General features: G+C 36.5%; 4 protein-coding genes, 3 long non-coding RNA genes and 1 pseudogene across 15 annotated transcripts; 4 read left to right on the forward strand and 4 right to left on the reverse strand.

The window, feature by feature from the left end:
- Positions 1 to 4,240: 4,240 nt before the first annotated feature.
- LOC125204189 (uncharacterized) lies at positions 4,241 to 6,877 on the reverse strand. Of its 6 annotated transcripts, none has more exons than XR_016132551.1 (7): positions 6,646 to 6,864; positions 5,960 to 6,041; positions 5,733 to 5,859; positions 5,562 to 5,665; positions 5,258 to 5,431; positions 5,035 to 5,091; positions 4,241 to 4,443 (listed from the first exon to the last, which is right to left on the reverse strand). It is a non-coding gene; the product is annotated as an uncharacterized LOC125204189 (long non-coding RNA). The 6 variants fall into 6 exon arrangements; XR_016132553.1 differs by having other exon boundaries at positions 5,258 to 5,428; positions 5,562 to 5,650; positions 6,646 to 6,852; XR_007173507.2 differs by having other exon boundaries at positions 5,562 to 5,650; positions 5,733 to 5,836; positions 6,646 to 6,848.
- Positions 6,878 to 7,251: 374 nt separating this feature from the next.
- Positions 7,252 to 9,266, reverse strand: LOC148923371 (uncharacterized). The gene is made up of 2 exons (XR_016132327.1): positions 9,098 to 9,266; positions 7,252 to 8,013 (listed from the first exon to the last, which is right to left on the reverse strand). It is a non-coding gene; the product is annotated as an uncharacterized LOC148923371 (long non-coding RNA).
- Positions 9,267 to 14,158: 4,892 nt separating this feature from the next.
- On the forward strand, positions 14,159 to 15,487 carry LOC125206387 (protein FAR-RED IMPAIRED RESPONSE 1-like). The gene is made up of 3 exons (XM_048105648.2): positions 14,159 to 14,720; positions 14,826 to 15,086; positions 15,390 to 15,487. The coding sequence occupies exons 1-3, from the start codon at positions 14,159 to 14,161 to the stop codon at positions 15,485 to 15,487; spliced, it is 921 nt and encodes a 306-aa protein (XP_047961605.2).
- A 10,317-nt stretch (positions 15,488 to 25,804) lies between these two features.
- LOC148923372 (uncharacterized) lies at positions 25,805 to 26,874 on the reverse strand. Its single transcript, XR_016132256.1, has 2 exons — positions 26,672 to 26,874; positions 25,805 to 26,029 (listed from the first exon to the last, which is right to left on the reverse strand). It is a non-coding gene; the product is annotated as an uncharacterized LOC148923372 (long non-coding RNA).
- Positions 26,875 to 53,641: 26,767 nt separating this feature from the next.
- On the forward strand, positions 53,642 to 54,664 carry LOC125208047 (Heavy metal transport/detoxification superfamily protein). The gene is made up of 3 exons (XM_048107593.2): positions 53,642 to 53,775; positions 53,860 to 53,938; positions 54,004 to 54,664. The coding sequence occupies exons 1-3, from the start codon at positions 53,770 to 53,772 to the stop codon at positions 54,333 to 54,335; spliced, it is 417 nt and encodes a 138-aa protein (XP_047963550.1). The 5' UTR covers positions 53,642 to 53,769; the 3' UTR covers positions 54,336 to 54,664.
- A 1,527-nt stretch (positions 54,665 to 56,191) lies between these two features.
- Positions 56,192 to 57,499, reverse strand: LOC125204250 (uncharacterized). 3 transcript variants are annotated; one of them, XM_048102853.2, is made up of 4 exons: positions 57,238 to 57,499; positions 57,064 to 57,150; positions 56,509 to 56,892; positions 56,192 to 56,432 (listed from the first exon to the last, which is right to left on the reverse strand). In XM_048102853.2, the coding sequence occupies exons 1-4, from the start codon at positions 57,416 to 57,418 to the stop codon at positions 56,395 to 56,397; spliced, it is 690 nt and encodes a 229-aa protein (XP_047958810.1). In that variant the 5' UTR covers positions 57,419 to 57,499; the 3' UTR covers positions 56,192 to 56,394. The 3 variants fall into 3 exon arrangements, with proteins under 3 accessions (XP_047958810.1, XP_047958809.1, XP_047958808.1); XM_048102852.2 differs by having other exon boundaries at positions 56,509 to 56,973; XM_048102851.2 differs by having other exon boundaries at positions 56,509 to 56,976; positions 57,238 to 57,497.
- Positions 57,500 to 58,314: 815 nt separating this feature from the next.
- LOC125203082 (putative 4-hydroxy-4-methyl-2-oxoglutarate aldolase 2 pseudogene) lies at positions 58,315 to 59,863 on the forward strand (annotated as a pseudogene). Its single transcript, XR_016133052.1, has 2 exons — positions 58,315 to 58,503; positions 59,173 to 59,863. The product of XR_016133052.1 is annotated as a putative 4-hydroxy-4-methyl-2-oxoglutarate aldolase 2 pseudogene (transcript).
- Positions 59,864 to 63,573: 3,710 nt separating this feature from the next.
- Positions 63,574 to 65,516, forward strand: LOC125207595 (remorin-like). Its single transcript, XM_048107000.2, has 5 exons — positions 63,574 to 63,958; positions 64,096 to 64,143; positions 64,228 to 64,315; positions 64,937 to 65,018; positions 65,096 to 65,516. Exons 1-5 carry the CDS (start codon positions 63,757 to 63,759, stop codon positions 65,288 to 65,290), a joined length of 615 nt encoding a protein of 204 aa, XP_047962957.1. The 5' UTR covers positions 63,574 to 63,756; the 3' UTR covers positions 65,291 to 65,516.
- Positions 65,517 to 68,631: the final 3,115 nt, after the last annotated feature.

Here is a 68,631-nt window from a genome sequence, read left to right on the forward strand (position 1 = left end):
CGCATCGGTAAAATGTGCTTGGAAGAGAAGTCTCGTCCGGCGACCGCCGGAAGATGTGCGGCGGTCCGCCGCCGAGGGAACAACACTCTGGACTCCAACGCGGCGACCGCCGACCAAGGTGCGGCGGCCCGCTGGAGAAAGGCGGCGAATCCGAGAAACCCTAGATTTGCGCCCTGTTTTACCATATTTTGGAGATTTTTTCCTTCTACAACAAGGCATGGCTTTTCCCTATAAATAAGGCCTCAAGCTTCATAAGAAAAAGAGAACTTCTAATTGTAAAATACTTCATAGAGATCAAGACCTAGAGTACTTCATTGGTGCAAGGAGTTGGAGAAGGATTTCAAGAACATCAAGAATGACAAGGATTCAACCCAAGGGTTTTATTTGCTTTAGTTTTATGTTCAAATTGTCTTCCCTTCAATCTATGTTTTTAGCTTATTCAATTATGTGTAACTAAACTCATAGGATTCTAGGGATGTGTTAGTAACGACTTTGGTTATACAAATTCCTTTTTCTATTTAATATCCGTTTTGTTTTTACTTTATTTCTTCCCTAAGTAGTTTTGATGCTGCATGATTGAGTGACACAATCGTGTATGATTTAATATAACTTGCTTTATAACTGTGACAGAGTTCTAGCGAGTTAGATTCACTTAGTAGACACTACAGTTAGCTTCCCTTAAAACGACACTATTAATTGAGAGTGGGGACTTTTCAAGGGTCTTAGGAGCTTTTTGGAGTTACGTGTTAGGATTGATAACCCTAATCTTGTAATCAACGTTTGTATCGTATAAGCATAAGCTAGGTGACTCGTCCTTTCAAAGTATAAACTTGCTAGGGTATTGTAGTTGGAATTTTGTATAACCATAACTATGAACACACATCCCTGGGATTCCCTTATCTCTATTGTCTTCCTCTTGATTTATCTGCTTTTAGTTGATCTATGCTCTTATTGTTTTTCAGTTTTTCAAAAGTTTTCAAAACCCAATTGTTTTTCCAAATAGTATTTGAGTCTTAGTAGAGGATAGACACTTTGTGTTCGTCTTCCCCGAGTTCGATATCCGGTACTAACCTTTAGCTATACTATATATACTCTGTACACTTGCAGATTTATTTAGTGCTAATAAAAAGTGCATCACTCTCAGAATGTCGGCTCCACTGGCTCCGCTTTGATAATTCGCCTCTTCTGCCCTGAATATCGCGCAAAATTTTTTGACATCTTTGTCGCATCGGTCCCAATGGCTGCGGAACATCTTCACGTTGCGGGCAAATGTGTTCTTCGGCCTTCATGCGTTGTAAATTTCGGTGACTTTTTTCCAAAAACACTTGTTGGTTTGTTGATTCCCGACGACAGGATCGTACGAGACGCTGATCCAAGCGTCGTACAGAGCCAACGTCTCGTTTTGGCTGTATGGATGACGGCTGCCGTCCCCCACAACCTCGTGGTCGCCCTCTTCCTCCTCGGCATTGACGCCAATCCAGAGGCCAATCCTGCCGGAGCCGGAGCCGGAGCCTCCACCTATTGGCCAGTCGGGCAAAGTGCGTTCAGGCGGCAAAAAATTCTCCGGAATCAACAAAATGTGGGGTTTGGTACGCCGGCGGAGTGGTCGAGGCTTGGGTGCCCGGCGACGAACCGGGAGTACCCAAAAATTTGTACATGCTCGCCCAGTCGTCGAACGAGTTCAAGTCGAACCCGCCGGAGCGCCACCTGCCAAAGTCGTCGTTGGAGTTTCCATCGCCGGACATTTTTTTAACAATTTGAGAGAAATGAATAGATGAGTGTAGTGAATGGAAGAAGAATGAGAGTAGTGTTTGTGTGTAAAATGGTGAATGGAGTATGGAGTATATTTATAGAATAATAAAAGAAAAGAAAAAAAAAATTTAAAAATTCGAGAAATTTTTTTTAAAAAATTCGTCCGTTTGATACAAAGGTCATTTGATCGTTCATTTTTTATTATTTTTTTTATTAAATTCGAAAATTTTGAATTTATATAAAAAAAAATTATTACGTCATAATTCCGACGCCCACTCGCGGGCCGGCGAGTGGGCGTCACGCCATCCTCCAGCGCGCGCCACGTGGGGCGCGCGCGTCATCTCGCCAGCTCGAGGCCGGCCTCGCCGGCACGCGTCGCGCGACGATATGTCTCATCTCGTCGAGACGAGCATCGCAACACTGTCTCGATGCTGTCTCGTCTCGTCGAGATGAGACCGAGACAGCATCACGTCTGCGATGCGGATGCCCTAAAATTATTCTTAAAAAATTATAAAGATGTAGTATGTATATTTATATTTAAAAAGTGGCCCTCAACATCAACATAATTACATACTTATTAAACTTTGCTTACATAATTATTTTCAAATCTCAGTGATTCTACGTAAATTTTAAATACTAAAATACTACTAATAACGTGAATCTCACCATCTATTAACACTACTTCTCTCTTATTTTTTTCTCATCTCTTTTACTTTACCAATTGCACATTAAAACCCATGACATACATAACTATGTCTAATTTGGTGAACGGAGGTAACATTTATTTTTCAAAAGTGCTGCGCAGTCGAAAAGTCCCTATTCATGGGCCCAGTAAGATACTATCCTCGTCCCACAAAATGAGTCATATTTGGTATGACCATGGATTTTAAGAAATTTAAAGAAAAAGCGGATTAAATAATTTAGTGAAGTATGGGTTTCACTTATATATATTACTACCTTGGTACCACAATAGGAGTCCACATTTGACTCGTCACGTATTTTAAGAAATGTAAATGAAAGTGAGTTGAAAAAAGTCAGAGAAGTAAATGTCCCACTTTTATAAATTAGTTTTATAATGAAATATGATTAAAATGAATTAGTGGAATGTAGGGCCTACTTACCATTTTTAGTAAAAGTGAGAGTGGACTCTTATTGTGGGACGGACTAAAATGCAAAAGTGGACTTTTATTGTGGGTCGGAGGTAGTAATTTATAATAAAATGTGAGTGAAATAAGTTGGTGAAATGTGAGGTAAGGATAAAAGCCAATGTGACTCTAATTGTGGGGTGTTCGAAATAGAAAAATGTGATTCTTATTGTGGGACGAAGGTAGTAACAATCAACATCAATATAATTACACTATATCCTCCGGAGAAGTTTCATAAAATAGATTAAATTTGCTTATTTTTTAGAATTTGAGATTAAATTTATTCCTTTATAAATGATGGTATTGAATCACTTGAATTTTCTAGAATAGATGATTTTTGTCTTTTTCTCTTTTAATTTATTCTTATTATTTCTCTCACAAAATATATAAGTGACTCGTATTCTAAAATTTCTCCCCATTAAGTGTTCACTTTCTTTTCAATATGAGTTCTATTTAATTTTATACTCTCACTGTCTCATAATAGGAGTCACATTTGGTGTGAGTACGGATTTTAAAAAATTTAAAGAATAATAGGTTGAAAAAGTTAGTAGAATATGAGGTCTCGTTTTTTATACTCATTGCTTTTACAATAGAATGTGAGTGAGTTAATGAAATGTGAGACATAATTACTATTTATGGTAAAAGAGAAATATAATTCTTATTGTGCAACGGATCGAAATGACAAAATATGACTCTTATTATGGGACGGAGGGAGTAATACGAGACTGACTTACTCTAGTAAGAAGTGAAAATAGACTATTAATGTAAAATGAACCAAATTAGCAAAATGAACTCCAGGAGACGGAGAGATGCTAACTATATACTTTCAAATCTTATTGATTCTATTAGAGATTGAAAACTTTCCCAAATACAAATGAACACATAAAAATTAATAAAAGACATAATCAATTTCTCCAATTTTCTAATTTCATTTAAATTTTTTTACTTCTATTGGTTTCACCTATAAATCAAACACTAACATATTTTTCTAGGGAGCATCCCCATTACAAATAATTTCAACATACTTTTAGAAATACTACTCCTACTTATACACTACAAAATAAACGCTCAGTTGCAAGCACCGATTTGGTCGCAAATAGGCCCATGTGCTCGCAAAAATGGAGATTTGCAAGCAACTTGCAAGCACCACAGGTGCTTCCCATTTGCTTCGTAGCAAAATTTGCAAGCACTTTTGCAAGCACAAAGCTGAAAAATTTGCTAGCACCTTGAAATATCCTCGGATATGCTGGTTTGCTATATTGTTATTTTTATTTTTTATTTGTTTTCCAAATTATTATATAGATTTATTTATTAATTGTTATCAATTGAATAAATAGAGTAAATGAAATTCAGAAATGTATTCAATTAAATAAAATTGTTTTACACACTTCATGGAGTCTACATTGCTTAATCTATCCTTGGCTTCCTTTCATTTGTAGGAATTGTTGACTAAAGGCTTTCCACTTGTTCTACCAATGCAGCAGTTTGTTTCTCCGAGACTGCTCGCCTCTATCAGCACCACCGTCTTCGAGCATCCGTTCGTTTGCTGGATTGACATGTAACAAATCAACAAATCAGTACGATAAGAATGGTAGGAATGACTAATTTAAAAAAACTTGGAGAATGTTAAGTCCAAAGGTTATAGTAGTAAACAATTTTCAAGGCTAAATTAAGCAAAACAGAACATGAAAATGATCATTTGCAAGCTTGGCATGACAGTAGGGAAAACAACTAAAATCCTAAAGTAAGATGTAGTTCAGAATGACTAGAAACAAAAATTTTACATTTTACATATACACAAAACTTTAAAAAGTGTAGCCAGTTCTGTTCCCTCGATAGGCATAAGTCACATAAATCTAACGATCTTCTGCATTTCCTATGAATACTAATTCCTCTGCCGTAAAATGTGTTTTGCCGTAAGAAATAACAGATCTCTTATTTTGTTAACTAATTCACCAAGTGGCGAGGTGCACATTAATATATTATCCACGATATGCAAGAAAAGCAAATTAGAAAGAAAGATAAAAGGCAGCATGCATAACAGTATATAGTTCCAATTCCATTTAGAGTAGGGATAATGCATAATTTATAGCAAACTCTTCCATCATGCTGTAAAATAAGGTGATTCTTGACTTACCATGTTTGAAAAGGTCGAATTTGACAACGGTTTTCTTGGCATTCAAAATTGTAAAATCTGCACAACAGAAAATAGTTCCATTTCCATTTGGAGTAGTGATACAAGTTGCACTGACAGCAGTATGAAGCAGAAGTGAACAAAATTCTCAAATTTGAATCCAATCTATAATCACTAAAGTGCAAATAATGTGATATTGTTAAAAAAGATTAAGAGCAAGGATAACCTGATTGAAGAAGGGTACAAATTCCTTGTTTTGAGCTCCTTAAGGTATATCATAACTTAGGCCTCTGTTCACTTCTACTTGTCAATAGTTTAGGCCTTTGATCACTCACAATATATTTAGCCTCTGTCTAGAAACATGGACCTTTACCGGTTCCCGCAATTCTTTGATTTCCTGCTGCATTAACATAATCTAAGTTTAGGATCAAGATTTCCTGCTGCATTAACATAATCTAAGTAATGCAAGTTTCAAATCAACAAACTAATGCTTCTCTGAATCAAGACACTATCACAGTGATGTGGCATACCTGAAAGAAGGTTGTCATGATTTTCAACACAAAGAAACAAAGAGAGGTGATTGCAAACATCACAACCTTGTGGATAGATCAAAATATACCTATCAACCAAAGTTCTTAACAAAGTTTAGTGTGATTGTATTCTCCGCAGAGGGAAATACCTCATCAAAATCAAGTGCCTACCGGAGGAAAAGCTTCTACAACCTGCAACAACAGCCCCTGCTGTGGAGGGTGACTAGGGAAATACCTCATCGATAGAATGCATCCTCTGGCTCATTTGGAAGCCACTGCGACAAAGAGCAGAGTTTAACTGTAGAAAAACATTAAAGAGACAATTAAAGAGACAAAAAATATGAGTTCTCCCTTTCATCAAGGACACATTGATTGTTTAAAGATAACATAGCATTCACCTCGACTGTATATGAGCACTGATAGAGGCTGACATTGCTCTCCTAGAGCAGATTTCAGTAACCTACACGAGTTGAAATCCCCCTGTAGCCAAAAAAACAAAGAACAAATATGTAATACTTAAAATATGTACGAGTTCATGGAGAAAACCTATGTGTTGTGATTAATAGACAGGACTATCTTACATTTAATCACTCACACTTGTAAGCCTTATTGTAAACATTTCTTACTTTTAATTATCATTATTGTAACCAATATCCAACCCAACAATGTCTTCTGCTACAAAAACTACACTATAAATTAGGTTCTTCCAACACTTAGCCGACGCTCACTGTTTTGCCAAAAAAAAAAAAAAATCAATTTTCAAACAGCAGGCATTGTGAAGCAATTCAAATTACCACAAACGAGCAAATTACCACAAAAATTTGTTAACAAACTCATGCCATGTGCAACATTAAGAATATCATTCTAGGAGCAGTTTCAGTTTCAAATTACCACAGACAAATGAAAGCACAAACAACAAATAAATGCACATTCATACGCGCGCGCGCAGAGAGCAGTACCAGAGGAAGAAGAGAGGGAGCAAGAGAAGATGTTAGCTCTGGATAGAATTTTCATTGAGTTTGGAATAAAATTGTTATATTGTTGTTTACAATCGGTAAAATCTCAATCGGAGGCGGAATCTCACCGTCAAATCTGAACTGAGGCGACACAATCGGCGATGGCGGTGTAGGAAGATCGTCGGCGGCGATGGCGGAAGCTCGCGGTGGTTAAAGGAAAACGTATTTTGAGATTTAGGGGGTAGGACACGATATTCTGTTTTTTTGAAAGTACAGTATTATTTAATTAAATTCATAAGATTACCGACGGATCTCATTCCGTCGGTAACGATTTAACATGAGAATGGGCTTGGTAAAAATGCGGAAATGTGTTTTTGAACTGTGCTAGCAAATCTGCAAGCAATGTAGCCAGCACTGTTCGTTTACTTGCAAATGGTTGCTTTAACAACAAAACAGCTACTTTGCGAGCACCGCTTGCTTGCAAAGTAGCGAGTACAAGCATTTTGCTCGCAAATCTACCAAAATTTGCAAGCACTTATTGTGCTTGTAAATATGTGCTTTCAAACATGAGTTTTTTTTCTAGTGATATTTTCCTACTACTGATATTGATTAATAAACTTAAAGATACGAGATACTATTACGTTACAATTACATCATCACAGAACATTATACTCATGTTTCCGTGGTAACAAAAGATACTAGGAGTACAACCCAACAAATTTAGACAGACAAAATAAAACTAACAGCAATCAGAACAATCTCATGATTAAGTTGGTCTGTTTCTGATTGATACAACATGCTAATTAAGGTAACTCCGATGGAGATGGCATACCACTTTAACCGGAGTCCTCCTAAGCATCCTCCTCGGAACTGCTATCGATATAGATATATAGCTGTCGCTTGGCTCCCTCTGGGTACTACCCCGGCTATGGACTCCTCTACAGACGGGTGAGACGGCCCTGCCTCGAACTCATCCCCTGTCCGTTGTCCCGGAATGATCCGCGGTGGGGATGGTATCCTCTCTCGCGGGTGGGGAGCGCGCAATCCTATGTCCTGCCGCTGTCGACCAGGCTGGAACCCTAATGGGAACAACCGATCTGGCCTAGATCGCCAAGTCGCATATCCGGTACCCGACCTAGATCGCCTGGTCGCATATATGGTCCTCGCGGAGCCTGACCGTACACGGTGTAGTAGTAGTGGATCTGTCCCAGAAATTGCGGCAAGTCGCCCGCCACGTCGTACCATGGGTACCGCCGGGTAATAAAGTCTCGTGCCATATCTACTGCCCATCCCCGCCACTAATCCGGCAGCAAGGTGATCAAGCGTGTGATCCCACCGTACCCCGTTACTCCATGTTTGTGGGCTTCGCTCCACAGTTGATAGTAGATGGAGAGGAACTCTCCCAAGTCATCTCCCTGGCAGGGAGCATACGCCTGGTATTCCTCGATTATGCTTTCCGGGCTCGACAATGTCGTTGTGTGTCCAGAAGGTGTCATCTACAAGGGAAACATATATCTACCAGGTTCATGCTATACCACAAATATATACATATAGTCTAGGAAAACGAATGAATACTAGTACTAAGCAATATTTTTATCCTAACAATCCATTCAAAATAGTACTCCACTAAGTTTTATCATACACAAAATCCAACCAATTTCAATACTACTATCTCGCAACACACTCTATTTTAATTTCCTACAACACTAGCCAAGATAAAACTCCAAAGCACAAAAGTTGTCACTATTCAGTTGTTGTAGTACTACTAAACTTGCTTGAAAAAACCTATAAATTAATTTGCTTGAAAAAACCTATAAATTCATATATTGCATTTTAAATATACTACTAAGTACCTAACATAGTTATAAAATCAAACAAGAAAATCCAAAATATAGAAATTCCCAAAGTATAACTAAATTAAAATGGTCTAACTCTCCACGATTCTCAGAAAAATCCCCAATAAGTTCAAACTAAATCGTATTTATATCAAAGACTTCATATCTGACATCATTTGCAACAAATAAAATAGTAGGGGTAATATTTAGCTCTAGGGTTTCAAAAATCATACTCCTAACTAAATCAAAAGTTTCAAACCATCCTACTCCCTCCGTCCCACATAATTTTACCCAGTTTTCCATTTTAGTCCGTCCCACATAACTTTACCCATTTCACTTTTACCATTTTTGGTAGTGGACCTCATATTCCACTAACTCATTCCTACTCACATTTTATTATAAAACCAATACTTTAAAAGTAGGACCCACGTCCCACCAACTTTTTCAACTCACTTTTTATTACATTTCTTAAAACCCGTGTCAAGTCAAACTGTGTAAAATTATGTGGGACGGAGGGAGTATAATATAAAACTCCGACCAAACAATTCCGTAGATAAACGAGTATAATAACATAAAACCCCAAATTTATAACAAGATAAATCTTGGCATTCATACATATTCCACATTTAAGACAAAATTCCATCCAAATAAACTCACAAATGTTAGAGGTAATATAATCATAGAGGAATTCGATTTTTAATTTAGTAGTATAAAAAAAATTGAAATTTGGGGAAAGAATTTCAACCTTGAATCCAACTTTAGTGGAGGTTAGGGAAGATGAGATGAAGAAATCGTGTGAAGGGAAAGGAGGGTAGTCGGTAGCTACTGCGGCGCCAGGGGATAGCGATCAGCGGTTTCCGGTGAGCTGCATGGATGACGTGTGTTCTGCAGAGTGAGAGCTTTGTGGGTGCAAAAGTGTGTAGTAGCGTATATAGGAGGGAGCCACCGATCTTTTTTGTTTTCTTTTAATTTTAAATTTGACTCTTAGAAAAGAGTTAAAACAATTACTGCTCCCTCCGTCCCGGCTTCTTGGGGTTTTAGGAGTTATTGATTAAGGATCATGATCAATTGAGATTATTTAGTCTAATTGAGAAATGAGATGCCACTCATTTTTATTAAATGAGTGGTCCAGATTTTGTCACACAATAAATATTATTAGATTAATTTAATATGAAAGGGTAAAACTGTCTTTTCGCGTTTTAATCTAGGGTTCTTCAGCATATCACCGTGAGATTGTCGATTCTTGTGAGATTTTGCGATTTCCGTCAGATTACTGATTGAATCTATTTTAACGATTTATGATTCAATTGATTCGAAAATTAGACTCAGGACGATTTCAACGATATCTGATTTGCGATTCAATTTTTGAAAAACAGACGACCAGTTCGACGGATTTCTGTGTTGATTTTGAAGTTTTTCGGTCGATTTTACCGACTTTGATTCTGTTTTCATGTTTTATTTGTTGATCTCCAGTCAAATTTGTTCCTAATCAATTTTTTCTTTTTCTTTTTTTTGATTTTTTCATCTTTAGGTTCGACTTCAGTTCGTAATCAACAGCTAAGTGTTATTTGATGGATTCTTCATCTTATTCCGAGTCTACGTCGACGAATGGTGGAGGTAATTTGGTTTGATTTTCATTAACATGACTTTTTTGTGTTATGTTGGTGATTTATGCTCTGTTGACATGACTTGAAAATCTGTTGACATGATTTATGTTACTTGTTAAATATTCCGTGTTGTTGCTATGCTCTTTGTTGACATTCTGTTTCGTTAACATTATTTTGTTGTGTTATGTTGGTGATTTATACTCTGTTGACGTGACTTGAAAATCTGTTGACATGATTTATGTTACTTGTTAAATATTATGTGTTGTTGCTATGCTCTTTGTTGACATTCTGTTTCATTAACATTATTTTGTTGTGTTATGTTGGTGATTTATGCTTTGTTGACATGACTTGAAAATCTGTTGACATGATTTATGTTACTTGTTAAATATTCTGTGTTGCTGCTATGCTCTTTGTTGACATTCTGTTTCATTAACATTATTTTGTTGTGTTATGTTGGCGATTTATGCTCTGTTGACATGACTTGAAAATCTATTGACATGATTTATGTTACTTGTTAAATATTCTGTGTTGCTGCTATGCTCTGACATTTTGTTTCATTAACATTATTTTGTTGTGTTATGTTGGTGATTTATGCTCTGTTGACATGACTTGAAAATTTGTTGATATGATTTATGTTACTTGTTAAATATTCTGTTGACATTGTGTGTTTGAATTGGTGTATCCCAATTAAACTGGACATTTCGATCCTGGTAATTTGAAGCATGTTTTGATATTTTGGCTTACATAACTTATAGCAATTGTCTAAGAATTTTACAAGAGTGCAGCCACCTCTTTGGATATAACTATAGGGGTAATTTTCTGCTTTAAGTGAAGCTACTTGAGAAATCAGCTCAATAATTCTTGACCGAAGAAATAAACGTTAGTCTAAGTGGATCATTGTTTGGTTGGATTTTCTTGAATGTAAAAGTCCATATGTATAACCATAATGAGAGTCCTTAACTTGACATAAAAAATCGGTTAGTTATTGGCTAAGCAAAAGACCATAAAGCCTGAGAAGGTTGAGAAACATGGTTGAGTTTGGAATCTATGGATACTTTAGGTGCAGACTGTTAAACCCTTTTTTCTTAATCAGTTATGAGCTTCCAAGGGAGATGTATGGGTTATGAGCTCTTTGTTGACATTCTGTTTCATTAACATTATTTTGTTGTGTTATGTTGGTGATTTATGCTCTGTTGACATGACCTGAAAATCTGTTGACATGATTTATGTTACCTGTTAAATATTCTGTGTTGTAGGATCTGTTATTCCAATTTGCAAGCCTGAGTTGAGGCCTTATGAAGGTCAAAAATTTTCTTCCCTTGAAGAGGGAATTTCCTTTTATGAAAAGTATGCTCAGGAAGCTTGTTTTGATTGTCGAAGATTTGGAAATAGGTCTAGTGGTGGTGTTGTTATTTTTCAGTATGTTGTTTGCAACAAACAAGGTTTTCATACAGTTGATCCGTTGGATGTCGATGTAAGTATATCTGAGGATGGGAATGTGTCAGATGATGATGAAGTATCTTCAAAGAAGAAACGCAGACGTGGCACCAAAAGGTGTGGATGTGGAGCAAGGATTAGTTTTAAGTTTTTTTCTGATTGTGGTGTTAAGTATTATCTTGTGCATTAATTCATTGAGGAACACAATCATGCTATGGTTGACAAAGATCATAAGCGATTTATGAAAGGTAATCGCAGTTTGAATGGTGTTCATCACAAGTTTGTTGAAGATTGCACCAAAGCTAACATCGGTCTTAACTCAACTTTCAACTTATTAAAGGAGTTTTTCGGTGGTTATGATGTTGTTAGGTGTACGTTGAATGATGTTAGGAATTGTTTTCGTGATATTAAAGAGAAACTGAAAGAAGTGGATGTTCAAACGATCCTAAATCAGATGCAAGAGAAGAAGAGAATTTGTGAAGGCTTTTTTTACAAATATCAATTATCACCTGATGATAATAAGTTAGTGAGCTTATTTTGGTCTGATGCTGAGTCTCAGAAACATTACCATATGTTTGGAGATGTTGTAGCATTTGATACAACATATTCGACAAACAGGTAGTTTATTTATTATACTTAGTAATTGACAGACATAGTAGTTGACATTGTAGTTGACATAGGATATACATTTGTACTATGCATCGTATCCGATTTAATATTTGACATAGCGTATACCTGTAGTTGACATTGGTTATCATAAAAATGTGTTAATATTTTGTGTTGATCTATTTGTTCAATAGGTATCGTATGGTGTTTGGTCCATTTACCGGGAAAGACAATCATGGGTGTTCTATTGTGTTTGGAGCTGGTTTCGTATCTGATAAGAATTGTGATGCATTTTCATGGATTTTCACTGTATTTGTTGAATGCATGGGTGTTGCTCCAAGAATCATAATCACTGACCAAGATTGGGGAATGAGGCTTGCCATTGAGAAGGTATTATTGTTAGGTTTGGTATACTGAAAAACATGTTTCGAGCAAGTTTCGCGCGAATAAAATCTTGCTTGTATACATAAAACTCTACAATCCACTTTTAACCCGATTCAGTATTATTCGAGCAGTCTCGCACGAACAGAATCACTATTATTATTACATTGTGTTTGCTTGTGCATTTATAAGATGTTTTACAAACATTTAAATGCATAAGAAGTAAACAAAGTCTAAGTCTTTTGCTTAGTAGACCGGTTGTGGGCGTCGTCCACTTTAAGGTAACACGGTCAGATCTATGCAATGCTTTGCAAAAGAAAAAGAAGAATTTCGCAACCTAGATAGGCTTTGGCTACCTATCGTGAAAGGTTGCAATGTCAGTCCGCATATTTCTAAGCCTTACTGAAATAAGATGACATTGGTGTGGTATAGCACTGAACGGATCTAACAGCAAGACGTGTCTTTATGCTATCTACTAAAAGACTAGGTCTTGATAAAATACTATTTCTTAATCTACATATATTAGCATTGAGCATACGGTATTGATTATGCACTACTTTGACTTATCAAATGGTGCGGGTTTTTCGCAACCCAATAATCCTGATATATTGGGTAGTGGTGATTAATATCTAGCGGTGCTAGAATTGCTATTATGTTGAAACGTGCGCGAGGTGAGTCTCGTTTGATAATGTCCTCAAGAGGAGCTCGAACAAGGTTTTATTATTCGGAAAACTGGCCAGTTGGAGTTTTATTACTCTATGAATAATAAATAAATGCTTCTTGCTAAGTCCACTCTTGGAATTAATAAGATATTAATAAATTAAGTCCATAGCAGACATTAATTAATTAAATGGACATTTATATCTTAAGCGCGAGAAATAAATAATAAACAAAGTGGAAACCCGGATTACTTGTAATTTCGGATTTGGATGGGGAGAGTTCAATATTACTTCTGTAGTGGCTGCTCGTTCCAATATAAGCGTAAAAAGTTAATTGGGCGAGCCCATATCCAAAACCTTCCATAGATCTCTATCTGGGCCCAAAAGGAACTTAATATAAATAGGAGAATAAAGGAGACAGAAATCATTATTATCATTACTCATAATTTTCGTCCCCCTCTACCTAGAGGAGTTCGAATTTCTCTCCTAATTGGAGAAGGATTTCTTCTATCTTCTTTATTCGAGTCCTAGTATTATGATAAGATCAGCCCACCCTGATATCGAGATACAGTTCGGGAACCAGAGAGAAGATCTGTGGTCTAGTATTGAAGATCATCACGTGGAGAAGGCGCGAGCAATCGACGATTCTTTGGAGAATCAAATCGGTAACTCTAAACCGTAGAATTCATGTTTTAGGATTTACTTTCTTTGAGCATGAATTATTTGCGTTCTAGCATGCAATTATCTGTTTAACATGTGAATTGATTAATCGTATAATCGGTCAAATAGATCCATGTCTGATTTATTTGTTTTGTACAAGTCTTCCGCTGTGCAAGGGGCACCAAACCCCATCAATTATCTGGTACAAGGCATCGTTTGTGCATGTAGCATATTATGAGCAAGTTGTTTGAGAAGATACCTAAATTTATTTCTGATAGAGAAAAGTTTAGTAAGGAGTTTAAGTCTTGTGTTTGGTCAGAGTTGTTAGATCCAGATGAGTTTGATATATTATGGACTAGTATTGTTGAAAAATATGGTGTAGAAGATCATAAATGGTTTAAGGATATGTTTGCTATTAAACATATGTGGATCTCAGCCTTCTTTAGAGATGTTCCTATGTGTTCTTTAATGAGAACAACATCTTTTTCAGAATCTGAAAACAGTTTTTTTAACAGGTACTCGAAACCGTTGTTTAATTTTGCTGACTTCACTCTTCAGTATAATAATGCCATTGATACTCAAAGGAATCAAACTGAAAGGCTTGACTATTATGATTCTGTAATCACTCCAAAATATGTCACTGATTTAGCATTTGAGAAGCAATTGGCATCTGTATACACAGATAGGATGTTTAGAGTGGTACAAGAATTGATTTCTGAGGCTGATAAGAGTTGTCGGATGATTAGCATGTCCACATTGGAGAACATCGAGGTCTTCAAAGTTTCTGATGCTAGAAAGAAGACCTTTACAGTTACACATGCGATAGAGACTAAGTCATATGAATGTGAGTGTAAACTATTTTTAAGGTGTGGTTATCTATGCAGCCACATTTTCTTCATCCTCAGAAATAAAGATGTCAACAATATTCCAGAGAAATATGTTGGTAACCGTTGGCTGAAAACTGAATTACTAAAGGCGATTCATGGTCTCACGAGTGATGAAAGTGCGTCTGACAGAGGTATGCAAACTGTTTTCTATAGATATTTCAGTTTAAGTTTTAGCATGTGTTGTATAAGCTGTTGACATATCTTATATATGCGGTTGACATTTTATATGTGTGCAGGTTCTAACAAAGATGATAAACTACAGATTGCTAACAGGTGTCATGGACGTTACTTTGGTCTATATCAGCGTGCTTTTAGGAATAAAGATCATTTGATTGCTTTGGATAATTTGCTTGCGGGTATTGGTCCTCAAATCTTTAAAGAAGACTGTGTTGGATCGTCGTCAGTTGATAAAAATGATTCCATCACGAACATATATGGTATTGTTGTACCTGAAGAAATAACTGCACATGCTCCAGATGTGGTTAGTACAAAAAGAGGTGCAAGTGACAAGAAAAGCAGGATTAAGTCAAGCATAGAGAAAGCAATTGAAAAAGCAAATAAACCTCATAGGCGTTGTGGAAAGTGTCATAAAGTTACCGATCATAATGCTAGAAGTTGTGGCAGAAAGCAGACATGATTGTTTTTTTTTTAATAGTCAGAGTTGTTTATTAGTTGTTGACATAGACTACAAATTATTGACATTTTCTTGTTAGTTGTTGATGTCTGATTGATATCTATTGACATCTCTATTGACATCTATTGTATGATTCTGTTTTTTTAATTTTAAGATTTTTTTTTAGTTTTACACCTTTCTTTATACAAGGTGTTGACATTTGGTTACAAGTTGGAGTTACGCTTGCCTCCGTACTCCTCGCTGATGAGGGCGTCTAGGGTGTAATTACAATTACAATTCCTGTTTTTAATGTCAATTATATATACCAGTCATGTCAACAAGTATTACAATTATATCAACTATGGTGCATATCATGTCAACGGTACATAAAAGTCATGTCAATTACACGTTAAAGTCGTGTCAACTACACGTACAAGCGATGTCAACTATATTAAATACTATGTTAACTACACATAGAACCATGTCAACAAAAATTATACGTCATGTCAAGTACGCATAGACCCATGTTAACTATGTTACATACTATGCCAACTACGCACAGAACCATGTCAACAACAATTATAAGTCATGTCAACTACGCACAGAACTATGTCAACAATAATTATAAGCCATGTCAACAACAATTATAAGTCATGTCAATAACAATTATATCAACTATGGTGCATATCGTGTCAACGGTACATAAAAGTCATGTTAATTACACGTTAAAGCCGTGTCAACTACACGTACAAGCCATGTCAACTATATTACATACTATGTTAACTACGCATAGAATCATGTCAACAAAAATTATACGTCATGTCAACAATAATTATAAGTCATGTCAATAACTATTATAAGCCATGTCAACAATAATAATAAGTCATGTGAATCATAATAAAATTAACAGAAAATATACATTCTAATAAGTTCAAAAGTCAGAAACCACAATTGTAGTTGTTTTGAAATCTATTCCAAAACAAGAAAGTTAACAACATCAAACGTTAAATACATCCCAAATTTTGTTTCACTTTTCTTTCTATATGCAAACCACTTTTTGTATTTGTTGTTTAAACTAATCAATTTTTGCTTGTTTTCTTCCATCCATGCATTAGCCACTTCTAAAATGGGCACTCTCTGGTTGTTGGAACTTGATGCAATCAAGTTGTAGCAATATCTTCCACGCAGTATCTGGAGTATCTTTATGTTGCGTGCAGACAAGCCAATATTTCATTCACTACCTTTTTTACCAACATAAGTTTCCATGTGTCTCATTAAATAGATACCACAGTCCTTTATGTTGGAGCTTGTGGCCCACTTCAAGGAAAGAACATTGATGGAAGACTTGTTAATATTTTCGGATATCTCTTACAAGTTCTTCTTTTTGTAGTATGCCTCAAACATATCTTTCTGCAAATATATTAATAAATAAATTAAAGTACACATAAAAAACATTTTAACATGGTGCAGAAATTATATCAACAAAATGTAGAGACTGTTTCAATAACATAGAAAAAAGCATACAAGTAAACCAATTTCATGTCCATACCCCCCTAATGCATCCATGCCCTTAACTGATTTTCTTTTGTCTATGATCTCAATATTACTTTGTTTCAGCCAAAATACTACCAGGTTGTAATGTCGGTGTTCACAGATTGGAAAGAAGACCTATATGACATGGAAGATAAATTACATTCAAAGAACACATCCTAATATTTTCTCAAAAATTTCATTGTTAGATCTAATTACCAAATCAATGTTTCTCCAATCAAATTATGGTCTTTTTTTAATTTCATTCTTTATTTCATCAATGAATTTGTCCGTTGCCATCATAGCATTCCAACTTTCCGGCCGATTTGTAACATTAAAAGTCTGCATTTGACATGTTTGGTTAAGGAGACGTGTGATTCAAACATTTTACATAAATTTTTAGATTACTTACGGATGGAGATGTTGTCATGAAAAAACGTGCAGGTGATGTAGTTGGCTTTTCTTTTTCAGTGTTGTTCAAATGTGAAGCCCATGTGTCAATAACACCAGATTTGATTTCTTCATGGGGCTTCAGTGAGTTGAACAATTCCTGGGTTGCCCAAGTAAAATCATCATCATACACACATGCATTCCTGAAATGAAGTTATAAAAATGACATATGAACAACAATCATAAATCTTGTCAACTGTTTATAAAACAATTTTTTTTTTAGATCATGAATAAAATTAAATTATACATACTCATATGTTCTTCCTGTTTCTACTATGTAGTAGTAGAGATTTCTTTCATGAACTTCCAGGTATGGCAGTGTATCAACAACGCTTACTTCTGTAGTGTAGAGATCTGTATTGTTTCTAGCTTCTGGAAGTGCAATCTCAGATAATGAAGCAATATTCTGTTTTCAGTGGACATAAAATTCATGTCAACTACAAATTCTAGCCATGTCAACAATTAATATAATTATGTCAACTATGCTACTTATCGTGTCAACTGCACATATAAGTAATGTCAACTACGGTTCATATCGTGTCAAATACACATAAAAGTAATGTCAACTACGGTACATAATATGTGAACTACTCATAGAGGCCATGTCAACAACAATTATAAGTCATGTCAACTACACGTAGAAGCCATGTCAATAACTATTATAACTCATATCAACTACACTATCAAGTCATGTCAATAACACTTCACTCATTTTATAAAAATAATATACTGTTTAATCTTAGTTTTAGTTACATGAACAATATTATCTTCTTTATCCTGTGGCTTTTCTCTGTTCGTTTCAACATGTGTGTCATCTTGATTCTCCTTATCTTCCTGTTGTTTCAACTGAAACACATTACGTTATGTCAATTATATTTTTACCTACAATATGCAGAATATCTTTAGAGTTTAAGATAGTTATTGTAAATTGTACCTGTTCAAGATCTTTCTGATTTTCTGTCTCACTCCCCTTGTTATCAGATTCTAGTACAGGTGGTAATATAGGAGACGCTGATTCATTATTGACGCAACATGTTGTGTCCTCTTTTGATCCTTGTCCTTCTTCTTGTTCCTTTTCTTGTTTTTTATTTTCTTGTTCTTCATGTACTTCTTCTTCAGCAGTCTATTGAAATAGTAATTTATAATTAATATTAAATTAATTTCAACATGTGTGTCATCTTGATTCTCCTTATCTTCCTGTTGTTTCAACTGAAACACATTACGTTATGTCAATTATATTTTTACCTACAATATGCAGAATATCTTTAGAGTTTAAGATAGTTATTGTAAATTGTACCTGTTCAAGATCTTTCTGATTTTCTGTCTCACTCCCCTTGTTATCAGATTCTAGTACAGGTGGTAATATAGGAGACGCTGATTCATTATTGACGCCACATGTTGTGTCCTCTTTTGATCCTTGTCCTTCTTCTTGTTCCTTTTCTTGTTTTTTATTTTCTTGTTCTTCATGTACTTCTTCTTCAGCAGTCTGTTGAAATAGTAATTTATAATTAATATTAAATTAATTTCAACTTAGAGAAACATATGTAAACAAAATGATGTACTTATTTTGTTATAGCAATCTCTCCATTTGAAAGTTGGAAATTCAGTCAAATCTTCAAGTGCTTCATTTTCCTTTTCAACAATAACTATTGATTCACATATTGTTATACAATTATCAAATGCCTCATGTTTGTCTTGAAGAAATGACTCGGCCAACTGTACACACTTGTCTTCCACAGATTGAACAAAAGTTGTTGGGCTTCCAAGTGCAGATCTAGCAATATCACACACTAATCCAAATAGATGATTAGTTTTGACGTGTGTAGGAGCTTCTTTAAGGGTTTTTACAAGATTGTTCTTCCCATAATTTATGTGTTGAATGTATTTCACTACATTCTGCATGAGATCTTTTGGGACAAAGCTTTGGGAAGACCCAACCCCATTGTCAACTACGTATGGAATCTGTTGTTGAGGCTCCTGCTCCTGCTCCAGTTACGGACATATCTTTTGAAGATAAGTCCGTTACCAAATATTCCTACATCTATCTCTCGATTTTCCCTAGCCTGCAGATGTATGCTTGTCCAGCCTTTCATTATTGAGAATGTGCGAGGAACTGAACGTTTGGCTTGTAAAACTCTATCTATGTAGCAGAGCTGCATATAAAATCTATATCAATAACAATTACAAGCTATATCAACTACTCATACAACCCAATATAATTATGTTCACTGTTAATAATCTGTAATGTGAAATGTAAAACATACCATGAGCAAAGGAAGCGGTCCTGCAAAAGCATTCTTCTTTTTCTTTGAACAAACAACATGTACGAACACCAGTTGACATTTCGAATATTGTCCAGATCATCAACTATTTCCCCAATCTTAGACTTGATTGTTCCACATGTTGATGGCTCAATCAATGTTGCTTCTAATAGTACCAAGAATAATCTCTTGAACCTTGTCCCTCCTTGACAATCTGCTAACATAAGCTCTTCAACAACATTATGGCTAACGTTTCCTCCTATTTTTGTTTGACAATCTTTGGCTAACTCTCTCATAAAAGCTGCATTACTTTTACAGTTATATCTGGAGTAACTAATCCCACCTCTCGGAAATCCGTATACCAGCTCCACATCGTCTTTTGTGATACTAACACTCCTCCCATTATTAAGCTTTATCTTGCACTGTTTTTCATCAAAACACTTCACCAATTCGAATGCCAAAAAGCTAGGAATGTACTCTCTGTTGAAATGCAAAACATTCCCAAAACCCAACTCCTTCACAGCATTAACCTGTTCCTCATTCATTTTGCTCATGGTTTCAATAAGAAACAACGTTTTCCTTTTGACTAGAAGCCGTTTAGAAAAGTAATTACTTTTCTTATTCTGTTCCTTAACCTCTGCGTGCTTGTCATTCCGTTTTTTGCTTCTAATCTCAGAAGCAATTAACTGTTTTCGGCCATTTCTTCTTTTGCTTCTAATCTCGGATGTAGTTAACTCGTCCTCATCAATTGTTGTGCTTCTTTTTCGCTTTGATGTGTTCTTTTTTTTCTGGTTTAAAATCAAGTACAATAAAAATGTCAACAATACAGTAATATCATGTCAAAATTCATAGCAACTACAACCCTACATATGGCAAGTGCAGTCATACGTTGTTTAATATAAATAATCATGTGTCAACAGAACATATCCAGCTTACAACAACCATATGACTATGTTGACAACCATTCAAACAAGCATACATTATGTCAATAATTATTGTATAAAATGGAAATACCACTATGTCAACAAAATGTCAACAATACAGTAATATCATGTCAAAATTTATAGCAACTACAAGCATACATATGACAAGTGCAGTCATACCCTGTTGATATACTCCCTCCGTCCCCTATTAAGAGTCACACTTGCATTTCTGCACTCGTTTTGTAAAAATGATAATAAATAGTTAAAATGGAAAAACGGTAAATTAAGAGAGAGAATAATGTAAAGAAGACTCTTCTCTACCTTATTCTCTCTTTTACTTTACCATTTTTTTTAATTTAACTATTTATTTTCATTTTTACAAAACGAATGCAGAAATACAAGTGTGACTCTTAATCGGGGACGGAGGGAGTATATAATATAATACTGTGTAATCCTCTCAAACTTCACATATGAATTCATCTTTGTGTATACAGAACATATCTATTTTATAGCAACCATATGACTATGTCAACAACAATTCAAATAAGCATAAATTATGTTAATAATTATTGTATAAAATGTCAATACCAATATGTCAACAGACATCTTCTAATGTCAATAATCATAAAAAATTAAATATATAGTACTTAACTGCAAGAATATTCTTCTGTTGTTTTAAAAAAGTATAAGTCGAACTCATCAGATAATTAAATAATGAAACCTAAAAATAAAATCTTTTGAATAATCAAACTGTTTTTTAAAAAACTAAAATTGAAGTCATACAATTAAAAAACAAATGAAATCTTTAACCTGAATGAGTCGTTTCAGTGCTTTTTGTTGATTTGGTGTTGACCTCCAATTCGGACGGCGTTTTTCCAGGAACGGTCGACGATCCAATTGAGTCACTTATGTTTTGGTTGACATTCCTTACTATTAATCGATTTAGAAATCTAGAAAAGAGATGAAGTCGAGTTTTGATTTCTATTTGTGAGAGAGTAGTTGGTAGAGAAATCTTTATAGCTTCGCTTTTTTGTGAGTTAGTGAATAGTTTGGAGAGTACAGGGTTTTGAATTAAATTTTTTTCCACCATTTTATTAGAGAAACAAGCAGGTGACATTGTTAACATTTGAAATTCTGACTATTGACATGACAATTATTTAGTTGTTGACATTACATACAGTTTATTTATATTTTCTTTATTGTTTTCGACATTTAATTTGCTTTATATTGACATGTATTGTATTACCATAATTCATGAACATGTTCCAAATATAGTAAAAAAAATTGTTTGTTTTTATTATAACAGTTGTTTTTGAGTTGTCTGAAATTTTATAGGGTTTTTGGCTTTTTAAACCAAAACCTTTCCTCGAATTTCGGTTTTTTCCATGAACTATGAGATTTGTTTTTAAAAACACGAACTTTCATTTCGTTAGGATTTTCCCCCGGCGGGTCAACGACGAAACCCGGATTGTCTACATGTCAATTTTAATCATATTTGTCACTAAATTGATTAATTGGATCCTATTTGGCACAATAATACATACAATCACAATTATTACATAACAAATGACGACTTTTGAATAAACAAAACACAACTTTAATATTTTGAATTATGCTATTCGGGTCGGAAATGTGCTATTCGGGTCGGGTTGGGAAAATTCTAACGAAATGAAAGTTCATGGTTTTAAAAACAAATCTCATAGTTCATGGGAAAAACCGGAATTCAGGGAAAGGTTTTGGTTTAAAAAGCCAAAAACCCAATTTTATATGATGCCTATTGACGAGCCGTTGACATTTTTGCTATAAGTTATTGGCATTTGATAATTAAGGTATGGACAAAATGTTGAGTTTTGATATGGAAACTATTAACATGTATTTTATGATAATGATGCCAGTACATGTGTCAAATTTAAAAAATAAGAAAAATAGTTGTATATTTTTTTAGTTACAAGAATTGTTTTTGAGCTGTTGACATTCAATTCAAGTTGTTGACATTTCTAGTTAAGTTGTTGTACTGATTTGATAGTTGATATATTATTACAGACTACATAGTTTAAAAACCACATTTGATAATTGTTTTACACATCCATCTAAAAAACATGTTAAGATCAAATATTCAAACCACTTTTTGATCAAATCACAATAAGACAGTTGTTTACTTCTTGCTTCTACGGCTAAACCATTCCTTGTACTTGTTTTGCAACTCGTTCAATCTGTGTTTGCTTGCATTTATGCAGTTTTCAGCCTCTTGTATCATTTCCAAGCACTTCTTGTTGCTTCCTGAGGTAATCATTGCTTCGGAATATCTTTCTCTGAGTACCTGTAGAATCTTCATGCCACGTGGAGTAAAGCCAATATCTCAATCCCTTCCCTTGCTGCCAAAGTATGTCTCCATATGTCTCATCATATAAACATCGTTGTCTTCTTTATTGGTGCTTGTGGCCCAATCTAAAGGAATAACTTTGTATGGAGACTTCTTTATATTTTCTGATAGATCAGTCATGTTATTCTCTACAAAGTATGCCTCAAACATATCTTTCTGCAAATATATAAACAACTAAATTAAAATTTGCATACAAAGCATTTTAGCAAAACATAAATTATGTCAACAAAAATCTAAACATAATGTTAATTATATTTAAAAAAGCATACCAGTATTCCAACATCAAAGCTATACTTTTCCAAGGGATTCTTGTCTCTAGGTGGTTTGGCACTATCAATTATCTCAATTTTGTTCATCTTCATCCAGAATACCACAAGATAGTAATAGTCACTTTCAAAAACAGGGAAGAAGACCTATATTGTATGATAGATAAAATTAGGGAAAAGAATTTGACAACTCCTGTTCAAAATTATGTAGGTGAAACTGTGAGATCTTTGCACAAAAATAAATTTGTTACCAAATCAATCTTTCTCCAATCGAAATCTTCTATTGTTCTGATCTCATGTTCAATTCGCAACACAAAGTTGTTCTTGGATTGTAATGGATCCCAATGAGGCTGCCGATTTGTTATATTCAAATACTACATTTAAAATTTTTTGTTAGTGAAATTTGTCATCCAAATAGTTGACACATAAATTTAGATTACACACGCATGGGGATGTTGTCAGAAACAGGCGCGGAGGTGACGATTCTGCCCTTTCTCTTTCCTTGTAGTTCAGGTGCGCTACCCATACATCAATTACACCTATACTGATTTTTGAATGGGGTTTCAGAGATGAAAACACTCTTTTTGTCACACCCCAACCCTTGTGACTTATATACTTACTATAAATAAATTCAAAATTTTCAAAAGCACACATATATTATATAATTCCAAAAATCAACATTTATCAAGTACATATTCCAAAAATCAACATTTATCAACTCTTTTAATATATATACATTATGCAAGTGATAAAATAATATGCAATAATGTAAAATGATGCATGTTTCGGGTTAGGAATGTCACAATTCTTCCCCATTTTAAGAATTTTGTCCGCAAAATTCATTTCTCTCTAAGTTTATCTACTCAATGAAATTGCTAACCCGTAAACAGATGTGGATAGTTCTTTTTCATCTTTTCTTCAATTTCCCAAGTCGCTTCTTCGACCTCGTGATTTTTCTTCGCAGTTGTTTGACCTGACGGTCCACTAAATTGACTGGTTCTTCTATATACCTTTTTGCCCGAATCGCATGACTCCTTTCTAAGGTGAAACTCACAAAAATACTTTATCAAGACTGAGATAGTAAATCACTGATCTCTGACAATATATAAGATACTAGAATACCATATAAGAAACTTCAATTGAATAATAATCGGGAAACATTTCCAGTTGAAAACCAGTTCAATCTTTTGTAGATCCAATTCTATTCCACGACCTGACACTACGTGTCCCAACAATACCACATGTTCTAGCAACAACTCACATTTACTCAACCTTGCAATAATCCGTTTATCTCGCAGAACTTGTAATACTGACTGCAAGTGATTAACATGCTCATCTGTATTTCATGAATATAATAGTAAGTCAATAGAAATAATCACTAACTGATCCAGGAATAGGTAAGAGAATTTGTTCATCAATGCCATAAATAATTGTAGGTCCAATAGTTAATTTGAAGGGCATAACCAAAACTCATAATGTTCGTAATGAGTTCAAAATGGTGTCTCTGCAATATTCTCTTTAGCTATCTTCAACTAATGATATCTTGATCGAAATCAGTACTCGAAAACAGTTGCATACCTTGAAATTGATCAAATAAGTCTTCTATTCTCGGTAATAGATATTTATTCTTCACTGTCACTCGATTCAACTTCCAATAGTATATATAATGTCGCAGTGATCATCTTTCTTCTTCAAAAATAATGTTGGTGCTCTCGAAGGTAAAACATTAAGTCATACATATCTCTGACAATTCTTGTAACTATTTCTTCAACTCTTGAAACTCTAATGAAGACGGTTGATAAATATAAATATAAATAAATGCAGTGCTCAATAGAGAAATATGTCTCATGATAAGGTGAAAATCCAGATAAATCTGCACTTCCAATAAATCAAAAAGGCGATCTAGATAATATAAGAAAACCTGGAACAATATATTGATCACCGTAGAATACCACTCGATCTCGTATCGATGATTATATTACCATTTTTTTTTACTTGACAAGCTACCTTGGTTCGATGAAGTGAAAACCAATCTATACACATAATAATATCAAAACTTGTGCATGAACAAGAGAATCAATATCCACTGGCAGCTCAATTGAATTAACTCGCAACACATTCTCTAGAAAATCGTGCATACTGAAATAATGTCAGCTCATAATCAACAAACATAGTTCCTTGATTAAAGACAAAACCTTCTCTGCTTCTTACCCAATACACTTCTTTGCATATATTTAGCATTGAGTTCTCTAGAAAAATCGTCTGAACTGAATACCAGAGGTTGTATCGTAGCTTGTGGGACTGTTTCCCACCAAGAGTAAGTATTGCTTCAAAGAAGAGATACCCTATAATCAAAACCTTCTTCTGACATATAACTCATCTGATTGAACACCGGTTCTATCGATTTTAACTATATCCCAGCCTCAGTCAGATTAGTCCCATAAAATCAACAGCTTCTATTTTTCCGAGCTCTTTGAATTTTCTACCTCTTTACCACATCATTGGTCCATGTACTCTTTGTTCTAAAAGCATGGATAATCCCCATATGATGCAACATGTATATGAGATGCACTCTATAATTAATGGACAATGTAGGGCGGCTAACCCTTATCTCCTCGGTGACAAATGTTCATGATAATTCAAATGCATGTACAACTTATAACTAATATGTATCGTATGATATTTATGAATGTCATGTCCCAGCGGGATTCTGTCCCCGCTCTGATACCACCTAAACTGACACACCCCAACCCTTATGACTTATACACTTACTATAAATAAATTCAAAATTTTCAAAAGCACACATATATTATATAATTTCAAAAATCAACATTTATTAAGTGCATATTTCAAAACATTCTGAACAGTAGTGGGACCCTCTCACCACTCTATATACTATATATTTATCTACATGCAAAATTGATGAGGAGGAGAAGGTTGACAAAACGCGTCAGCCGCCGACCCTTATAATAATTGTAACTCACATCAACCCATGCATCATTGATATCTTATTCCTGAAAAATATTAGTTTATATGAGTCACAACTCAGTGTATATAAATCTTACCTTTAATTCCACAGCCCAAACAATCAATTATATTCTTTAACCAACATATATACCAATTATCAACAAATATTAAAATATTTTCATATAAATATGCATATGCCACTCTGTTCAGTTTATTATTCTGTGATAGTTCAAGCATGGTATCTGCCCGAGATTTCCAATATGCCACTATGATTTGACCCGAAGGTCCCACTGATTTGACCTGTAGGTCCCACTGTGAATTGACCCGTAGGTCCCAATATGATTTGACCCGAAGGTCCCAATATGATTGACCCGAAGGTCCCAATATGTCCACTATGATTTCAGATCCAAGACATGACTATCACATATCCTCTTTAATCAAATGATTCAATTAATTCCAATACCATATGCAAAACATATCTATTGCACCAATCACATATCCATATCATATTCCACTCAATAATTCCAATTTAATATACTATTTATTGCAGCAAGCATATATCCCCATCATCATAATTAAACACATATCATATCAGTATCACATCGTATAATTCAAATATTCACTTCAATTTAACACATAGCAATTAATCATACAAAATATATAAAATAAAAAATGTGATTTATACACACCTGATTATGATAAATGGTTTAAGTAAGCCATCGATTCCTATTTCTGATTCATAGCTCCCGGACCATACAAACCAAATTTCAATCTTTTTTTTTTCTCCTTTCCTGCCCATCTATAATAAATCAGTATTCGTTTTTTTCCGATACCTCCCTCTCCTTTTTTTCTTTTGTACCTAACTTCCCCTTTATATATAATAAATTCTCCAAGTCGGCTACAATGGTGAGAAAATATATGTCGTATACTTTTGAATAATGGGGTGATAGTAAATAATAATATTATTGCATGGGTGATACGAGCATACAACACGCATGCACCCAATTGTACACGTGTAGCTGTATCCTTTTCTTTATTATTGCTATACATACATTTTCCTCCTTTACTATTCTATTTAGAATTATTTTATCTACTACTAAATTCATTGGTACTACTTATCTATTTATAATAGTGTACTAATTTAATAATCACTATGTTCAAATACATATACGTACCTATATATATTTTCATGCACAATAATACCATGCACATACACGCATTATACACATACTTAAATTAACTATTTAATATTTTAAGCATTATATATACATTATACACATTATATATTATAGTATTTACTTTTAAAAACTTTGAAGAATCAAAACTATATACTATATTCTACCATATTTCGTCGATTAACTACATTTTCTTTTTCTTAATTAAATTAATATTTTTCTCTTTAAAACTCTTTTAATATATATACATTATGCAAGTGATAAAATAATATGCAATAATGTAAAATGATGCATGTTTCGGGTTAGGAATGTCACACTTTTACTTGCCCAAACAAAGCCATTGGTGCAGTGAAGAGCTGAGAGTTTAATGGTAAGCGAAAGAGTGTTCAAAACTAAAATCCCTCGATCCAGAAAATCCTCTAGACACTGGGTCTAGGAACTCAGAGAATCTTGAGCTACCTATCGTTGGGAACACAATCACTACCTTAATCCCCCCTTCAAAACCCTCAACCCGCTTTAGCTAAAAGATTAGTACAGGGAAGCAGGGATCGAATCCACAGAGATGGATGTGTAAGTAAACATGTTCAAAGTCCTGGAAACTATTTTTGGCTGCTGCCACGCAATTTTTTTGGGGTTGAGACTTACTTCCTAGACTTAGGAATTTAAAGAACTTATCCTAACAGCTAGATCTAGACGGGATCTTTAAAGCATGCATAAACCAGAATAAAGCAAGACAATTACTGGACCGAGCGAACAGCTTCCTAAACTAACCTAGACTTGGGAAAAATTAGACGTGGGGACCATTCCCCAAAATGGCATAGTACGACTGAAAAGCTGCAAAACAACTAACAGCGACATCATCTTCTTCAACTTTTATCATGAAACAACCAGTGAAAAACAGAGCAAAACGAAAATCGAAACAAGGTGAACGAAATTAAACCGATAGAAACGAAGAACAGATAAAACTAATGCGGATCTACGACTGCTAGACGAGGCAAACAAGAATGCAGAATTTAAACAACAAAATCAAGCGAAAATAAGTAGATCCATCCACGGGACGCTTAATCCACTCCGGATCCAAGCCATCCACAACAATCAAACATCATTTCCATCTCCAATCCTCACAAGTTTACGTAGATTCAACCAATCAACAACAAATTTCTCACAATCCAACTCCAAACTCAAATCAACCAACAATAATCAGCAAATCAAACCCACAACACAGCAATAAGGTAAACAAAACAAAAGTAGCGACATCCATTGCAAAATGTGAAGTATTCATCGACAATAATGAAACAGAGCCGAGCCTCGAACAGCGAGGACTCGGAAAGTACGAAAAGTAAACTGGAAAGCAAATGATAATTGTTTCTTCGCCTCCGTAGAGACGGTGTTGCTCCACAATCAAGCTAGAACGTGAACCCCCGTACCAATTCCCCGTGATAGTGTGTGTAGAGAAGTGGAAAACTAAGCTAAGTGCCGAAAAGTGATGGAACGTGTGTTCTTCATGTTGGATGCATGCTCTTATTTATAGTGGATAGAGATTCTAGACTGTTCCTGTGATCCCCATTTTGCCCTCCAATTTGATGCTCCTCAGTCTAGTAGCTTTTCCTTCTTCCGCTCATTTTTACCGCTAGCTTTTCTCCCAGACAATCTTCGTCTTCTTCCTGGGGCTAGCAATTTCTCTACACACCTAGCTTATAAAACCTTGTTAGACCCAGAAAATCACAGAATTTTACCACATAACCAATGCATGAAATTAGCCTTATCATGTAGACACATGAATCACTGAAATGAAAGCATGCAGACAACATTCAAATATCATTCATAAATTATGTCAACTGCATGGAAATATAAAAGTATTGTATAGATTATTGAAAGAATTAAATTATGCATATTCATTTGTTCCTTCATTTTCTACTATGTAGTAGTACATATCTCTTTCATCTGGGTTCAGGGTTGTTTTCATATGCACGGCTCGTATTTCAAATGGTGAGCGTAGCACCGGGCTAAGACGCATTTCAACACGAGTCTGTCTCTCTCTAGCTTCAGCCAGTGGAATCTAAGAGATCGGAACAGGGTTTGGGTTCTGTTTTCTGTGAATGTAATGTTACTTGCAATTACAAATCATGTCAACTATATTACACTAACCGTGTCAATAACTAATATGATTATGTCAACTACGATACATATCATGTCAACTGCACATACAAGTAATGTGAACTAATCTACATGCTTTGACAACTACACATACAAGCCATTTTAACAACTATTACAAGTAATTAATTCATTCATTTTTTTAAAAAATAATAAGATTAATTTTACTTTTTTTACCTGGTAAACATGCATTCTTTTGTCTGTGTTTTCAGAAATTTTTTCTTTTTCCTCATGCATCTTCTCTTTCCCTTTATGTTCTTGTTTTTGTATGTTCCATTCAGGAGGTGTGTCATCCAGTGTTTCAATACCCTCTCTCATCATATACTCAACAATTGAGCATGCAGATGCATCCTCTCTGTCTTCCTAAAACTCCATGCTATACCATGTCAATTATATATGTATCTATGTCAACTACGATATCCACAATGTCAATAACTAATATAAAATTATATACAAAGCTTCAAGAGTTTAATATAATCATTATAAACTGTACTTATTCATTTATGATACCAACAATAGCGTTTGTTGCCTTGATTGCTTCTTCATTGTTGCTGATTTCAAAGTCACTACATGCTTTTGATAATATGTGCAAGGCATTTTGTGTTCTTAACTCTGTATCAGCTTCAACTTCTGCTTGAATTTCCAACTCACTTCTCCTGTTCTCAAATCCTATAATTGATGCTTGAATATTGACATGTCCGAGAGATTCATTTGTTGGTGATATCCTATCAGCTTCAAATTCTGCTTGAATTTCCAACTCACTTCTCCTGTTCTCAAATCCTTTAAGTGATGCTTGATTATTGACGTGTCCAGGAGATTCAATTGTTGGTGATGCCCTATCAACTTCTGCTTGCATTTCCAACTCACTTCCCCTGTTCTCAGATCCTATAATTGATGCTTGAGTATTGACATTTCCAGGATATTCAGTTGTTGGTGATCCCCTCCCAGCTTCAACTTCTACTTGAATTTCCATCTCACTTCCTCTGTTCTCAGATCCTAAAACTGATGCTTGAGTGTTGACATGCTCTGAAGTATTGACTTCTTGTTGTTGGAGAGATGGGGATGATGTTTGTGGAGATCCTAGTACCGTTGTCGAGATAGGAAAGTTTGATTCGTTATCACCATCACACATCATGTTCTCCTTACTTTGTTTATCTTCTTCAACAGTCTGTCTGACCTCTTCAGGATTACCAACTGGTGAGGTAGGTAAATTTTCTCTATTTCTTTCTTCTACAACCTGTTCAAAAATTAGTTCAACAATGTTACTTTCTAAACTGTAGGAGTAATCCAGTGTCAACTAAGAGAAACATATATCAACAAAATGATGTATTAATCTCAATATAGCTTGATTATGTGCTTACTTTATCGAAGAAATCTCCCAATCTGAAAGTTGAAAATTCATTCAAATCTTCAAGTGTTTCGTTTGTTGGGGTTTGTATACTAAAAGATGCTTCGAGCGTACATGCCTTTGTACAGTCAGCTTGTGCATGTATACAAGAAACGCAACGTCCACTTGTTTACCTAATTATGAGAATAAATAATATAATATAATGGTTTATTATTGAAATATGATAAACAAGTCTAAGGCTTTTTACTAAGAAGGTCAAGTAGGGAAATTCGATGAATCTCCTCATGAGTTTTCCAGTAGGGGACTTGGCCAGATCTAGTAAGAAGAAAAACGTATTCACAACCTAGATAGGCTTTGGCTACCTATTGGTACGGTTGCGGTGTTTGTGATAATTCTCTCTTACCTAAGAAGAGATTAGTAACACCGGTGTGGTAAAGCACTGAAATGATCTAATCCGAAATGTATTCTTTATTGCTATCTACTGAAAGAATATATTTCAGAAAGTTTTAGTATTTTCTAGTCTATGATATTAATATCAATATTGTTTATTCAATCAAACGCCACTTTGACTTATCAATATGTGAGAGTTTGTACGTAACTCAAGTTCATGATATCTTGGGTGGTAGTAATTGAATAACATGAAGGTATTGGAATATTATTTCATAGAATTCGCGTGCCCTGTGTGGTATGATTAAATCCCTAAGGGGCGATCCCCAAGAGGTGTTTGAAAAAGGAATTTATTATTCAGAAAACTGCGCAGTTGGAATTTATTCCACGAATAATAAATAAAGTTTCAAACTAGAAAAACTCTTTGGAGAATTAATTTAATTCTAGTCACATAGCAGACAAAAGAATTAAATTGACGGATCAAGATAATCTTAAACGCGGAAAATATTATAAAATAAAATGGACCCAAGTTATTTGTAATTTGGTGATTTAAGTGGGAGTGCAATATTATTCTTTAGTGGAACAAAATAATATTCCATTGATAATATATTAAATCATGGGTCATTTGATTTAATTAGTTATTTATCTAATGGGTGAGCCCAACACTTAAGTCATTCCATGGATCCCCAACCTAGCCCAACAAGTCCATTATAAATAGTGATGAGATGTGGAAACCCTAGCACACCATTCAACACAACACTCCTCCCCCTAAACCCTAGTAGCCGTCGCCGGCTCTCTCTCTCTCTCATTGCCTCGGTTTTCGTGCCTTGGCACGTGGGAGAATTAGGGTTTTGTTTTGTTCTTGTTCTATCCTAATTCATAGGATTAGATCAAGACAATATTGAGTTTGTGATTGGGTTTCCCTAGATCTCTTCAAGACTATTATTGATTATTCAAGATCCGCCCACACGGATGGATGATCAAGGACAAGGGAATAGGTTGGAAGATTCGTGGTCGATAAACCAAGGATCTCCGGGTGGTGCAGCTAGCAACGTCAATCCAATGATGGATTATGAGGTAACAATCGAATCTACATCAAATTGCATGACTATGTGTTTATTTGATGTTATATCTATAGATCTATGTTTATTGCATGAAATTGGAGTCGAATGCATAATCACCTAAATAGATCCGGTCTAGGACCTGTTTGGTTTCCATGTCTTCCGCTGCGGTAGTCCCAACATCGTTTTCTTTTTCAGCATTTCGTATTCAGTCAAACACTGCTTTCCAGTTATCAACAACAACATTGTTGTCTATATAAAATGACTGGGACAAATGCAGGAAAGTGTCACTCATAGATACAACCGGAGATTTTTGGCTTCCAATTGCGCTTCTAGCAATATCACAAACAAATCCGAATAAATCATTATTCTTGATCTGTGAAGAAGCTTCTTTGAGGACTCTAACAAGATTGGTCCTGCCATCATTTATCTGATTGATGTATTTTACTACATTTTTCACCATATCTGATGGGAGTAGGTTCTGAAAAGAAGACCCAACTCCACTGTCATCTACATCAATACTTTGTTCTTCATTCCTTTATTGTTTCTCCTCATTACGAACGTATCTCTTCTTTATATGTCCTAAACCAAAAACTCCTGCACTGATCTCTCTATCTTCTCTAGCCTGAAGATGCTCACTTTTCCATCCTTTCATTAATGGAAATGTCCGAGGAACAGGACGCTTGTGTTGTGTAACTTTGTCTAAGTAGCAGAGCTACATATGTTAAAAAATGCATGTCAATTACCAGTGTTTAGTGTCAACTCAATACACAATCCAGTTAAATAACTAATACAACTTATGTCAACTATAGTACAAGCTATATCAACTACACATACAACCTAATGTAATCATGTTAATAATCTGTAATGCAAAATGTAAAACATACCATAAGGAAGGGAAGTGGTCCAACAAAGGCATTCTTCTCTGTGATCAACCAATTTTGCTTTGCAAATTTGAGTACAGATATTATATACGAACACCAATTGACATTTCTCACGTTATCCAGATCATCAATTATCTCTCCACTCTTAGATTTTACCATTCCACATGTTGATTGCTCAATCAATGTTGATTCTAGTAATACCAAGAACATTCTCTTGAACTGTCTTCCTCCTTGAAGATCTTTCAACATAACATTTACAACATCGTTATGGTTCACACTTCCTGCTTTCGTACCACATTGTTGTGCTATCTCCCTCATAAAAGCTGCATTACTTTTACACTTATCTCTGGAGTAAGTAATGTCACCTCTTGGAAATCCATATACAAGCTCCACATCCTCTTCAGTGATATGAATTTTTTTCCCATTATTAAGCTTTATCTTGCACTTATTTTCTTCAAATTTTTTTAATAATGCTAATGCTAATCTGCTAGGAATGTAATCAATTTTGAAATGTAGGACACTCTAGAAACCCAACTCCTTCACAGAATTAATCTGCTCCTCATTCAGTCTGCTTATTGCATCAACAAAATACATCGGCTTCCTTTTCACTAGAAGCCTTTGAGATAGATTTTCGGCAATAACAATCTGTTTTCCATCCTCTACACTTTTCTTTTGCTTTTTCTTAATAATAATTAACTCTTTCTGAGATACTGAGGTACTCCTTTTTCGCTTGGATGTTTTTCTGTTTTCTGGTTTAAAATCAAACATAATAAATCTATATCAATTATACAAAGTATCATGACAATGACAAGTGTACTTTGTTGACATCAAGTGCATGTATATTACTAAAATTATTTCAGTAGATATACCAAGCACAATTAACATAATTTCAGACATTAAGTATGCTCTGTCATTAATTGGTACTCCCTCCGTCCGCGAATAGGAGTCCCGGTTGGCCATTTTCATCCGTCCGCCATTAGGAGTCCCGGTTAGACATTTTATCTTGGGAGTATAAAAAATGACCTCACTTTTCCCTTAATTTAGAAGCTGCAATTAATTTTAATCCACTTTGATTGCAAATAATAATATAAATGGGTCTCACATTCCACTATCACACATTTAAATTATTACACTCAAACTTTTCTTAAAACCCGCACCCAACTCAACTGAGACTCCTATTCGCGGACGGAGGGAGTATTTCCCATATATAGTAAGAACGATTATCTTATTACTATTATGTCAATAGTTAAAGTTTATAATGTTGACATACCCTCTCGATTATCTTATAAAGTTTATGGCAAGCATACTCTGTTTACATAAATAAGACTATGTCAACAACTATTTAAACAAGCTTACAATATGTCAATAGCTATTGACATACTACTACAACCATACATATGTTTTCTACAGCCATCCTAACAGCCATTCAAACAAGCATACACTATGTCAATAGTTGTTGACATACTACTACAGCCATACATTTGTATGTTTTCTATAGCCACCCTAACAGCCATTCAAACAAGCATACACAATGTCAATATAATTATGTCAACACCTATTCAAACAAGCATATATTATTGTCAACAGTATATTATTATAGCTATGTCAATAGATATAACAAGCACAATTAACAGAAGTTCAGGTATGAAGTATACTCTGTCTATTAACACGTATATCCCATATATAGCAACCACAATTATCTTATTATTGTTATTATGTCAATAGTTAAAGTTTATAATGTTGACAATTATCTTATAAAGTTTATGGCAAGTATACTCTGATTACATAAATATGACTATGTCAACAACTATTTAAACAAGCTTACAATATGTCAATAGCTATTGACATACTACTACAACTATACATATGTTTTCTACAGCCATCCTAACAGCCATTGAAACAAGCATACACTATGTCAATAGTTGTTAACATACTACTACAGCCATACATTTGTATGTTTTCTACAGTCATCCTAACAGCCATTCAAACAAGCATACATTATGTCAACATAATTATGTCAACACCTATTCAAACAAGCATACACTACTGTCAACAGTATATTATTATAGCTATGTCAATAGCTAGTATATAAAATGTCAATAATCTTAAAAAATTTAACAAATCCTTAACTGGAAGGTGATGCTTGTTCTCTTCCGTTTTTTCCAGCAGCATTGTTCGTTTCCATCTCTTCCGATTCTACTATCGCTAATCAACAAAAAAATATAGCAGGAATCGAATTCATAAAAAACGAAATCCAGATGTGTTTAAATACACCAAAATCGAAGCAATATACTTAAAATTTGAATCAATTTCTTAACCTGAAGAAGTCGCTTCAACCGTCATTTGGAATGCCGATTCTCTTCGATTGCTACTTCAGCCAATTCAGCTTCAATCGATGTTTCAACCGATTCTTTTCAATTTTGCTCTTCTATCATCATTGTAGAAAACTCTGTTTGAATGTTTACGGTTTGAATTTTGAAGATCAGCGAGATTTTGCAGATTTTGAAAGGGTTCAAATTGTATGAATTGTATGAAGATTTGAAGATTTTTCAGCAGAGTTTTAGAGAGGTTTTAAGAAATTTGTTTAAAATACGTTTTTATGTTTTAAGCTTTTTTATTAATGAAATTACAATTATACCCCCTTGTTGACAATGTGGTATTTATTGACATTAGTGGTTTATATTGCATCTCATTTCTCAATTTAGCTAAATAATCTCAACCTAACAAGACCCTATTGGTTAAAGTGTTTAATTGAAGATAGAAAAGGTGGATGTAAGAATTAAAATAAAGAGAGAGAAAAAAAAAGATAAATATTTTAATAGGAGTGAGAAAAAGTGATTGGATGTATTAATTGGAGAGACAAAGTTTTCAAAAAAGAAAATGTGTTCTCTTAATTGGGACAAATAAAAAAGAAAACGTATCATCTTAAGAGCATCTCCATCCGTGGTCTTAGCTAAGAGCACGGAAGTGGGCCCGGACCCACTTTTACTCCTTGTCCTTAGCTAAAAGCACAATACCCACATCCGTGCTCTTAGCTAAGGACAAGCTCAAGGGTCCCACCATTCTATTATTCAATTTAAATAAAAACATTTCCACAATATTAAAATGCATTAAAAATACCCGGAATACTCTTACAAATTACAAAATAATTAAAAATTACATAATTCAAATCCTAAAAATTAAAAATTACATAATTAAAAACCTAAAAATTTAAAATGTAATTAAAATCCATAAACTTTCATAATGATAAAGTATGAATGATAGATAATTTGATGTTAAAAGTGGATGATGAATGTGTGTATTTTATAGATGATTTTGGGATTAAAAAAAACCTAAAAAAACGTCCATAAACGGCTCTATTTTTTGGGAATCTAAAAATATATTTTTTTTAATTTTTGGTATTATTTCGAATTATTTCCGAATATATTTTAAAAAAAAGAAAAATTAATTTTGCCAACAGCTTAGCCGTTGGCCAATCACATGGTGCCACGTAGGGCTGCTCAGCGGCACGGACGTGCTCTTATTTAAGAGCAGCGCCGTGCCGTTGGCACGGACGAACGACGTACATTGGCGGGCTGGCAAGGACGGACGGACGGCGTTCCACTAACCGCTGCGGATGCTCTAAGCGGGATGGGGGGAGTACTATAAAAGTTTAGTTGATTTCCCTAAAAATTCATTTTCATTTAAAATTCTATGACTTCTAAATTTATCTATAGACTAAACTTAAATTGGATAATCTGTATAAACATTTGAAAATCAAAATCACTTGTCTCCAAAGACGTGGGTTATAATGGAAACGGAAGAAAACTTAGATTGGTAACTAAAACCAAATGTCTTGGGTCAAGGTTGACGGATAACATTCCTAGGAGTATTATATATAGCGTCGTCCGGTTCACTGTCGTGAAATCATATCATCAATTCATCGTTACTGTTAGAAATCGATGGCGGAAATTGTTCTTCTCATTCAGTATATGATGAATACAGAGATTACAATTTTATATAGGATAGAAAAAACTCCACTGATTCGACGGTTGAGCCTCCTCCGTCTTCACCCATCCATACGCTACCTCCACTGATGGTGTTGGTTCTTCTTTTAGAATTTTCCGTCGGATTGAATCGTATTCCTGACTTAATCTGGTCAGGAACTTGATGAGCCTTTTGGAGTTTGAGAACGTCCGGAAATGATCAATCCATTTATCATAGCAGCTAATTGGTTGTTTTTGACTTCGATCTATATTGATCCATAATCCATGAATCTTTCTGTAGTATGTTTCCAGATCCATATTGCCTTGTTTGATGTTAATCGCCTTTTCTTCCATGTCATAGATGAGGTACTTGTCAGCTTTACTCTCGAACGTCACCGCGAGATTGTCCCAGAGTGCCTTCGACGTCTGGTGGTGGGCAAAGTCTGCAATGATCTCGTTGTCGATGTTGTCGACAATCCATGAGAACACCACTAGGTCGTTCTCCTCCCATTCGTCATATCCCTTGCTCCCCGGTTCTGGGGGATCGTTCTTGATGTACGAGTAGGCACCCCTGCCTCCGATCTTCACTTTGATCAATCTTCCCACAAAGGGTAGTTCTTTCCATTCAACTTGAATGGTACCGTGATGCTTTTGCTGTTTCTCAGACTCGCCGTCTACTCCATATTTTTCGTATCCTCTGTATCTGTATCCGACATATTTTGGGTGTAGGTTGATTTCTGGGTTGGTTTTTGGCTGGAAAAAGGGTCGAGAAAGGTATTATTGGTTGTGATGAGATTTTTCTGAGCCAAGATCTTCCTGCTCTGAGGCCATGTTAGAAATCGATGGGGAAAATTGTTCTTCTCATTCAGTATATGATGAATACAGAGATTATAATTTTATATAGGCTAGAAAAAACTCTAAGTATGGTAAACCTAATTTACAATTATTACTATGCTATATATGGCACAATATATTCTAAATCAATTGCATATAATCCTCCCGATCTTATGCGATATTATTCTGACACTCCCCCTCAAGCTAGGTAATGGGATTCCCGATACTTCGAGTTTGAGTTCACTGCCTTTGTCAAAATATCCGCCAGCTGATCTTCAGATTTGACATAAGACATTTCTACTACCTTAGCTTCAATATTCTCCTTGATAAAATGTATGTCCACCTCCACATGTTTGGTTCTATCATGTTGCACTGGGTTTTCGGAGATACTAATAGCCGTCTTGTTGTCACAAAAAAGTTTGCAAGGAAGGGCCGGTTGGAGGCCCAATTCCGTCATCAGTCTGTGCAGCCACAATATCTCCGTTAATCCACTTTTGATTCCTCTGAACTCTGCTTCTGTGCTGGAAAGCGCTACTACCTTATGCTTCTTGCTTCTCCACGTTACAAGGTTCTCTCCTACAAAGGTGAAATACCTGGCAGTTGATTTTCTGTCATTAGGATTCCCCGTCCAGTCAGCGTCGGTGAAGCCATGTATTTCCATGTGTCTGTGCTTTTCAAACATAAGCCCGTGTTCCGCCGTTCCCTTCAAGTATCGGACAATTCTCAAAACTGCTTCCCAATGTTCTTCTTGAGTTGCATGCATGAATTGACTCACCATTCCTACTGCGTATGCGATATCTGGTCTTATGTGAGATAGATAAATAAGTTTTCCAACCAATCTTTGGTATCTCCCCCTGTCGGTCTATCTTGCCCCTTCCTTTATCTGTAGTCCGTGATTTTGCACCATCGGGGTGTCCACGGGTTTGCAGTTGATCATCCCGATTTCATCCAATTGATCAAGAACATACTTTTTCTGATTTATGAAAATCCCCTTTTTGACCTTAGCACTTCGATTCCCAAGAAATACTTGAGAAGACCGAGATCCTTCATTTCAAACTCATGAAACTGATTCTTCCTCGGTTCGGCTATCTCCTCCTCATCATCTCCGGTAATGATCATGTCGTCCACGTATATAATTAAACACGTGATCTTGCCGCCCTTTTTCTTGATGAATAAAGTATGATCTGAGTTACTCTGCTTGTACTCGTATTTCTTCATCACTTCCGTGAATCTTCCAAACCATGCCCTTGGGGATTGTTTTAGCCCATACAACGTCTTATTGAGTTGGCATACTTCCCCATCTACGAAATCTCCAGAGAATCCCGGTGGAGGTTCCATGTACACTGGCTTTGGCAACTCTCCGTGTACGAATGCGTTGGTCACATCAAACTGATGAAGTGGCCACTCCTTATTGGCGGCAATTGAGAACAGCACCCCTGACAGTGTTAATTTTCGCCACTGGTGAGAAAGTCTAGTCATAATCTACACCATAAGTCTGGGTGTACCCTTTCGCCACAAGACGAGCCTTGTATCTATCTATCTATCTATCGTACCATCCGGTCTCCTTTTTATTGTGAATCTCATCTGCAGCCAACTGTCTTCACCCCTTCGGGTAACTTGCCTCGTACCCACGTGTTGTTTGTCATCAATGCCTTCATCTGAACAAACATTGCTTCCCTCCATTTCTTATGCTTCTTGCTTCTTCGGCTAACTGTGGGATCTCCTCTTCTTCATATAGCGCAGCTTTAAAAGATCGAGCCATTTTGGTCAGGTTTCCTTGCACAAAATTTGCCACCCCATATCGACTCTTCTTCCCAATCTTCTCTGGGGAATATCTTTTTGGTGGAATTCCCCTCGTACTCCGAAAAGGAAGTCTCCTTGTGTCTCCATCAATTGTATTGTCTTCCTCAATAGGTTCTGTTTCAACGGGGTCAGTGGTAACTGGAATCTCAACTATACTTGGTTCAAAGATTACCTCGGATATCATAGGAGAAGGATTGCAAGGACTTGGGTGAGATGGCTCTTGTGGTGAGACCTGCTCGGCAGAAGTGACAACTGGATCTGTTGGTTCCTCAATCAAGGAGCTTGAAACTGGCACAACCCAACTTAGATAGTCTGTGGAACTACCCGAATCACTCTCCCCCTGACTACTAAGGTGGGTGTGGTAGAAAAATTTAGTTTCTAAAAAATTACAGTTCATAGTGGTGGTGATCTTTTTGGTGTTGGGATCATAACATCTGTGTACCCCTTTTGGTTCACCCCATACCCCACAAAAACACATTTGATCGCATAAGGTGAGAGTTTTGTTCTTTCATGTTTAGGTATATAGGTGTAAATGGTACATCCAAAGACTTTTGGAGGGAGGTTAAGGTATTCGGGAATTTTGGCTTGTTTGGATAAAATATCGAGAGGGGTTTTCATGTTCAGGATTCTAGTTGGAAGGTGATTGATGAGATAGATGGATGTAGCAACAGCTTCAGGCCAAAAATGTCTGGGAACCTTAGATTCGATCATAAGAGCCCAGGTCATCTCTAAAATAACCATATTCTTTCTTCCGGCTACCCCATTTTGTTCAGGTGTATAGGCACAAGAAGTTTGATGAATTACTCCACTGTTTTTACAAAACTGGGTCATAGCACTATTAACGAATTCCTTCTCATTATCTGACCTAAGGGTTTGGATAGTGGTATGAAATTGTGTCAGGATTAGTTTAAAAAAGGATGCGAATCTATCGAAGACTTCCGACTTGTGTTTCAAAAAATAAATCCATGTCATCCTAGTACAATCATCAACAAAGATCACAAAATACCGAAAGCCATTTCCACCAATAAAAGGCGCAGGGCCCCAAACATCAGAGTGTACTAAAGAAAACATAGATTGCATACGAGTATTCGTTGGTTTAAAAGTCTGTCTGTGGCTCTTGGCCAAAACACAAGTCTCACAAGAAAAATCAGATGAAATAGAAAGGTTCGGATAAAGCAATTTAAAGTAACCAGGAGAGGGGTGTCCTAGTCTTCGGTGCCAGAGCCAAGTTTCTTGTTTCGTGGATCCCTGAGCCAGCATCGCACTTCCATGTTGAGCTATCTCATCCAAGTAGTAGAGCCATTGCTTCTCAGTGCCACGCCTAAGAATCCTCCTCGTCTGAATATCCTGCAGAATACAGAAGTCGGGATGCATTAGAAGTGTGCAAATCAACTCCTTCATCACATGACTTATAGACATCCATCTTGACAAAGTAGGCACATATAGACAATTCTTAAGACGGAGTGTAGGTGAAATTTCAATAGTGCCGGATCCCACAACAGTAATCAATTCCCCATTTGCAGTACGAATATATGATCTAGTAACTTCACTATAATCAAGAAAATCAGTTTTACCCGGAGTCATGGTATCAGTTGCCCCACAATCAAATATCCAGCCCTTCGAATTTTTATCAGTAACATCACAAACATGAAATGCAGCGGAAAATTTTTGTAGGGGTGCAAATTTATTTTCTGACTCAAAATTGGGGGAATTTTCGGATTTTTGGATAAGTGGGGGTCTTTTGCGAATTTTCAGGAAGTCTGGGGGGTCAGGTGTAATGAGATGGGGTCTCTTTTTGTATTTTACGTATTTCGGGGGGGGGGGGGGGGAAACAAAAGGCAAAAAACATAATTTAGGGTTTGGATTTAATCCAAACCCTTTACCTCCTTTAGACGCAGCGCCGCCTCCTCTTCCGATCTCCGTCCATTCTGCAAAATTACCAGCGCCCCTCACGTTGCCGTCGGCCGGTGGAGGCTCCTGATGCGCCCCCGTTCCAACTCCAGTCAATTCCCTATGGTTTCCAGCCTCGATTCGCCGCGAAACTCCTTCTCCGTTCATGCCTACAGCCATTTTCGCCTAGGCTTGAGAAGCCCTCGCCTTCTGTCGTTCCTCCCACCAATCGGGGTATCCGACCCGTTTGAAGCAGGTCTCCCAAGTATGTTTCTGCTTCCCACAATGGGAGCACCACAATTTTGACGTGTCGGGCCTGTTTCCCGGTCGGCTGGTGGCCGCGGGCGAGGTGGTGGTGGTCCGTTCCGCTGTGGAGGTCATTGAGTCTGAGCAGCGAAGCCTTGTCCGATCTCTCCACCAAATGATGAGTCGGCACTGCCGTTGGCCTCGTCGGTGGGTGAGGAAGACGTCGGTTGCATGATTCGACGTCGAGCCTCCTCCGTCTTCACCCATCCATACGCTACCTCCACTGATGGTGTTGGTTCTTCTTTTAGAATTTTCCGTCGGATTGAATCGTATTCCTGACTTAATCTGGTCAGGAACTTGATGAGCCTTTTGGAGTTTGAGAACGTCCGGAAATGATCAATCCATTTATCATAGCAGCTAATTGGTTGTTTTTGACTTCGATCTATATTGATCCATAATCCATGAATCTTTCTGTAGTATGTTTCCAGATCCATATTTCCTTGTTTGATGTTAATCGCCTTTTCTTCCATGTCATAGATGAGGTACTTGTCAGCTTTACTCTCGAACGTCACCGCGAGATTGTCCCAGAGTGCCTTTGACGTCTGGTGGTGGGCAAAGTCTGCAATGATCTCGTTGTCGATGTTGTCGACAATCCATGAGAACACCACTAGGTCGTTCTCCTCCCATTCGTCATATCCCTTGCTCCCCGGTTCTGGGGGATCGTTCTTGATGTACGAGTAGGCACCCCTGCCTCCGATCTTCACTTTGATCAATCTTCCCACAAAGGGTAGTTCTTTCCATTCAACTTGAATGGTACCGTGATGCTTTTGCTGTTTCTCAGACTCGCCGTCTACTCTATATTTTTCGTATCCTCTGTATCTGTATCTAACATATTTTGGGTGTAGGTTGATTTCTGGGTTGGTTTTTGGCTGGAAAAAGGGTCGAGAAAGGTATTATTGGTTGTGATGAGATTTTTCTGAGCCAAGATCTTCCTGCTCTGAGGCCATGTTAGAAATCGATGGGGAAAATTGTTCTTCTCATTCAGTATATGATGAATACAGAGATTATAATTTTATATAGGCTAGAAAAAAGTCTAAGTATGGTAAACCTAATTTACAAGTATTACTATGCTATATATGGCAATATATTCTAAATCAATTGCATATAATCCTCCCGATCTTATGCGATATTATTCTGACAGTTACTTATCAAGCATCAAGGAAATGCTAAATTGATATTTCATTCGTTATCGTTACACTTTAGACTATAGTCATCTTGAAGTATTTACACGTTAGAACATTCAAATGGGTTACTAAAAGTATGTGTTAACAACATTCGCTTTCATCTCGCTTGCCTCTTCCTCATCTCGAACTTCTTCTCACCAAGTCATTCGTTTTGTTTCCTTCACTTAGATAACTGAAACGTAGTATCATGCTCCTAATTCTGCTAACTTGGAGCTATGTTTCAAACGAAAATTCCTACTCAAAACATTTGCTCTCTCTTTTAATAACTTTCCTTAAAATAAAGAACATGTTATTTTTCTCAAATACTTTTTCTAGGGAAAGTAAATCACATCTTCCTTTAAAACTTAAATAGAAGTTTCCTAGGAAAGTCTATTTAGATTATACTACTACTACTTAGTATAGATGAATGTGAATACTCCCTCCGTCCAAAAAAAATAGAGCACATTTACCATTTTTCGCCGTCCACAAAAAATAGAGCATATTCATTTGTGGAAAGTTTTCAACAAATAATAACCCTACACATCATTCCACTAACACTACTTCTCACTTATTTTTTCTCATTATCTCTTACATTTTTCCCTTTTCTCTTACTTTACCAATTATACATTAAAACCCGTGTCATACACCAATTGCTCTATTTTTTGTGGACGGAGGGAGTATGTTAAAATGAAGGAAGAAAAAGTTGGTTAGATTGTGGGATATATTAAAATAGCGAGCGAAGTGGGAGTATAACTGTAAGCAATGGCGGATCCAGGAGTTGAATATCATGGGGTCGGAAAAAAATTGAGTATAATAGTAAAATAATTAATTTTTAAAAATATTTTTAATTTAAGTATTTATATTCGGAAATGACATAATTATCTATAATATAAAAGTTTAGAAAATTATAATTTTTTAAAATAATTCAAATATGTATAATAAGGTTGAAATATTAAATTATATTGTAAAAAATTTAGAAAAAAATAAAGAAATATCACTATATATTAGTATCATTATTCAAGTACGTGTTTAATTTAAATAAATTAATTAGTGGAAATATCAATAAAGTATTTTATATACAAAATTGATTAAATAGTTAAAATTGTTTAAAAGTGAAGTTAGGCCAATATCAATACATTTTTGCTTGATTAATTTGAAATACTACAAATAAAGAAATATAGTAAAATTTTAAAGTTTATTTATAAAATTTGAAGCACTAGGAATGTGTCAATTTTTAATGGTGACACCTATTTTCTTCTATTTAAATTTATTGGAAATAAAAAATGTTTAGAGGACTTTCACTCCTCCCCAGACGCAGTAATCCCTCTCACCTCATTCTCGCCTTCTTGGTCTGAAAACAAATCTGAAAAGGCCTCTCTCCCTCTTTCATTCTCGCCTTCTTGGTCGCCGCTTCCATTGCCGCGATGCCGCTGCCGGATTTCAAACACGGCTGCCACAGCGTAGTTCCTCCTCATCTCTTGCTCACCTCGCCATCAATTCTCTGTGTTGGGTAAAGGGGCGGTGGGATGGACGATGTAAGGTCGAAGGCAAACTTTCCGGCAGTAGTCCGGGGGCGATGGTGGGGTCGGCCGACCCCACTCGACCCCACCTGGACCCGCCGATGACTGTAAGACTATTCCTTAACCCTGTGTTTATATAACGTTCCCCACATTTCACTCTCCTTTTAAAACCATCCTCTCTTTCCACATTCATGCCATTCTCAATCATCCTTTCCTTATATTTGGACTACGATTTCGACTTCACCACTGTTGAAAATGTCCAGGGGAGCAAGACCGTCTTCGTTGCATGGTATTGCTAACTACTACTAGTAGATGTCGATGAATTTGATTAACATTAACTAACAGGGCACCAGAGACGTCGAAAGTGAGAAATAAGATGGTGTATGCAAGCTCAAAGGACCGGTTTAAGAGGGAATTAATTGGATGGAATATAGATGCAATGGAAATGAGCGTGGACATTGTAAAAGCACGCGCTGCTAACTCATTCATTTCCAAAAACATCCTACATTATGCAATGCTCGTGTTATTTTCATGTTCTCTTCTTCTTCTTTTTTTGTTTAATGCCTCTGTCTTCTTTGTTGGGAAAAGTGGTGATAATGATCAAAGAGTATCAAAAATAAATTGATACTTGCGCAGCGGAACCAGGATAATTCTTTTCCCTCTTGCTGGATTAAATAATGGGACCAAACCAAGAAAATAAATTTGGTGCAAAATAAAACGTGAGACGAGAATTTTACGTGGAAAACCCAAATCGGGAAAAATCACGAGACCGAAGTCTAAATCTTCCACTATGTATATAGTAGGCTTACAAATTCTCCCTACACTCTATAGGGGAAACACAAATCTCAAGTTGAATAACTTGGAATACACACAAGAGGAGTGAGCTACAATTTCAAGGGAGATAGGAATTTTTCCTCACTTTTTCTTCTCTCAAAATGCACTCACCGAAACTCTCTCTTGCTCTCTCTCACTAGCTGATGTGATTTTCAGCTCTTGCACTGCTCTTCATCGACGAATTGCATCTCTACTTATAGGAGGAATGAGCTGCAAATTTCCACTCCTATAGCTTACTCTACAACCGACCCATAGCTTCACATATGTGAGAGAATTTCAAAGCTGCAGATTTGCAATAAATTGCTGCAACTCTGATTCACCATTTTAGTCAACCTTTGTTGGCTATTCTTCACAATATTTTCAACTATAGCGGCTGCTTCCACATGAGGTGGATAATCTCAACAATTCTCCCCCTCCACCTTATGTGGGGATTCAACGAGACCCGCTTCTTGCCTGCAGATCTCAAGCTTATCTCGGGGTAAGGACTTGGTAAGCATATCGGCACCGTTCTCATCGGTGTGCACCTTCTCCAGCTGCAAAAGCTTTCCGTCAAGTGCTTCTCGTATCCAGTGATACCTCACATCAATATGCTTCGTTCTTGAGTGAAAACTCGAATTCTTACTCAAGTGAATTGCGCTTTGACTGTCGCAGTAAAGCACATACTTCTCTTGCTTCAAGCCCAACTCTTGCAGAAACTCCTTTAACCACAACAGGTCTTTACAAGCTTCCGTCATAGCTATGTACTCTGCCTCCGTTGTGGATAATGCCACGCATTTTTGAAGTTTCGATTGCCACAAGATAGCTCCTCTTGCAAGTCTCATCAGGAATCCGGACGTGGACTTCCTGGAATCTCTGTCACCAGCCATGTCTGCATCCGTATATCCATCTAGTAGGATATGGTTGTCGCCAAACTTCAGACAAAGTCTAGAAGTACCTCGCAAGTACCGAAATATCCATTTCACTGCGGTCCAATGCTCTTTTCCTGGGTTAGAGAGAAATCTACTAACCACACCAACTGCGTGAGCTATGTCTGGTCTAGTGCATATCATAGCATACATTAGACTGCCCACCGCAGAAACATATGGCACCTTCCGCAGCTCTTCCTTTTCTGTCTCACTTGTCGGGCATTGCGCAGAGCTGAGCTTCATATGACCCGCAAGTGGAGTGGTGACCGGCTTCGACTTGCTCATACTGAATCTTTCAAGAACTTTCTCAATGTATAGTTCTTGAGATAACCAGAGCTTCTTGCTCTTTCTATCCCTGGCGATCTTCATTCCAAGGATCTGCTTAGCCGCGCCCAAGTCTTTCATCGCAAAAGACTCGCTAAGCTCTTTCTTCAGCTCAACAATTTTGCTGGCATCATGGCCTACAATCAGCATGTCGTCAACGTAGACTAACAGTATGATAAAATCACCTCCTGCGAACTTCTTGAAGAAAACACAGTGATCTGAGGTGGTCCTGTTGTAGCCATGGGTCGTCATGAAGGACTCAAACTTCATGTACCATAGTCTAGTAGCTTGTTTTAGGCCGTACAAGCTCTTTCTCAACCTGCACACAAGGTTCTCTTTTCCTTTGACTTGGAACCCTTCAGGTTGGACCATGTAGATTTCTTTATCCAAATCTCCATGCAGAAACGCCGTCTTCACATCAAGTTGCTCGATCTCCAGGTCTGAGCTGGCAGCAATCGCGAGCACGACTCTGATTGAAGACATCTTCACCACTGGTGAGAAAATATCATCAAAATCCACACCTTTTCGTTGGCTGAAACCTTTCACAACCAGTCTGGCCTTGTACCTTGGTTGTGAGCTATGCTCCTCAGCCTTCAATCTGTAGACCCACTTATTTTTCAGTGGCCTCTTGCCGGCTGGCAACTTCACCAAGTCATAAGTGTGATTTTGGAGTAAGGAGTCCATCTCCTCCTTCATGGCCTCTAACCACTTTTCCTTTTGGTCATGTGCCATGGCTTCAGCAAAACCCTGTGGCTCTCCTCCATCAGTGAGCATTACATACTCATGTGGGCTATATCTGGTAGAAAGTTGTCTCTCTCTGACTGACCTTCTGACTAGAGGGACTTCATTTTGTGCAGGTGGAATCTCCTCGTCACCTGCTCCATCATCAACCGGATCGCCTTGCTCCGGTTGGATATCTCCCCCGTAATCTTGAACTGCCGGCGAAGGAACTGGATCTAAGTTGACAGGAACTTTTGAATTAGATTCACGCTTTTCTTTCGCATCATCAGGAACTTGATCTTCAAGGAATACGACATCCCTGCTTCTGATGACCTTCCTGCTAACCGGGTCCCATAATCTATAACCAAACTCTTCATGGGCGTATCCCAAGAAGATACATGGTTTGGTTTTGTCATCAAGCTTGGATCTCTCATCTTTTGGAATGTGCACGAACGCCCTGCAGCCAAACACTCTCAAGTGTTTGTAAGACACGTCTTTTCCGGACCAAACTCTGTCTGGAACATCACCGCCCAGAGGAGTTGATGGAGAAAGGTTGATCAAGTCAACTGCAGTCCTCATAGCTTCACCCCAAAAGGATTTCGGCAGTTTGGAATGCGACAGCATGCATTTGATTCTTTCACAAATCGTTCTGTTCATCCTCTCTGCTACTCCGTTGTGTTGAGGAGTCTTTGGGACACTTTTCTCAAGCTTGATACCATGGTTCTTGCAATGCAGCTCAAATGGCCCTTGGTACTCGCCGCCGTTGTCTGCACGAACACACTTCAGTTTCCTTCCCCGTCTGCCGCTCGACTTTTGCTTGAAAATGCTTAAAGACCTCCAAGGTTTGGTCTTTGGTTTTCAAAGCAAAACACCAGACTTTTCTCGAAAAATCGTCAATGAAAGTGACGAAATATAATGCGCCACCAAGAGTTCTGTCTTTCATGTAGCACAAATCTGTGTGCACCAAATCAAGAGGTTGAGCTCTTCTTGAGGGAGAGCAGCTCTTGAATGCGACTCTGTGTTGTTTTCCGGCCAAACAATCAACACAGGTTTCCAAATGCATTCCTTTTACCTCAGGGATGAGGCTTCTTCTAGCCAAGATCTCCAGACCTTTCTGGCTCAGATGTCCAAGCCTCTTATCTCAATGGAGGAATTTTTGACTACTGCATTCACCTCTCCATTGGACAACGTTGCATGCATCAAGTAGAGCGAATTTTGCTTTCTACCTTTTGCTGCAATGAGGGAGCCCTTTATCAGCTTCCATTTTCCTTCGCCGAAATGGTTGATGTAACCATCGTCGTCGAGCTTGCCGGTGGAAATAATGTTGAGTCTGATATCAGGAACATGTCGAACATCTCTCAGAACGAGCTTGCATCCCGTGTCGGTGAGCAGATGAATGTCTCCTATACCAGCAACTTCTGTCACGCCGTGGTTGGCCATTCTGACTTTGCCAAAGCTGCCACCGGTGTAGGATGCAAACATATCACGGTATGGGGTGATGTGATATGATGCACCCGAATCAATGATCCAGTCCGTTTGTTGGCATGACGAACTCACACAGGCATCATCGCAAACTACGACGACATCGCCATCAGTTGCAACTGCCACTGTGTCCTTCTCAGCATTTTCATTATTTCCTCGCGTTTGATCTCTTTTCTTCTTTCTGCAGTCTCTCTCGTAGTGGTTTGGACCACCGCAATAATGGCATTTGAAGTCCTTTTTGTGTTTAGACTTCCCCCTGGATTTGTCTCTCGTGTTTTGAGAGTTTCTATTTTTACTTCTCCCTCGATCACTATGTTCAACAACCATCGCCTTTGTCTCAGAAGAATGATCTTGCTCCCTTCTTCTGGATTCTTCATTAAGAAGACAATCTTTGACCATCTGCAAGGTCAGTGCTCCCCCTGGAGCCGAGTTGCTGATCGACACCACAAGAGTGTCCCAACTATCCGGCAACGAACTGAGTAGCAATAAAGCTATCACTTCATCATCAAGAGAAATCTTCATGTTGATGGATTGGTTGATAAGACCCTGATATGCATTGAGATGCTCCGTCATGTTGGCACTCTCCACATATCGCAATCGAACGATTTTTCTGATGATGGATGCTTTGTTCAAGGCATTTTTCCTCTCGAACATAGCTTCCATTTTCTTCCAAAGAACATCAGCCTTTTCCTCATTGGCGAAATGATGGAAGATACTGTGTTCGATGAAGCGCCGGATGTAACCAACAGTTTTTCTGTGCATGATGATCCACTCATATCCTTTGGTTTGGCATCATCTCCATGTAAGGGCAAATAGAGATCCTTACAGTAGAGAAGATCCAACATGCTTGGCTTCCAAATTGAGTAATTCGATCCGCTCAATTTGAACATGCCACCAAGCGAAGACGATTCCTCCATTTTTAATCCGCCTCAGAACCACGATGGCTCTGATACCACTTGTTGGGAAAAGTGGTGATAATGATCAAAGAGTATCAAAAATAAATTGATACTTGCGCAGCGGAACCAGGATAATTCTTTTCCCTCTTGCTGGATTAAATAATGGGACCAAACCAAGAAAATAAATTTGGTGCAGAATAAAACGTGAGACGAGAATTTTACGTGGAAAACCCAAATCGGGAAAAACCACGAGACCGAAGTCTAAATCTTCCACTATGTATATAGTAGGCTTACAAATTCTCCCTACACTCTATAGGGGAAACACAAATCTCAAGTTGAATAACTTGGAATACACACAAGAGGAGTGAGCTACAATTTCAAGGGAGATAGGAATTTTTCCTCACTTTTCTTCTCTCAAAATGCACTCACCGAAACTCTCTCTTGCTCTCTCTCACTAGCTGATGTGATTTTCAGCTCTTGCACTGCTCTTCATCGACGAATTGCATCTCTACTTATAGGAGGAATGAGCTGCAAATTTCCACTCCTATAGCTTACTCTACAACCGACCTATAGCTTCACATATGTGAGAGAATTTCAAAGCTGCAGATTTGCAATAAATTGCTGCAACTCTGATTCACCATTTTAGTCAACCTTTGTTGGCTATTCTTCACAATATTTTCAACTATAGCGGCTGCTTCCACATGAGGTGGATAATCTCAACATTCTCTACCAAGAGAAATGGTTTTATTCTCTAGGGGACTAACAAAAATACAGTTCAAGGGCGACCATGAGCCAGCATCGTTGCCACGATGCTGCAATGTTGTGATCAAGGTGATGCCCCCTCCATGAGTTGGATTGAGAATAAATTACTATTAAGCAAGAAATTATCATATGATTCAGTCTAATATTTATAATACACACAATTCATATAAAATCCATAGCAGTATGAGCTTGAAAACAATTCAACAAAAATTAATGTCACAATGTCATACTATCTTTTTTAAATATCAGAAATGCGAGGATAACCCCATCTGGCAATTTTATCCTCTTTACAATTGTTACCTTTCATTTTTTATAAAATCACCATCGAAATTTTGTGGTGTTCTTTTTCGTGTGACTTTTCAAGACATTTGATAAATAGTAGTAGTACATTTTTAAGAAAGCTTATATCTGATACATTTATGCCTATATTTAATGAAATAGATCAAAGTTGTTTTATGTGTCTATTTAATGAAGTAAGCAGAAGTTTTAAAAAATTCATCGTCGAAATTGAATATTGTGATTGTGATTATGTTTTTTTTTTTTAAATCCAAATTAAAGAGAATAAAATGATATTCCGGATTTTTTGGGCCTGCGGGGTGATGGCAGTTTAATTAAATGGAAGCGAGAGGCCCAGTTGAAATGGTACGGTGGTGAAATATCTCTCTTTATTTTTCATATTTCTCGTGACTTGGCAACTAAAAAGAATGTAAAAAGAATTGACGTCAAAATCGAGTTAGCATCAATCTCATGGATACAATGTTGAAACCAAAAGAGGTGTTTTTGATGTGAATTGATTTTAATTACATTTGTTAAAATTCAGCCTATTTTTTCAGTGTGCCGCATAAGATATTCGTAGTCGGAAATTGAATCCTAGCTTAAGACATATTGTTAAACGATTTGATGATAGCTAAGTGTTTTATTATTTATTATCTAGATCGGGACGTAATTCATGTGGAAAAGGACCATAGTTTGAATATGAAAGGGTAATTTTCCAAACATCAACAAATGCGAAATACTAAAATAATACTCCATCTTTTACTAGTTAGTTAGAAAGCAAGAAAAAATATAAAGAATGAAAATGAAAGTACAAAGGAGTTACCTAAAGTAGATTCTGGGCTTTTATGCATCTGCTGTCAAAAGCATATACATGTTCGTCTTTCTATAACTTCTCCATTCCTTTTTGTCTCTCATTTTTCTGCAGAGGGGTCCAATTTTTCGATATCTACATATTTTAATTCCACTTTATATTTTGGAAAACGTTGTAAATTTTGAGAATCCAATATCTATTTTCGTGTAAAAAAATATCTGGAGCCAAAAACATTAGTATATTTGATCCTTCAGTTCATTGATTCACTGAGCAAGCAATTAAAGCCTTCAAGAAAAGAAAAAATGCATCTGATTTTACATTTATTTAAAAGACGTTCAAACTGAATATGAAGCCTTTAATTTGTTGACAACGGCAACATATATAATGAGAAATGCTAATTTGAGTGTTTTCCAGTGGTTGACCCACAAAATGTGAACTACCCCACCACTTTTTTCTTTATCATGCCTGACTTATGTATGTAAGCATTTAATAGCCAAACCAAATAACAAGAGCTGTAACCCTGTATATAGTAGTACTTGGAATATTTATCACAATATAGAATATTAGTCTCACCGTAAATAACACATTTATAAAAACATTTATCACAATATAGAATATTAGTCTCACCGTAAATAACACATTTATAAAAACAGAAACATCACTCTCTTTATTTTTTTCACACTCTAGCTCTTACTTTATTCTATCCATTCTGCCCATACAATAATACTAAATAAAATCATATGCCGAATTAGAAATAGAGTAAAGGCCAAAAGTGGTCCTCAACATATGGTCGTTTTATCAATTTGGTCCTTAACATTATGATTTTTATTATTTGGTCCCTCACAAATGAACTCTGACCTGAATCGATCCTCCAATTGACGGAACCGTCAATAATAGGCAGTCAACGTTATTTCCGCCGCCAATCTCAGCTTCGGCAACCTTCTAGCAACTTGCACTCTCCCCCTCTTCAATATCAGCTTCAGCAACACCTCCAACCTCCCCCCCTTCGCCGCCAACTACTCCGCCCCCTCAACTACACCTGCTCCAACGCCGCCTTCTGATTCTCGTTTCCGTCGAGAGTGACGAGGACCTCGCGGTAGACGCCATGGCCGCGTGTGATGTTCAATCCGTTGCTCTTGAGCGCGGCTGACCGCCACCGGTGATTGCGTTTTATGATTTTTCTAGGGATCGAATTGAGCGAGCGGTGGTTTTTGATTGGGGAATTTCGGACGTTGTAGAAGAGGAAGGTGATGTTGACGTTGAATGCGCCGGTGTAGAAATCATCAACGGTGTTCTCTAGCTGTCTAGCATGACGGAGAGGGTGAGTTTGGGGCGGCGGCGGAGAAGCGGGTGACGTCCTTGTTGAAGGACTAGGAGATGCCGTCGGGGGTGGACTTGGGGGGGGGGGGGGCTGGTGTGGAGGAGCTCGGCGCCGGCGAGCCAGATGGCGGCGATGCGGTCGGATTGGGTGCCGTTGGCGAGGCGGAGAATCAGAAGGCGGCGTTGGAGCAGGTGTAGTTGAGGGGGGAGGAGTAGTTGGCGGCGAAGGGGGGGAGGTTAAAGGTGTTGCCGAAGCTGAGGTTGAAGAGGGGGAGAGTGCAGGCTGCTAGAAGGTTGCCGAAGCTGAGGCTGGCGGCGGAAATGACGTTGACTGCCTATTATTGACGATTCCGTCAATTGGAGGACCGATTCAGATCGGAGTTCATTTGTGAGGGACCAAATAATCAAAAACATAATATTAAAGACCAAATTAATAAAACGACCATATGTTGTGGACCACTTTTGGCCTTTACTCTTAGAAATATTCCACTTAAAGTGAGACGGAGAGAATAGTAACTCCACATCATAAATAAACTAGTAGTACTACAAAAGCTTTTGCATTTTGAAATTTCTTTTATCTACTGCTGACACTCTGCAAGGCTCAATTTGGCTCAATTTATTGCTTTATTTGTAGCTCCTATACTACCTTAATACTAATCAACATCTATCTAAGGTATTTATGTCCCAAAAAAAAAAGGTTTGAAAGTTGCAAAAATATGAATGTGGTGACAAGTAATTATGAAGGTGGAGTAGGGAAGGCTAAAGCAAATCACGCTCTCCCACCCCCACGCCTGACCCCTTCTCTGCTTTCTTGTCTGCATTCAATATCATAACCTGCCTCCCTTCTTCACTACCTTCATCATCACAAACTCCATTTTCTTTTATAAATAAATCACCCCTTTTCCACATTTAACCACATTATCATCATCAATCTCCCTCCACTTTTCAGTTTCATACCCATCTCAATATGTCTGTAAGTTTTTTCCCCCTCCCTTCTTCTTGCTTTTTCTTTTATAAAAATTATATAGAGTAGTATAATATATATTCGTTTTTGTAGATGTTGGAGGTGAGGGTTCCCAATTTGGATTGCGAGGGATGCGCTTCCAAGGTCAGGAGAGCTCTACTCAAGCTCAAAGGTATACTCCTTTTTCAACTTGAATGAAATTATTACCATCTCATTTGAACATATTTTGATATATAGGAGTGGATGAGGTGGAAGTAGACATGGAGATGCAGAAAATAACGGTGAGTGGGTACGCATTGGAGGAGAAGAAGGTGCTAAAGGCCATCAAACGCGCCGGAAAGGCGGCCGAGCTGTGGCCGTATCCCGGCGGCCACTCCTATTTTTCCTCATTCTACAAATATCCTTCTCATGTTGTCAGCCATTACTATGAGACGTCGAGAAACGTGGCGGCGCCGAGCGTCCACACCTTCTTCCACACGCCGGCAGTGTACTCGGTCGCCGTCGCCTCCGACGAGGCGGTGGCCTCCATCTTCAGCGACGACAACCCTCATGCTTGCTCTGTCATGTGATTCCATTCTCATTCTACTGATGATTCGATTTTTGGATTTCGAATTACTCCATGTTTTTTATGTAGGGACAGATTTTGTGCTTCTCATGTTGATTTGTTGCTCATATTCTTTCATTTCTATTTTAGGCTGTGTTTGTGCTAGGGTTTATGATTTTGGAGGATGGAGATTTTAATGATACTTGAATTCTCTAGTACTCATGAATGCTGATGTTAGATGTGTATATTTAATGTTGTACATATTCATTTTATTGTCAAATTTTAGGAAAAAATATGTTTGAATGTTTGATTTCGTAAGGAGGGAAAGGGATACTTATTATTTTTTTGCAAAAAGATGATGGGTATTTTCGAGCTTTTATTATTTACTCAAATAAAGGCACACTCCTTTCTGTGAAAAGCACTCGAGGGGTCCTTGTCTTTATCCTTTTTGTGTGTTTAATCTATATTCATATTTATACACTTCCGGATATTTTAATAGTAGCACATTTAAATTTTTGGATCATAAAATGCCAAAGTGCGCTACTGAAATTAATGGAACAACTAATTAATTGCGATGAAACAATGATAATAATTGTGTAACGCATATTATATAATGTGGTCGATTAATTGTACAGATATACTATAGGTGTAAGGCAATGAAGAAATCTAATTAATTGGATAGTATAGGAGTAGTATTTTTAACATATAGAAATATGATTAGCTACATTTCAAGTAGTTGAAAGCAAGCATTGGGCCTGTTATTGGGCCATCTTCCCTACCTACTAATCCAATTCTAAAATTAAAATCGCCTTACTAATTTATATCTATGTATCGTCAACAAATTTCTCCCTTTTCCACGATTTTAAACCAAAACCAAATGACACGAGCGACACATCACCAAATATGCCGTCAATTTTTTCAATGAAACCGCCTTTTTGTATGACCCAAACAAAATGTGGTGTAATTTATATGTCTGACCTTTTATTTTCCGCTATAACACGGAAACAATAATTTCTCAATCAATTTTATTCGTGCTTCGAATAAAAAATGAACATCCCATCATAAAGTCTAACCCATTTATCATATAATATTGTTGTTAACAAAATTAATCTTCATTCTTTTATTCTCTAGCTCCCTCTTCCAGAATTTCTGTCCTCTCATGGCTCAGGTTTTTTCCCCATCTCTAGTAGTAGCAACTAAGATGGAATTAACGATGAGAAAATCTTAATATCATATTCATTTTGATGTTGCTTTTGTGGAATTTTGAATTGTGTAAATATGAGAAGGTGGTGGTGAGATTGTTAACCATGAGCGATGAAAAGACAAAGCAGAAAGCCATGGAAGCAGCCGCTGATATTCTGGGTAAAACCCTTGGACTTAATTTCTCACCGCATATATATGAGATTTGAAGAAAATGTGCAGGTGTGGATTCCATCTCAGTAGATGTGATGGAGAAGGAGGTGACGGTGGTGGGAGAAATGGATGCAGTGGCCGTTGTCAAGAGACTCAAGAAAGTTGGTTAGGTAGATATTGTGTCGGTGGGGCCAGCAAAAGAAGACGAGAAGGTTGAAGAAAAGGTTCAAGACATGAAGTAAGAAATCACTCCACATAATATAACAACTCCTCCTCCATACTCTCCTAGTAGTCCAGTACAAGTATATCTTTTAATTTCATTTTGGTGTTCCAATGTCATTTCTATCCCCTCATATATGTATATTTCCTGCCCCTTACATGTGAAAATTGAAATCAATAGTAATTGGTGATGACGTGCACGCTGCACAAAAGTATGTATGTAGCTCAACTATCTACTACTACTACTAATTTGGTTCACATTTGTGCCAGTTAATATTATCTGTTGCCATCAGGCCAGCTCTTCATGACTATATCCAATTCACAAAAGTCTTTTATTCCAGCTCATATATTATATGTCCATTATCACATACATATTCTCACCATATCAAAATCTAGTACTACAAGTGAGAATTATCAAGTCAAAATTATCTAAGTTGGATGGATTGAAAGTAAATAAGAGCGTGTAAACCTTGAACATAATTTCTTAGTGATGACAGATTGAGAGGCCATTTTCATCGCTCCTTGGAGATGGTCCCGGCGGCGTCGCTCACTAGTAATAAAAGCAACGGACACAATTAAGCAAAATATATTATGTCATATTTCATGAGTGTAAAGAGAGAACTAACCAAAAGCTTGGCCAAGAGAATCCTGAGCAGTCTCAATCCCATTGCTCTTCCCGAGCCATGAGCTGACTGCGTTTTGCAGCCTCTCCGCCACTCCCTGGCCGGAACTCTCCTCCCCTGAAGCCAATGCATCCTCTCTTTCCCTCGTATTCTCCTGCGTCGTCCCCAGCCGCTCTGCCACCTCTTTCGACACCGTCACCTTTCCCCTCTTGGGCTCTTTGGGCTCCTCCTTCTTCTGAAGCGCATTGGTTATTGCAGAAGATAGAGCCTTATCCTCATCACCTGGTTTCAAGTATTCCTTGCTGCCATCGAGCGTCGACGCAACAATATTCTTGGCTGAGATGGCAACCGCAGTCGTCGCTGATGATATTTTAGCGGCCAGCGTGTCTGTTGAAGAATCTTTTTCATCAGCTTTCTCGTTTAATTGGGGATTTTGTTGTTCGGAAACTAGCTCATCATCACTCCTCTCTTCTGATACATAATATTAATTCAATGTAATTAAGTACTACTCCTTAGTAAAGCAACGTGAACAGAAAATAAGAAGAGAAAAGACGTTACCGGTGGGTGTAGGGAGAGGAGTATTATTTGGATTGCTACTGCTTTCCTTGGGGAGATTTATGCTCTTTACCACAGTAGATTCGTGTACTACAACACAAGAACACATTATATGCAATTATTACTAGTATTAGAATTAGTAAGCAATTTTAATTCTAGGGGGAAGAGAAACCCAACTGGGTGCGCCTCCGCCATGAACTTGGTGATTTTCTTCTTCTTCGTTGTGGTGATGGTGTCCATGTTTCTTGATTGTGTCCTTCATTTTCTTTGCCTTGTCCTTAACCTTCTTCAACACTGACTTTTTCTCGTGACCGCCATCTTCATGGCCATGAGAAGGTCGATGTAATTGTGCTTCCATCTCTTCTCTATCCTTCGTTAATTATTTGCTGATTTGCGGAGAGAATTTATATGATTATGCTTGGAAATTAAAGGATAAGAGGGAAGAGAGGGTGTATTTTGTATAAAGAAACGTGGGAAATTTAAATGAAGCCAGCTTAGCACGGAGATGCATGGCACCTCCTAAACTACACACGTAGTATTTCCAAGTGCACGTCAATCCTCCAACATCGATCAATATCATTCTTTCTTTTCTTACACTTTCTTCTTTTCCTAATATAGCACTACGACTTTTCATATTTTACTTAGTCCCGACTCAACTTGTCCTGACTCAACTTAGTTAAGATATCCAAAAAAAAATACGACTCATCATTCATATTTATTAGTACTACAACATCCCAAAAAGAAATACGAACTTAAATTAAGACGGAGGGAGTACTATAATAATAATAATACATCAACAAATAAAAAAATTGAGTACGAAAAAAAATGATTATAAGTAATCGGAGCTACTATATCTCAGTTGAGAAACAAATAACAAAATCTTGGTGCATGGAATGGTTTTGATCTTAAATACTTCCTCTGTCCGAGATAATTTGACCCAATATTCCATTTCGGATCATCCCATATAATTTGTCCCATTTCACATTTACCATTTTTGGTAGTGGGCCCCATATCCCACTAACTCATTCCTACTCATATTTTATTATAAAACTAATACATTTTCAACTCACTTTCCATTATATTTCTTAAAACTCGTGCCGAGTCAAAGTGTCTCAAATTATCTGGGACGAAGGGAGTAATAAATACACTTATTTTATTTATGTTGAATTTTATAATTTGGGCATGAAGTTTATTTATTGGTAGTATAAGGGACAAATAAGCAAAACGTGGGTGAAAATTGTATGTTACCTCCTCTATATTCATGGAGTACATAAATAACACAAACGAATTTTAGCGCCAACGGCCATCGCTTGATTCCCCAAATTTCGATTTAAAAAGAAAGAAAAAAGTTTGACCTCAATTCTTCAAAATTCCCAAAATCTTTGCAAAGTTTGATTCTTCTCCGCAGGGATTCAAACCAAGCACCGCGCATCCGCTAATCAGGTAATTCTGATATCTCTATTTTGCTTTTGCCTATTCAAATCACATAATCTTATCACTGTATCATTACTTTTGCCCCTGAAAGTAATATTTTTGTTGCGTTCCGTTATTGGATATGGAAGATGTGGACTTGCAACAAAAATTTAATATGAAGATTTATGAGACAATTGCTAGGTTTATTTGTATAGCTACATTTGGGATTTCAAAGATAAGAAAACTGCCTTAGGTCAATTTTAGCAATGCTGGAAATCTGGAATCATGTCTGCTGGTTCATTGCTCTTTTCCATGTCTGGCTGGTTCCTGCTCTTATGAATTCGAGCAAAAAGGCATTTCATTTCGGATTAATTAGATGATCTATTCATTGCTTCTTTTTTTCCTTTCTTTTGGGGAGGTGAAGAAATTTTCCTGTTTGTGGCATTTAAATCTCATTTCCTATTCGAATAATATAAAGTCTTCTTAATTCCATGTAGAGCAACATGATCTGCTTTTGATGTTGGTTAAACCTAGAGCTGTCATGCTGTCCATGTTTTTAGAGCAATTGCTTATGCTCTTAGAATTGATAATATATATGGTTGAGTATTTTTATCTTTTATCAATGCTCTGTCTTTCTATTAGGATATTCTGAAATTTGTAATCCATCTTAGTAAGATGTAATTGTAATTGTTGGTGTAGGATGGCCTTGGTAACAACAGCTGAACTTTGTGATGCAAACCCACAGTATATTATGAATGGGGAGCTGCGGGCGCTATTGCCAAATTTCAAGATATACGGCCAGCGTCAAGTGTTCTATGGGCAGGTTGTTACTCTCAGAGTGTTTGAAGACAACGTGTTGGTACGCGAGTTTCTTGAGGAGAAGGGGGACGACAGGGTTCTGGTTGTTGATGGGGGTGGCAGCTTGAGGTGCGCCATATTGGGGGGGAACCCGGTGGTTCAAGCACAGAACAACGGGTGGGCAGGTATCATTGTGAATGGATGCATAAGGGATGTGGATGAGATCAATGGGTGTGACATTGGTGTGAGAGCTCTGAGCTCGCACCCCATGAAGGCTAGCAAGAAGGGACTCGGAGAGAAGCACCTTCCAGTGCATTTTGGTGGGACTAGGATATGTGATGGGGAGTGGCTCTATGCAGATACTGATGGCATTCTTGTTTCCAAGTCTGAGTTGTCTGTCTAATCATATTCTTACCATCTTCCTTGATCAATTAGTTTTCTAGGTTCACTTCTGTTTCTGTTAAGTTGGCTTTGATAATCACTCATAGGTTTGTATTTGTAGCATTCTTCTCTCCATCTGGTTTTTTATGTGATGGCTCTTCTGCTGATGCAGCTTGTGCACTTCTTTATGTACATGATATTGATACCCCAATAGTATTGTTTTTGCAAATTTTACATATTTCCTAAAACATTTTCCCTCCCATAATGTTTGAATGTTTGACTTACCTATAGCAGATTCTACTTGAACATAATAAGGATAAAATTCAATACTTTGTGGTTTTTTCTCTTTCTTTATTTTGCTTTGTAGGGCCATTTGGAAGAGTGTTTTAAGTCTTATCTTATTTCTCACTGTTGCTCTTTTAATTAGTTAATTATGAGAACTATAGGCCGCCGCATTATTTGTTATCTGTGACCAAAGAGGTGCTTAGCTAAGTTTATAAACCTTTTTAAAAATCATTTACTATAACTTTTAAATTGTGTAACAATATAACTCTATAAACTATTTATAAGTTGTAAATATAAGTTTCAACAGCTGTCAAACAAATAAGTTTTCCACGCTCAACTTATTTTTTCATACCCTTATAAATATAAGTTTCAACAGCTGTCCAGCAAATAAATTTTCTACACTCAACTTATTTTTCATACCCACAAGCAAACAAGTAATTTTTAAACAATATATTCTATTATATTATTATTTTCAATCTATTTACTTTTTATTTCATCTTTATTTCATTTTTTCTTTCTAACTATTCAATTTTCTCAAATTTACTTATAATTCTCTTTTTAATTTATAAGTTTAATTATTCGTACACTTTAATATCTACTTTCTAAATACATAATGATTGTTTTATGAATTTGGTCAAAAAAATATTATGGTTGATAGGTTTTGGTTCCTTAGAGTGCCAATTAGTCCATTTGACCATAAAAGTGATGGAGACCTTAAATTTTAATACTAGTCAATTTTATTTTGACCAATTAGTTAATTAAATTGTCCTCAACATTACAATATTTATGAAATTAGTCATCAACGTTATAATTTTGTTTTTATTTCGTTCCTCTTGTTTTTGCTACATACTCCCTTCACTAAGCGAAACGTTTCATTTTTGCACATCACATTTAAATTATTCATCGAAAGCTAATTATTAGCGTGTAGGCCATCAAGGCCAGTTGCCTAACTTTATGCCTGGCTGATTATTTAATAAGCCCCAAACTATAATTCTTGCATTAAAGGAATAATTAAGTTTTGCTTGACAAATATGCTTACTAATAAGGTTTGGCTAAGCAATACAGTATTACTTAATACTAATATAGGATGACTCATGCTTGAAGGTAAAGCATGCCATGAAATGAAACCATTGCCAGCTTAATACAACAAATCTACAAAATGAAAATTCAATATGCCACTTAAAAGCTCACGCGAAGGTCTACGTGCCTTTAAATCGAAGTTCTATTATAGGCTGCTAATTAGATAATGAAGAATATTCTTCATAAAACGAACAAATAAAACAGTCAAGTCAAGCGAGTCATATTCGATCGAGGGAAAATTTTTTGAACATTTAATATTTTATTTCAATATCAAGCAAATGGAATTGAGGCTTATATAATTTTAAATTTTCAATCATATTAAAAAGATTCCATATCTATTTTATTGATTGTTGATGTTCGAATAGGGCCCAGATCCCGTCTCCACAGACCAAAGACAACAGCCCCTGGAATCTTAAGATATCACAATCTCAGTGATGGATATTCATAATACTAGTATTACCATTTTGTCGTGTGATAATCGATTAAGATTCTTATCTAATGTAGTATCTTAGAAATTTTAGTACAATCCCATCACCGAATCTCACACCAAATTCTCATTTCCACTTTCCTTTATATAAACTTTCATATTTTTTTACCAAATCTCAGACCAAATTCTCATTCTATTTTTGCTATAGATAATAATGTAGGGGACTATCCACTTAAGTTAAGTATCACGACGACTTTCATGTTATACGTGCGTGCAATCGGATATGATCCAAATAATATAGCAACTTTGAATTAACCAGATGCCTCAAGGGCGGGTACACCATAATACACTTAAGCTTATTAATACAACGCAGATGACTACAAGATACAATTAATCAACTGATCCATCAGAACAATCCCCTCTAGAGGTCATATATGGTTTGCGAGCGAAGGACAAAGACAGAGAAACGTGAGTGATATAAAGTTAGTGAATGTGAGGTCCATTACCAAAAGTATTAAATAACAAATAAGAAGTTTATTGTTGACGGATGAATATGGTAAATGGGAAAGAGGAGTATGTTTTTTTATTTTAATCTTAGTTTTTAGATTTCAATTATTATAATTCCTAATTTTTATTTAAATTGCAATTTTATTAATTTACTTATTATTATCAGAATTTAAATACATAGTAGTGAGTGGTATATAATTTCTAGAAAGAAGAAATAAAAATATTGAATTATGACCGAAATGAGACGGTATTTATTAATGCGGATGCGCTTTCAATCTTTGGCTTCTCCGTCTGTAGCAGTAAGCCAGAACTCATAGTATTACTCCTCATGGCAGGTTTGTAGGTACTTCCAAAAGTATAAACTTTAGCAAGTGATTCCAGATATACTGTAAGAATTCTTATTTTGTGTTATTCGATTTGAAGGAATTTAATAATACTACTATCTTGGCGGTTATTTAATTAATGATCTCTTGCCCAAATATAAAGGCGAACGTAATTTATAATTAAGGAAACTTGAATGCTTAGATAGTAAAAGTGATGTGTAATATGAGGCTGGCATTTGGCGCTGTCACAAAAACAACTCACATTCGTTGGCATTTTGCGGCTCACTTTGAAAGACTCCTATCTCAGTGGATTTCTGTCTTTCTTTTTCTAGGATACTATTTCAGCAGATTCCATCCCATAAATTATTGCTAAAAATGTCCGATGATGCAATCACACTATGATTGTGTATTTTATGGAGTATTTCAAACTCGAATTAAATGTTAGATTACAAATTACTACTAATCAACCATAATTAACATATCACAAACATATTCAACTGCGTATCTCTATATTCTTTTCGTCCTTAATTTGAATTGAATGTGAGAAGGTCCACTTTATTAATGAAAATAACTAGTACTAGTATAGTAGTATTTCTCCCTCTTACCCTCTCTCGTCCTTCAGTATTTCTCCATAAATATCAAGTTATCATAAAGTTGTACTATATATTATTAGGTGGGGACCAGAGGCAAAAGAGATGCAAGAAGATAATTTTTGTGGAAAAATGCATACTTGAATGTGATTTCTCTAATTTCGGTCTTCTATTTGCATCTGGACATTATACCATTATTAAAGATTCCATTATTCATATAACAAAATTGAAAAGTAAAAACAAAATCAAGAAAGAAAGGATATAATACCCAAAATACACAGTAGCGGTGAAAATGAGCTTTAAGAGAATAAAAATAGCAAGAAATAAACATTTTAAAGTGCCAGCAGATCTTAGGACCACTTTGGGTAACTTAGAGCATTCATTCATACAAAATTATTGCATACTCCACAGCGGCTATTGCCTACATTATTTTAGGCATTTATTCTATACATCAAGAATTATATCAACCACTGTAGAATATGTACACCATTTATATATCTTTATTCCTATTTATAAAGTGTGTAATTGTGGTATAGTTGGAAAAAGAAAGGAAAATAAAGGGTGTAATTGTGGTATAGTTGAAAATGGAATGGAAAATGGGATCATAGCTGAATTTAATTACTTTGGGTGTGGAAAAATATTAAAAATAAGAAAGAGTGTATATGTGAATATACTGCAATTCCATATCTGTTTCATTCTGAATCGACACTTACCTTCCTCCAACCAACTCATCCAATCCTTTCTCTCTCACACACTACACACACATGACATATCACTCGTCTATATAATTTCCTCTCACTGTAGCCCCTTAATTCCCCTTCATCAACTCCTCTCCTTTCCTTCATTTGGTGCATAACTTAACTCAGCAAACATAGCTAAGTTTTCGGAAGTTATGGCGGAGGAGGAAGCCAACAAGGTTGAACAGCCGGCGCCGGAGTCCTGCTCCGAGGCTCCACCGCCAAAGCCAGAGCCAGAGCCAGAGGCGGTTGAAGCTCCTCCCAAAGACGTGGCTGAGGAGAAATCCCTCATTCCACCTCCCGCGGCGGAAGAGAAGCCTGCGGTTGATGATTGCAAAGCCCTTGCCATAGTTGAAAGTAATTCCCTTGAATTCCACCTCTTAATTGTCATTCAGCCTAAATTATTGCTGGAATTGAACTGATTAAAACTCTGAAATTTCGACGTTATTTTGGGGAACAATTAATTTGTGAATAATTTGTGTTTGTATTGGCAGAGCCTGAAAAAATTGAGGAGAGTAAACGAGAAGGATCTATGGGCAGAGGTACTCACTCTCACTGATTTCATTTGGCTGGAAATTTCATTTGTGAATTAGTTGAATTTAACAGTTATATTAAAATTGTCTCAGATGCTGAGCTTGCGCGTCTAGCAACAGAAAAGAGGCTGTCTTTAATTAAAGCGTGGGAAGAAAGTGAGAAGTCAAAAGCTGAAAACAAGTGAGTGCTTTCTTCTTCAACCATGGAATCTTTATTTTGTCTTGGATGTTATGTTTATTTTTTACTCCGTACATAATATAAAATTTATTAGTGTTAGTGTTTCCACCATGAATGAATGATTATGTTCTTCCATATTAAACTCTGTGTTAACTGCAAGTCTTTATGAATGAGTGAGAAACTTTTTATGTGAAGTTGGACTTCTTGCTCATTGTAATGATGTTAGCATGCATGATATTTGCTTCATGACTTTTTTTTTCGAGGAATTAGGCTTTGTGCCTCCTTTCTTTTCTCTCCTTGCTCACTTTTTTCTCTGAATGCTCTCTGTTGATGCATCTTTTCCTTTCTTTATCCCTGAGATAGATCTCTTTATCCTTTTTTGTCTATGGAGTGGATCAATATTGTTTCTTCTTTTTAGGTTGTTTTGCTTTAATTTTCATGACTGATCTTAGTAATCTATTCATAACCAATTGTATAGGAGGATAGATGGAAAAACAAATTTAAGACTTTTGAACTGCAAGTTCATCATTAAGAGTTGATACCCGTGTTAGATGCTTCAAATACCAAATATGGATCTAAAAATTGTACTTGACTCTCTGGTTGTGACTCCACATTTTTCTGCAGGGCCCAAATGAAAATGTCTTCTGTTGCAGCTTGGGAGAACAGCCAGAAGGCGACTTTAGAGGCCCAGCTTCGGAAGATTGAGGTAGTGATTAGTGAATATCATATGTCGTATCAACATTTGGGGGCAAGTAATCATCCATATTCTTGCTTCTTATACAGGAAAAATTGGAGAAAAAGAAAGCAGAGTACATAGAGAAGACGAAGAACAAGATGGCGCTACTCCACAAGGCTGCGGAAGAAAAACGAGCAGTGATTGAAGCCAGGCGTGGGGAAGATATTCTCAAGGCAGAGGAGACGGGGGCGAAATATCGTGCCACGGGAACTTCTCCAAAGAAACTGCTGAGCTTCTTTTGAAGCTATGTTATATCGGGTTGTGAAGCAGAAGTTGAATTTTTGCATTTGTGTTCCTTTGGATATGTGTTTAACTTTGGGATGTATTGTGTGGTAAACTAATGTTTGCTTTTTGATTAGCATGGGTGCATAGAAGGCGTTCATTTGTTTATAGATTCATTTGGGAAAGTCATTTCATTTGTGAATGTATTTGTGAAGGAAAGTTGGCAGAATCTTGATTCAGTTTTTATATATGTTGTTTTTAAGCACGATAATGATAATCTCCATTGATTCACAATCCCAAAATAAGGTTGATGGAAGCTCCATTAATGAAACATGCGTTGCGTTGCCTCTTCGTTACGAAACAGAAGAGAATAAGGTTCAGAATGGTCCCCATGGGCGATGGCTAATGTCTTAAATTCGTATGTCATTGGCAACTTGTTGAGTTACTATTTAACAAGTGTGTTTGCCTCTCCTGTATAGTTTGGACTGTGGCCACACATAAAAACAAGGACAGACTTGAACTCATGCCAAGCTAAAAAAAATTTGTTATATCATGTCAAATATTTTGGTATTTTGCATGAATTAATGTTATGCAAAAACTTCTATGAAATGCAATTAAAGAACCTAGAGTCGGAGTGAGTGAATTGGAATAGTTTTGGTGTTTTAGAAACGAGAGTAAACTTTTAGTTGGATGAAATGAATAGTGTTTTTACCATTATCATCATCAAATTCTAGGTACTTTGACAGATAGAGGAGAGGGGCCACCACGTTACATGTGAGTGATCTCAAAGAGATTGGCCCAACGCGCCGCCGGGGACCTCCAATCCCTCACGGATGATATGTCAAGAGCTAAGGTTATTTTTTTATTTATAATTTACAATTTCTATTTTTAGTTTGGCATACTAGTAATTTTTTTTAAAAAAAGGCAAATTACTGTAAATATAATAAAGTTTGATCAAATTTGGATTTGTTATCGATTATTCCATTGCCAAAAAATTTCATTCGCCTATGTGTTATATATTTCTAATTTTTTTAACCAACAATGTCGTTTTCATTTTTAATAGAAAATATTTAATTCGTTGGTAATGACGTGAATGCATGATTTCTCAGCTTCTATAACTCATACAATTTCATAAAAGAAAATATCTGTGGGATGACTGAGAATATATCCAACCTCCATTCAGATTGTTTTTTAAGTTGGCAGACCAAAATTTTACCAAATTTCAATACACCCTTATAAAATATTACTAGTATACTTATATAGAAAAGATTTCGGAGTGTAGTTGGAATATAATAGGGTAAATATGATTGACTGGGCCGATCCAATTATTCTTGTGCGATAATGTTAAATAATTGAAAATTGTTGATAAAACATAAAAACTATCGTACAGAAAATAATAAAAATAAATACAGTATGCATTAATATGGGGACACCAAAATGATAAATGGTGTCTATTTGAGGGACAGAGAGATGATGATTATTAGTATTAACTTTACTAACTGTCGAACGTTTTGAAATTCTTTTCGACTTTTTTAAATTCCCTTCCCTCGCTTCTCAAACTTTCTCTTTTTATTTATGTCTTCTTCTACAGTTCCTTTTTTTTTTTTGCGATTTTTCAATTGAGTCACACTCTTGTATTTCTATTTAAATTATACTCCTTTTGTTCTATTAAAAATGAAACATTTTCCTTTTTGGATTTTTCCATTAAAAATAAAATGTTTCCTAAAATAAAAAACTCACAAATCAACAATGCATAAAAATCTATGTCGATTCCCAAATGTTGCATATTTAATGGGACGGAGTGGGTAGATAATAAGTTATAATCATAAATATAACTGACCACAAATATAATTAACGAGTTAATAGTTTGCAAGTGTCGTTTTCGGTGTCACCGCAAATATATTATACTGTTGACCTGAAATATGAAAGTAACGAAACACATTTCCTACATTTAACCCACACTTTGAATACGATATCATCTCTTACAAAATCACAATGGAAACAAAAAAGTACATTATGATCATCATGTGCACAATTTCACCAGAAAAAGGAAACAATATTGTCGTGAAAACACTATATATCATTTTTTTGTCTTCAAATATATGAATTATTTTGCCATGCATAAATATAAAAATTTACTATAGCGCTCGTGATTCTCTCTCTCTCTCTCTCTCTCATGTACACATGTTAAAGTGTCGTCCATGATTGAATATAATCTAATGGGATCTGGCAATCCAACTTGAATGCCACGTCATCGACATTATAATCATCAAAATAAGGATCATCTCCAAGATTTGAGGTATGATTAATATGGGAAGAAGAATCACCCAAATCCTGATCCAAGGAAAGCCACTCTGCAAAAATAACCTTTGGCAAACACAAATTTTCACGTGACGAATGTTTCTTGTGTTTGAATGAAGGGTCCGATGATTCCTCAACGTCAATTTTGGCAACTCTTTTCTTGAGATAAGAATGCCAATAGTTTTTTATCTCATTGTCACTTCTTCCCGGTAAATGTTGCGCTATCTGAGACCACCTGCACCCACACATCAAATTCAAATACACCAAACCATCATGTAAACTATTTGTATGTGAAATTCTTACTTGTTGCCTAATAATTGATGAAGGGTCAAAATCTTGTCCTCTTCCACCGTACTGAAGGCGCCGCGCTTCAGCCCTGGTCTTAAGTAATTAATCCACCTTAATCTACAGCTCTTGCCATTTCTTTGTAAACCTGAACCTTCTCATTTATCAGATAATAATTGTATAAGATCATAAGATATAGTACTATAAAAATGTGGACTGACCGGCATTTATAGGAACCGAGCTCCAGCAGCCATGCCCGTGTTTCAAAATATAGTTTCTGAGTCTTTGGTCTTCGTCTGGGGACCATAACCCTTTCCTATGCTTCTTCGTAGGCTTTTCACAACACATTCTCATAAGTAATTAGGTATGTTGCTAGCATGCACAATAAAAGGAGACTTGTATATATTTATATGTGGGTGCCTAGATATTCAAAATTAAAGATTAGTTAGTTACGCAAATTAAAAATTATTTGACATGAGCTACCTCTTGATGATTAAAAAGACCGGTAGATATGGGGTATAAAAAACAAGGTCTAATTGATTAAAAAATTTAATCTTTTAACCGACGAGTTTAGTTAGTGACTAGGTGTCCTTTGTGAGGCAAGACCATAAAGAGAGTCTACTCCAGCACAGTATCTTATTCTTGTGTCACTGAGCAGGCTTAAACCTACTAATAACGACCTCATAATAATAAACCATTTTTTGGGTCCACTTCCTCAACTATCTATTCATCTTAATAATCAATGGTTTGCCCAGGAATTAAATTCATCCCTCTC

This window comes from Salvia hispanica, chromosome 6 (assembly GCF_029641045.1).
Source record: "Salvia hispanica isolate PSC_SH4W2 chromosome 6, Shi_PSC_v1, whole genome shotgun sequence".
Lineage (NCBI taxonomy): Eukaryota > Viridiplantae > Streptophyta > Magnoliopsida > Lamiales > Lamiaceae > Salvia > Salvia hispanica.

Coding starts and splice junctions, on each gene's coding strand:
- LOC125206387 (XM_048105648.2), top strand. CDS start 14,159: ATGTGTTCTTTAATGAGAACAACATCTTTTTCAGAATCTGAAAACAGT. Junction 14,721..14,825: donor TGAAAGTGCGTCTGACAGAG/GTATGCAAACTG, acceptor ATATGTGTGCAG/GTTCTAACAAAGATGATAAA. Junction 15,087..15,389: donor TGTGGTTAGTACAAAAAGAG/GTGCAAGTGACA, acceptor ATTTTTTTTTAG/TTTTACACCTTTCTTTATAC.
- LOC125208047 (XM_048107593.2), top strand. Junction 53,939..54,003: donor AGCTCTACTCAAGCTCAAAG/GTATACTCCTTT, acceptor TTTGATATATAG/GAGTGGATGAGGTGGAAGTA.
- LOC125204250 (XM_048102851.2), bottom strand. CDS start 57,418: ATGGAAGCACAATTACATCGACCTTCTCATGGCCATGAAGATGGCGGT. Junction 57,151..57,237: donor TCATGGCGGAGGCGCACCCA/GTTGGGTTTCTC, acceptor CTTGTGTTGTAG/TACACGAATCTACTGTGGTA. Junction 56,977..57,063: donor TCCTCTCCCTACACCCACCG/GTAACGTCTTTT, acceptor ATTATGTATCAG/AAGAGAGGAGTGATGATGAG.
- LOC125207595 (XM_048107000.2), top strand. CDS start 63,757: ATGGCGGAGGAGGAAGCCAACAAGGTTGAACAGCCGGCGCCGGAGTCC. Junction 64,316..64,936: donor AAGTCAAAAGCTGAAAACAA/GTGAGTGCTTTC, acceptor ATTTTTCTGCAG/GGCCCAAATGAAAATGTCTT. Junction 65,019..65,095: donor CCCAGCTTCGGAAGATTGAG/GTAGTGATTAGT, acceptor CTTCTTATACAG/GAAAAATTGGAGAAAAAGAA.